The 72,089-nt window shown below is 43.3% G+C and overlaps 1 protein-coding gene and 1 pseudogene across 3 annotated transcripts; one reads left to right on the forward strand and one right to left on the reverse strand.

The window, feature by feature from the left end:
- Window positions 1–4,066: 4,066 nt before the first annotated feature.
- Window positions 4,067–10,243, reverse strand: LOC311100560 (large ribosomal subunit protein mL38-like; annotated as a pseudogene). The gene is made up of 6 exons: window positions 10,141–10,243; window positions 5,391–5,590; window positions 5,179–5,251; window positions 5,002–5,047; window positions 4,319–4,477; window positions 4,067–4,214 (listed from the first exon to the last, which is right to left on the reverse strand). The product of its transcript is annotated as a large ribosomal subunit protein mL38-like (transcript).
- A 970-nt stretch (window positions 10,244–11,213) lies between these two features.
- trim65 (tripartite motif containing 65) lies at window positions 11,214–40,910 on the forward strand. Of its 2 annotated transcripts, none has more exons than XM_084141334.1 (8): window positions 11,214–11,502; window positions 17,422–17,896; window positions 18,165–18,260; window positions 23,479–23,709; window positions 39,271–39,439; window positions 39,737–39,826; window positions 40,054–40,279; window positions 40,411–40,910. In XM_084141334.1, exons 2-8 carry the CDS (start codon window positions 17,462–17,464, stop codon window positions 40,412–40,414), a joined length of 1,251 nt encoding a protein of 416 aa, XP_083997460.1. In that variant the 5' UTR covers window positions 11,214–11,502; window positions 17,422–17,461; the 3' UTR covers window positions 40,415–40,910. The 2 variants fall into 2 exon arrangements, with proteins under 2 accessions (XP_083997460.1, XP_083997459.1); XM_084141333.1 differs by having other exon boundaries at window positions 11,231–11,502; window positions 40,054–40,271.
- Window positions 40,911–72,089: the final 31,179 nt, after the last annotated feature.

Genomic DNA, 72,089 nt, shown 5'->3' on the forward strand with positions numbered 1-72,089 from the left:
GGTGTAAATACTGATGTAAATGAGATCTGCATTTAATTGAATATATTTGCTAAAGTGTATAAAAACACATTTAATCCATATGAATTCAGGCTGTAACAAAATGTGGAATAAGTCAAGGGGTATGAATACTTTCTAAAAGGCACTGTATTTAGATGTATTTCTTTCATTGATCCCTATATTCTGAACCAGTTCTCTCAATGTATTCTAGTGAGTCGGTCAACAATTCTAATTAAAAAGGTACACCGTATTTAAAGGGATGGCTTAAGATAAATGTAATGAAAACCCTATTGAGTGAAAACGCCACAAGAATATCTGTTTGCCAGCAAGTGGGAGGGTTTTCAGCGGTCTAATTACATGTGGCAAGGGATGCCAGATCACGGTCTGTAGAGCACATTAGGCGCCTGCATTAGTTAAGTCTGAATACCAACTACATAGGAAGTGCGTAGGAAAGATGTACATTTCCTAAGTCTGAATCAGCCCGCTAAGTGCATTGATGGAAGAGAACAGAAGGGCTCTCCAACCCTGTTCCTGGAGAGATGCCATCCTGTACAGCAGGGCTCTCCAACCCTGTTCCTGGAGAGATGCCGTCCTGTACAGCAGGGCTCTCCAACCCTGTTTCTGGAGAGCTACCGTACAGTAGGTTTTCACTCCAACCCTAACCTAGAGCACCTGATTCGAATAATAAGATGGTTGATAAGCTGAATCAGGTTAGTTACAACTGGATTTGGAGTGAAAACCTTCAGGAGTGTAGCGCTCCAGGAACCAGGTTGGAGAGCCATGCTCTAGTCTAAGGACACTTATTAGAAAGATAAGTATCCACACAATTAAAACCCCACACAAACCTTTCCCAGAAAGTGTAAAACTCAAAAGCACAACTTTCTTGGAAGAGACATGTCTGCAACAACCACGCACACATGGCAATGAGTGTATAGCAAAGGACATTTGCACATACAGTGGGGAGAACAAGTATTTGATACACTGCCGATTTTGCAGGTTTTCCTACTTACAAAGCATGTAGAGGTCTGTAATTTTTATCATAGTTACACTTCAACTGAGAGAGACGGAATCTAAAACAAAAATCCAGAAAATCACATCAAATCAAATCAAATTTTATTGGTCACATGCGCCGAATACAACAGGTGCAGACATTACAGTGAAATGCTTACTTACAGGCCTTAACCAACAGTGCATTTATTTTAAACAAAAAAAGTAAGAATAAAACAACAACAAAAAAAGTGTTGAGAAAAAAAGAGCAGAAGTAAAATAAAGCGACAGTAGGGAGGCTTTATATACAGGGGGGTACCGTTGCAGAGTCAATGTGCGGGGGCACCGGCTAGTTGAGGTAGTTGAGGTAATATGTACATGTGGGTAGAGTTAAAGTGACTATGCATAAATACTTAACAGAGTAGCAGCAGCGTAAAAAGGATGGGGTGGGGGGGCAGTGCAAATAGTCCGGGTAGCCATGATTAGCTGTTCAGGAGTCTTATGGCTTGGGGGTAGAAGCTGTTGAGAAGTCTTTTGGACCTAGACTTGGCACTCCGGTACCGCTTGCCGTGCGGTAGCAGAGAGAACAGTCTATGACTAGGGTGGCTGGAGTCTTTGACAATTTTGAGGGCCTTCCTCTGACACCGCCTGGTATAGAGGTCCTGGATGGCAGGAAGCTTTGCCCCAGTGATGTACTGGGCCGTACGCACTACCCTCTGTAGTGCCTTGCGGTCGGAGGCCAAGCAGTTGCCATACCAGGCGGTGATGCAACCAGTCAGGATGCTCTCGATGGTGCAGCTGTAGAATTTTTTGAGGATCTGAGGACCCATGCCAAATCTTTTTAGTCTCCTGAGGGGGAATAGGCTTTGTCGTGCCCTCTTCACGACTGTCTTGGTGTGTTTGGACCATGATAGTTTGTTGGTGATGTGGACACCAAGGAACTTGAAGCTCTCAACCTGTTCCACTACAGCCCCGTCGATGTGAATGGGGGTGTGCTCAGTCCTCTTTTTTTTCCTGTAGTCCACAATCATCTCATTTGTCTTGGTCACGTTGAGGGAGAGGTTGTTGTCCTGGCACCACACGGCCAGATCTCTGACCTCCTCCCTATAGGCTGTCTCATCGTTGTCGGTGATCAGGCCTACCACTGTTGTGTCGTCGGCAAACTTAATGATGGTGTTGGAGTCGTGCCTGGCCATGCAGTCATGGGTGAACAGAGAGTACAGGAGGGGACTGAGCACGCACCCCTGAGGGGCCCCCGTGTTGAGGATCAGTGTGGCAGATGTGTTGTTACCTACCCTTACCACCTGGGGGCGGCCCGTCAGGAAGTCCAGGATCCAGTTGCAGAGGGAGGTGTTTAGTCCCAGGATCCTTAGCTTAGTGATGAGCTTAGAGGGCACTATGGTGTTGAATGCTGAGCTGTAGTCAATGAATAGCATTCTCACGTAGGTGTTCCTCTTGTCCAGGTGGGAAAGGGCAGTGTGGAGTGCGATAGAGATTGCATCATCTGTGGATCTGTTGGGGCGGTATGCAAATTGGAGTGGGTCTAGGGTTTCTGGGATTATGCTGTTGATGTGAGCCATGACCAGTCTTTCAAAGCACTTCATGCACACATTGTATGATTTTTAAGTAATTAATTAGCATTTTATTGCATGACATAAGTATTTGATCACCTACCAACCAGTAAGAATTCCGGCTCTCACAGACCTGTTAGTTTTTCTTTAAGAAGCCCTCCTGTTCTCCACTCATTACCTGTATTAACTGCACCTGTTTGAACTCGTTACCTGTATAAAAGACACCTGTCCACACACTCAATCAAACAGACTCCAACCTCTCCACAATGGCCAAGACCAGAGAGCTGTGTAAGGACATCAGGGATACAATTGTAGACCCGCACAAGGCTGGGATGGGCTACAGGACAATAGGCAAGCAGCTTGGTGAGAAGGCAACAACTGTTGGTGCAATTATTAGAAAATGGAAGAAGTTCAAGATGAAGGTCAATCACCCTCGGTCTGGGGCTCCATTCAAGATCTCACCTCGTGGGGCATCAATGATCATGAGGAAGGTGAGGGATCAGCCTAGAACTACACGGCAGGACCTGGTCAATGACCTGAAGAGAGCTGGGACCACAGTCTCAAAGAAAACCATTAGTAACACACTACGCCGTCATGGATTAAAATCCTGCAGCGCACACAAGGTCCCCCTGCTCAAGCCAGCGCATGTCCAGGCCCGTCTGAAGTTTGCCAATGACCATCTGGATGATCCAGAGGAGGAATGGGAGAAGGTCATGTGGTCTGATGAGACAAAAATATAGCTTTTTGGTCTAAACTCCACTCGCCATGTTTGGAGGAAGAAGAAGGATGAGTACAACCCCAAGAACACCATCCCAACCGTGAAGCATGGAGGTGGAAACATCATTCTTTGGGGATGCTTTTCTGCAAAGGGGACAGGACGACTGCACCGTATTGAGGGGAGGATGGATGGGGCCATGTATCGTGAGATCTTGGCCAACAACCTCCTTCCCTCAGTAAGAGCATTGAAGATGGGTCGTGGCTGGGTCTTCCAGCATGAACATGACCCGAAACACACAGCCAGGGCAACTAAGGTGTGGCTCCGTAAGAAGCATCTCAAGGTCCTGGAGTGGCATAGCCAGTCTCCAGACCTGAACCCAATAGAAAATCTTTGGAGGGAGCTGAAAGTCTGTATTGCCCAGCGACAGCCCCGAAACCTGAAGGATCTGGAGAAGGTCTGTATGGAGGAGTGGGCCAAAATCCCTGCTGCAGTGTGTGCAAACCTGGTCAAGACCTACAGGAAACATATGATCTCTGTAATTGCAAACAAAGGTTTCTGCACCAAATATTAAGTTCTGCTTTTCTGATGTATCAAATACTTATGTCATGCAATAAAATGCAAATTATTACTTAAAAATGATACAATGTGATTTTCTGGATTTTTGAAAAATAAAAAAATTACAGACCTCTACATGCTTTGTAAGAAGGAAAACCTGCAAAATCGGCAGTGTATCAAATATTTGTTCTCCCCACTGTATCAAATTACCGGCAGCATTCTCAAGGTTTCGGCCACACTAATAAAACCTGTGTGTGTTATGGAAGTTGTTGGTAACAGACTGGTCCCACTGACTCTGGAAGAAGGAGAGGCCTGCTGGAGTCATGCGGTCCTGGTGATTCCTGTAGAAATCTACAGTCTTAAAGCTCCGCTGTGACAGAGATGCACTGGGGGAGCAGAGAGGGGGGAAGCATGTTACTGTGAAATTAACGGATGGATGATTGAGGATGGTCATGGAGCGCAAATGATACTTCTATGTCCTGGTAGTCACCATAGCGACGGTCAGATGTCTTCATGGAAGTCGATGGTTCCTTCCTGTCTGAACAGGATGTAGACAAAGCGGTGAAAGCCGGTAGCCTTGGCGGGGATCGGGGCCAGGTATTGACACAGCTCCTCTCCTGATGTCACAGCCCCACCTGGGATGTTCCCACTGGAAACAAGGAGAGGACATCAATCACTCGCTTTTTTTTGGCGACCAATTTGTGATTGTTTTCATTTTAAATTACAGGTTTACATTTTCTGATGGCAATTAAACTAATGTTCATAAATTAAAACAGATTATCTAAAAAGGGTCATTATCTTAATCAATCATCATCCTATTGTTGGTGGAAGGAGTTAGTTACGGGCAATTCCACAGTAACAGAGTGATGTTGAGACTCTGCAAAGTTAAACAAACCATACAACTATGCACAAGGACTACTTTTAACAATTTCCACAGACAATTTTACAAAAACACATGAAGAACAGTGCAGACTTGAAGAACAGTGCAGATGCAAAGTTGGGTAACAGAATGACGGTTTGTGCTGTTGGTGCCGTCATTCTGTTACCAAACTTTACATATGCACTGAGTCTCAGCATCACTCTTGCTGTGGAATTGCCCTTACCCCCAGACGATTTAAACCACTTACAAGTTTGACAAAAGCACAATACAATTATCATTATTGCAATACTCACACCAGCCAGTGCACATACTCCCCTTCACTGTCCAGCAGATGCTCGTCTGAAATGAAAGAATCATTCAGTAAATGTTTCTTTAGTCATACATTCACATGGGGACACAGTGCCACCATGTGGACATGTTAAGAACTGGATTACAAAACTCTTGGTATTCTCTGATGGTGTATGTCTTACCTGGGCTGGTGAGCAGCAGTGTCCATAGGGAGCCCTCCTCTGACACAAAACTGACCTGAGGTGCCATAGCAGCCTGTCACACACAGAGGACAGAAGGTGAAATATAAGAAAAAGAGAGGCATGCAGGATTCAGAGAGCTAAAAAAATATACTATAACTGTCGAAGTATCTGTTATGAAAACTACTGTATCCCCTACGATCCATTTCTCTTACCTCTGTGGGCGTCAAGCGGTTCCCATAATGTACTTGTGCTGGGCTGTCTTGGTCATAGCTGACGCGCAGTGTGCCGCGGGGGACGAAGTAGGCCATGGGGAACAGATCCTTGAAGATCCCATAGTGATACGCCAAGGTAGTGGGTTCGATCCCCGGGACCACCCATACACAAAAATGTATGCACGCATGACTGTAAGTCGCTTTGGATAAAAGCGTCTGCTAAATGGCATATTATTATTATTATCCGCTAGCTTCTGGACGTCGTACGTGCCACTCATCTCCTCCCAGCCTGCCTTCACCCGATCCAGGGGAACCTTGACTGGAAAAACAACAAAGACCCCGCATCCATATTAAGCCTTTACACACGTGGGAATTGGCCTATATGGATAATAGGGCTGAATTGAAATGTTTCTTACAGAATAAATATGAAAAGCATATGCATAACCTTGATACCAATTGAAAGGGAACCGTTTGGAGATTATGGGAAAATGATTAGACCAAAGCTGGACACAACCGTTCAACTGACAAGACTGAATCCAACCATTACACTTGATTTTGTGTGCAGTTCCCTGTCTTAGGTCAGTTAGGATCACCACTTTATTTTAAGAATGTGAAATGTCAAAATAATTGTAGAGAAAATGATTTATTTCAGCTTTTATTTATTTCATCACATTCCCAGTGGGTCAGAAGTTTACATACACTCAATTAGTATTTGGTAGCATTGCCTTTAAATTGTTTAACTTGGGTCAAACGTTTCGGGTAGCCTTCCACAAGCTTCCCACAATAAGTTGGGTGAATTTTGGCCCATTCTTGGGATGGTGTTCTTCGGCTTGCAAGCGTCCCCCTTTTTCCTCCAAACATAACGATGGTCATTATGGCCAAAGAGTTCTATTTTTGTTTCATCAGACCAGAGGACATTTCTCCAAAAAGTACGATCTTTGTCCCCATGTGCAGTTGCAAACCGTAGTCTGGCTTTTTTATGGCGGTTTTGGAGCAGTGGCATCTTCCTTTCAGGTTATGTCGATATAGGACTTGTTTTACTGTGGATATAGATACTTTTGTACCTGTTTCCTCCAGCATCTTCACAAGGTCCTTTGCTGTTGTTCTGGTTATTGATTTGCACTTTTCACACCAAAGTACGTTCATCTCTAGGAGACAGAACGCATATCCTTCCTGAGCAGTATGACGGCTGCGTGGTCTCATGGTGTTTATACTTGCGTACTATTGTTTGTAAAGATGAATGTGGTACCTTCAGGCCTTTGGAAATTGCTCCCAAGGATGAACCAGACTTGTGGAGGTCTACAAAAAAAAAAATCTGAGGTCTTGGCTGATTTCTTTTGATTTTCCCATGATGTCAAGCAAAGAGGCACTGAGTTTGAAGGTAGGCCTTGAAATACATCCACAGGTACACCTCCAATTGACTCAAATGATGTCAATTAGCCGTAAGAAGCTTCTAAAGCCATTACATAATTTTCTGGATTTTTCCAAGCTGTTTAAAGGCACAATCAACTTAGTGTATGTATCCTTCTGACAAACTGGAATTGTGATAGAGTGAATTATAAGTAAAATAATTTGTCTGTAAACAATTGTTGGAAAAAATTACTTGCGTCATGCACAAAGTAGATGTCCTAACCGACTTGCCAAAACTATAATAAGAAATTTGTGGAGTGGTTGAAAAACAAGTTTTAATTACTCCAACCTAAGTGTATGTAAACTTCCGACTTCAACTGTATATACTGTACTTTTCTCAGCATTTGTTGATCACAAAATCAGAAAATACTTTTGATACATTAAGTAACAAAATTATTCCTGGAAAATGTGGGGTAGGTGCAACATAAGACAACATCTCCAAAGTTTGCACAGTTCCTAAGTAATTTCAATGCACTTTTGTGACTCAAAGAAATGTCTTCAACTATAAGGTGCTTTTGAGCTTTCCTAGCTGTGCCGTTGAGGAACTAGAACAAGCACACTTGTACTTGTTTTGAACACAACACTGCATACCTGCCATCACAATTACTGTTGTTTACGCAATCCAAAAACAGTCCATTATGAATCACAATCTGGGTCAGGTGGGCATTATTTGAATGCCTGTTCTATTGCCAACATGACTAGCTAAGTTATAAAATACGATCTTAAAGTGTTAGGCTTTCACAATGCAATTCCGGGAGACAGATCAACATTTTGGTTCGCATAGAAAGTAGTCATGAGTACATTGAGGTGCGTGTGCCGTGGCAAATTTTCTTAACATTCATTATTTTCAGAACAACCCATGGTATGACGCCATGTCATCTGGTAACTGTACATCAAACATAGTGATCATAAACGTTGACACTGTTTATGACATGAGTTTTATGATATGGAAATGTCAAGTGCACATTTGGACTTACATTTGGCTTGCTTGTATGACATCAAAGCAGTATTTATTATAATCCTCAATGTCTCATCTTTCAAAATACATACAGCCCTCTTAATTTACAGCATTTCTCTCACTCAGACAAAAACAACAGTGAAAAAGTTGCCCAATTAGCTGGAGGGATGGGGGCAACTTCTTGTTGCGCGTGGTGCTCAAGTTCAGAATGGCTGTCAGTCATTACATTAAAATGTATTCTGTGTAGGTTGTAATTCATCTATATATTTATATCTTCTAAAGCAGGGCTGAATGGCTGATAACACTACTTGAACCAGTAAGTGCATTAGCTACCTCCAGTGCCATAAAGGTCCTCCTGGCAAAGGCCACTGTACATATTGTAGGAGGGCACATTAGTTAACGTTTTTGTGTCAGTGTATACGAAAATTCTGGCCACCATGCTCAGGGTCCTCTTGCTTCTGATACTGTCTATAGGTCAGCCACCAGGCTGGAGTGTTCCTCGCCACCTCAGCTTTCTTGAGGTAGTGTGTGTAGCTGCGATACTTTTCTAGTGATTCCAAGTTTTTGTAGTCTATTTCCTAATTTGGCATTGGTCCCAATGGAGCAGACCGTCGGCATAAAATTGCTGAAATTGTTAAGTTGCGTCAATTCAAATCTGGTATTGGAACAAAAAGAGGTCAATACACGTCTTCTAAAATAGACTAGTATTTTAATTAATGCAAAACACTTCAATGGTAAATATGATGTTCGTATATATGGGTCCACTGAAATACCACGCAGGGCAGACAGAGAACTGGTCCATTGTTATAAGTTCTTCTTTAAATACTCTGACAGAGATAGTTCCCGCTCCCTGCTGGCCTATCAGAGTAGAGACTGAGCGTGGTTTAGACTTACTCAGCCTATCGTTGGCGCACAGGCTGGTCCCAGCCCCTTGGCGCTTCACTGTTGCCAGGTGTCAGTTGTTATCTGCAGCTTGTCACAATAGTCAGCACCCATAGACACAGTTTTTCTGTACTTTCCCACTCTAACTGTACTCTTTGTACATATGTCCTTGGACAGTTCAACAAAGAGGCAGTGTTTGAGTAAGTGAGTCACAAGCCTTATCTCCTCCTACCCCCTAACGTTCCTCACATTAATCACAGCTTGCTATATCAAACAATCCACATCAGTACAGCACAAACCTATCATGTTTAATCATCAATGCACTCCTTCTAAGCTAACAGCACATCTAAAATAAGAGAATAATTTCCCACAAAATTCACAAACACATATTACCAGAGGAATACGATATGCAAGCATAAGGCATAACAGGGAGTAGCCACTAGCTGCGACAGGCTCACCATTATAATAATTCCACAATTTGGATCTAATAAACCATAATTAACACCGTACCCGCGGTCCCAAATGTCCGGTCCTAATGTCCTGGCATTGCTGACCCCTAAAACTGTGCCCATTCGCAGCACAGAGCCGCAAAACATACAAGACGCAATTTTGGTGGTGATTCTTCTTCTTCTTCAAGGTTTATTGGCAGACTACACTCATTTGGTGTATTGCCGCCACCTACTATACGGGGTAGTAAAAAATACCCCAAAAACAAAATGTTTTAGATGAAGAAATCACTAACCACATTCACGCTACTACCCTGAATAAATTTTTTTTTTTAATGTACTACTGCACTCGGATTTAAATGTCTATTCAGATCCCTACACAGGCCCATGAACCTGAATTCAGTACTCCCTGTAACATTTCATCTGTAAAGTCCTGGAGATCCAGAAATCAATTTGCCGTCTTCACGATGACGTCTAGCTAATTAGATTTTTTATTAGTTTGACAAGTCAATTCATCACTTGCGCTATAAACACTAAAGTCCACCATATTCACTGTTAGTGTGTCAGGATGCGTCTCCTGCATGGCATTCACTGCAGACTGTGGGACATCCACTACCATCTCATCTCTACTCACTCCTTCAGCTATTTTCACTGCCTCCACATAGGACACCTGCTGGATAGCCCTGTTCCTAGTTACAGCAACCTCCATCCTTACAGGGCACTCCGGGAACGTGATTCCCATCACAATTACAGCAACATGTTTCAGTTGACTCTTCAACTACTACATATTATTTCTTCGACCAACACTTGCCTCGTGTCCAAACTTTTTACAATTGTAACACTGCAGCGGCTTCTGTGCATACGGACTCACCGCATATTTCACATTAAGTCGGGAGAACCACTTCATCAAACGACAGTAAAACCGATAGGCGTCTTTGCTCCTTCTTTCTATCATTCGATTCAAGCGACGTGCGTCTACCACGCCTGGAACGTTATCCCTAAACCTCTACGTCAAACGAGACACCAGAGCTGACACCTTTCACCCGTGACCTACTCTGAAAATCATAGCTTTCCACATCATATGTCGACATCTTGTAGAGCTTTCTCATTTTGCGCTTGTAGAGCTTTCTCATTTTGCGCTTGTAGAGCTTTCTCATTTTGCGCTTTTGACACACAAATCAACATCATACCGCTCCTGTGTCCTGCTTGGTCACTCTGACCGATTCCACTTTACCCAATTCGTCCTTCACCATCTTCGAGAGCGCAAACGGGTCAACCAATAAAATATCCTGCTGTTCATTTCCAACTTTAGCCCTTTTTGCTCCACTCTTCTTCACCATAGTCCACTCATTCTCACCAGCTGTCAGTGGTCGAAAAAGTACCCAATTGTCATACTTGAGTAAAAGTAAAGATACCTTAATAGAAAATGACTCAAGTAAAAGTGAAAGTAATCCAGTAAAATACTACTTGAGTAAAAGTCTAAAAGTATTTGGTTTTAAATATACTTAGTTTAAGTATCAAAAGTTAATGTAATACAAAAATATACTTAAATCAAAAGTACAAGTATAAATCATTTCAAATTCCTTATCTTAAGCAAACCAGACAGCACAATTTTCTTGTTTTATGAATTTATGGATAGCCAGGGGCACACTTCAACACTCAGACATAATTTACAAACGAAGCATGTGTGTTTAGTGAGTCCGCCAGATCAGAGGCAGTAGGGATGACCAGGGATGTTCTCTTGATAAATTCGTGAAATTTAGCATTTTCCTGTCCTCCTAAGCATTCAAAATGTAACGAGTACTTTTGGGTGTCAGGGAAAATGTATGGGTTAAAAAGTACATCATTTTAATTAGGAATGTAGTAAAAGTAAAGGAAAGTACAGATACCCAAAAAAGCTACTTAAGTAATACTTTAAAGTATTTTTTACTTAAGTACTTTACACCACTGCCAACTATACTCGCACCAAGAGAATCGCACAATACTTCCGCTTCCACCGGGCGCTGTCTGACTTCGTGAACTAAGAAACGCAAATTTGAACATCCGATAGGTGGGAATAGCTATTATGTGTATGCGTAATTCGTCATCATGTGGAGCGTCTACCGCGTTCATAACAACTCGGAATTCGGAAATCTCTGACTTCCGACATCAGTGTGTTCAAGACAACTGGTTACTCGGAAAAACGAACTCTGACTGAGAAAAATCTTTTGGACAATCATCCAACTCGTAATTCCAACTCGGGCCTTTTTCTAAAGCGCCGACTTTCGGACCTGAAAACCACCGACGTCATGATTTTACCTACTGTTTTCCGAGTTCCCAGTTGTCTTGAACGCACCATATATCTGTATTATTTCGGTAAGGCGGATTCCCAGCAAATGTATTCACATCAGCTGGCCTACTTTAATATTTTGCACTGGTGAGCTACATTTACTTTTAAGTGGAATTTTAGCTAGAATTATATATGTGAAGTGTTTTAACGTTAATCCGCTTAGCTATTATCATATAACTGTACTCATATTTCGACTTGATAGGTATCTTTTTACTGTAATCATGGTTACAACCGAAGTAAGGTTAGCTAGCTGTAGCTATCTGTTAACGTTAGCGCGCTGGCTAGTATCTAATTTGAAATAGCTAAACTAGCTACAAACTGCTGGCTTTGCTATAGCCTATATAGCATCGTTTGACCCACTCACTGTATGTCATCAAATTACAACATCACATAGTGTATAACGTTAATTCCTTTGTAATGGTCGAGTTGCTCATAATGTCCAACTGTCACCATGGTCATTCTCCTAAATCTATTCAACCGGGGTTCCGGTTATTTAATTTTTTTACCCTTATTTAACTAGGCAAGTCAGTTAAGAACAAATTGTTATTTACAATGATGGCCTACCAAAAGTCAAAAGGCTTCCTGCGGGACGGGGGCTGGGATAAAAAAATATATATGTATAGGACCAAATACACATCACAACAAGAGAGACAACACAACACTACATCAAGAGAGACCTAAGACAACAACATAGCATGCATGGCAGCAACACACGACAACACAGTATGGTAGCAACCCAACATGAAAACAACCCAACATGGCAGCAGAACATGACATGGTACGAACATTTTTGGGCTCAGACAACAGCACAAAGGACAAGAAGGTAGAGACAACAATACATCACACGAAGCAGCCACAACTATCAGCAAGAGTGTCCATGATTGAGTCTTTGAATGAAGAGATGGAGATAAAACTGTCCAGTTTGAGTGTTTTTTGCAGCTCGTTCCAGTTGCTAGCTGCAGCGATCTGGAAAGAGGAGCGACCCATGGATGTGTGTGCTTTGGGGTCCTTTAACAGAATGTGACTGGCAGAATGGGTGTTGTATGTGGAGGATGAGGGCTGCAGTAGGTATCTCAGATAGGGGGTGAGGCCTAAGAGGGTTTTGTAAATAAGCATCAACCAGTGGGTCTTGTGATGGGTATACAGAGATTACCAGTTTACAGAGGAGTATAGAGTGCAGTGATGTGTCCTATAAGGAGCATTGGTGGCAAATCTGATGGCCGAATGGTAAAGAACATCTAGCCGCTCGAGAGCACCCTTACCTGCCGATCTATAAAATACATCTCCGTAATCTAGCATGGGTAGGATGGTTTACATACACCTTAGCCAAATACATTTAAACTCAGTTTTTCACAATTCCTGACATTTAATCCAAGTAAAAATTCCCTGTTTTAGGGCATTTAGGAGCACCACTTTATTTTAAGAATGTGAAATGTCAGAATAATAGTAGAGAGTGATTTATTTCAGCTTCCCACAATAAGTTGGGTGAATTTTGGCCCATTCCTTCTGACAGAGCTGGTGTAACTGAGTCAGGTTTTTAGGCCTCCTTGCTCGCACACGCTTTTTCAGTTCTGCCCACACATTTTCTATAGGATTGAGGTTGTGATGGCCACTCCAATACCTTGACTTTGTTGTCCTTAAGCCATTTTGCCACAACTTTGGAAGTATGCTTGGGGTCATTGTCCATTTGGAAGACCCATTTGCGACCAAGCTTTAACTTCCTGACTGATGTCTTGAGATGTTGCTTCAATATATCCACATAATTTTCCTTCCTCATGATGCCATCTATTTTGTGAAGTGCACCAGTCCCTCCTGCAGCAAAGCACCCCCACATCATGATGCTGCCACCCCCGTGCTTCACTGTTGGGATGGTGTTCTTCGGCTTGCAAGAACCCACCTTTTTCCTCCAAACATAACAATTGTTATTATGGCCAAACAGTTCTATTTTTGTTTCATCAGACCAGAGGACATTTCTCCAAAAAGTACGATCTTTGTCGCCATGTGCAGTTGCAAACCGTAGTCTGGCTTTTTTATGGCGGTTTTGGAGCAGTGGCTTCTTCCTTGCTGAGCAGCCTTTCAGGTTATGTCGATATAGGACTAATTTTACTGTGGATATACAGTGGGGAAAAAAAGTATTTAGTCAGCCACCAATTGTGCAAGTTCTCCCACTTAAAAAGATTAGAGAGGCCTGTAATTTTCATCATAGGTACACGTCAACTATGACAGACAAATTAAGGAAAATAAATCCAGAAAATCACATTGTAGGATTTTTAATGAATTTATTTGCAAATTATGGTGGAAAATAAGTATTTGGTCACCGACAAACAAGCAAGATTTCTGGCTCTCACAGACCTGTAACTTCTTCTTTAAGAGGCTCCTCTGTCCTCCACTCGTTACCTGTATTAATGGCACCTGTTTGAACTTGTTATCAGTATAAAAGACACCTGTCCACAACCTCAAACAGTCACACTCCAAACTCCACTATGGCCAAGACCAAAGAGCTGTCAAAGGACACCAGAAACAAAATTGTAGACCTGCACCAGGCTGGGAAGACTGAATCTGCAATAGGTAAGCAGCTTGGTTTGAAGAAATCAACTGTGGGAGCAATTATTAGGAAATGGAAGACATACAAGACCACTGATAATCTCCCACGATCTGGGGCTCCACGCAAGATCTCACCCCGTGGGGTCAGAATGATCACAAGAACGGTGAGCAAAAATCCCGAACCACACAGGGGGACCTAGTGAATGACCTGCAGAGAGCTGGGACCAAAGTAACAAAGCCTACCATTAGTAACACACTACGCCGCCAGGGACTAAAATCCTGCAGTGCCAGACGTGTCCCCCTGCTTAAGCCAGTACATGTCCAGGCCCGTCTGAAGTTTGCTCGAGTGCATTTGGATGATCCAGAAGAGGATTGGGAGAATGTCATATGAAACCAAAATAGAACTTTTTGGTAAAAACTCAACTCGTCGTGTTTGGAGGACAAAGAATGCTGAGTTGCATCCAAAGAACACCATACCTACTGTGAAGCATTGGGGTGGAAACATCATGCTTTGGGGCTGTTTTTCTGCAAATGGACCAGGACGACTGATCCGTGTAAAGGAAAGAATGAATGGGACCATGTATCGTGAGATTTTGAGTGAAAACCTCCTTCCATCAGCAAGGGCATTGAAGATGAAACGTGGCTGGGTCTTTCAGCATGACAATGATCCCAAACACACCGCCCGGGCAACGAAGGAGTGGCTTCGTAAGAAGCATTTCAAGGTCCTGGAGTGGCCTAGCCAGTCTCCAGATCTCAACCCCAGAGAAAATCTTTGGAGGGAGTTGAAAGTCTGTGTTGCCCAGCGACAGCCCCAAAACATCACTGCTCTAGAGGAGATCTGCATGGAGGAATGGGCCAAAATACCAGCAACAGTGTGTGAAAACCTTGTGAAGACTTACAGAAAACGTTTGACCTGTGTCATTGCCAACAAAGGGTATATAACAAAGTATTGAGAAACTTTTGTTATTGACCAAATACTTATTTTCCACCATAATTTGCAAATAAATTCATAAAAAATCCTGCAATGTGATTTTCTGAATTATTTTTTCTCATTTTGTCTGTCATAGTTGACGTGTACCTATGATGAAAATTACAGGCCTCTCTCATCTTTTTAAGTGGGGGAACTTGCACAATTGGTGGCTGACTAAATACTTATTTTCCCCACTGTAGATACAGTGAGGGAAAAAAGTATTTGATCCCCTGCTGATTTTGTACGTTTGCCCACTGACAAAGACATGATCAGTCTATAATTTTAATGGTAGGTTTATTTGAACAGAGAGACAGAATAACAACAAAAAAATCCAGAAAAACACATGTCAAAAATGTTATGGATTGATTTGCATTTTAATGAGGGAAATAAGTATTTGACCCCTCTGCAAAACATGACTTAGTACTTGGTGGCAAAACCCTTGTTGGCAATCACAGAGGTCAGACATTTCTTGTAGTTGGCCACCAGGTTTGCACACATCTCAGGAGGGATTTTGTCCCACTCCACTTTGCAGATCTTCTCCAAGTCATTAAGGTTTCGAGGCTGACGTTTAGCAACTTGAACCTTCAGCTCCCTCCACAGATTTTCTATGGGATTAAGGTCTGGAGACTGGCTAGGCCACTCCAGGACCTTAATGTGCCTCTTTTTGAGCAACTCCGTTGTTGCCTTGGCCGTGTGTTTTGGGTCAATCTTGCTGGAATACCCATCCACGACCCATTTTCAATGCCCTGGCTGAGGGAAGGAGGTTCTCACCCAAGATTTGACGGTACATGGCCCGGTCCATCGTCCCTTTGATGCGGTGAATTTGTCCTGTCCCCTTAGCAGAAAAACACCCCCAAAGCATAATGTTTCCACCTCCATGTTTGACGATGGGGATGGTGTTCTTGGGGTCATAGGCAGCATTCCTCCTCCTCCAAACACGGCGAGTTGAGTTGATGCCAAAGAGCTTGATTTTGGTCTTATCTGACCACAACACTTTCACCCAGTTCTCCTCTGAATCATTCAGATGTTCATTGGCAAACTTCAGACGGCCCTGTATATGTGCTTTCTTGAGCATGGGGACCTTGCGGGCGCAGCAGGATTTCAGTCCTTCACGGCGTAGTGTGTTACCAATTGTTTTCTTGGTGACTATGGTCCCAGCTGCCTTGAGATCAGTGACATGATCCTCCCGTGTAGTTCTGGGCTGATTCCTCACCGTTCTTATGATCATTGCAACTCCACGAGGTGAGATCTTGCATGGAGCCCCAGGCCGAGGGAGATTGACAGTTATTTTGTGTTTCTTCCATTTGCGAATAATCATACCAACTGTTGTGACCTCATCACCAAGCTGCTTGGCGATGGTCTTGTAGCCCATTCCAGCCTTGTGTAGGTCTACAGTCTTGTCCCTGACATCCTTGGAGAGCTCTTTGGTCTTGGCCATGGTGGAGAGTTTGGAATCTGATTGATTGATTGCTTCTGTGGACAGGTGTCTTTTATACAGGTAACAAGCTGAGATTAGGAGCACTCCCTTTAAGAGTGTGCTCCTAATCTCAGCTCGTTACCTGTATAAAAGACACCTGTGAGCCAGAAATCTTTATGATTGAGAGGGGGTAAAATACTTATTTCCCTCATTAAAATGCAAATAAATTTATAACATTTTTGACATGTGTTTTTCTGGATTTTGTTGTTGTTATTCTGTCTCTCACTGTTCAAATAAACCTACCATTAAAATTATAGACTGATCATTTCTTTGTCAGTGGGCAAACGTACACAATCAGCAGGGGATCAAATATTTTTTCCCTCACTGTAATTTTTGCCAGCACATGGCTAATCTTTGTTTAACCAGCTAAACAGACGCTATTAGCTAAAATTGGTTTGGCGTTACCTTTCTATCTAATAGGCTGTGTTCACAGGAGGTTGGTGGCACCTTAATTGGGGAGGACGGGCTCGTGGTAATGGCTGGAGCGGAATGGGTGGAATGGTATCAAATACATCAAACACATGGTTTGATGCAATTCCGTTTGCTCCGTTCCAGCTATTAGTATGAGCCGTCCTCCCTCAGCAGCCTCCACTGGCTGTGTTAGAGTTTACACTTCCTCTTCCAATTGTAATGTGGGGAGGTCAAAATAATACAAAATCTATTCATTTTAAAATGTTGATTACTTCTCCTGGGCATTCACTGGATGATAAGATGTGAATTATATATTTTTTGCTAACATATGATGGGGGTCGCCGGTTTGCCTGGGTGGTGGTCCCTGGGCAAGAAAAGGTTGAAGACCCCTGTCCTAAATGGCTTTTTATCTAGTGATGCTGTCGATAATAAATATGTTACAGTAGGCCAGTACACAGTAATGTGACAGTATGATGGCTAGCTGCAGCATGATGCATGAAGCAATCTTAGAATCAAGATTGAAAGAAGCCATATCCATGTTTTGTAGCTACTGTATCAGCAACCTACATCATGTCCAACTTCTCCCATTAATTGCTCTCCACAGAACTGAAGGGGTGTGTTCTGTACACAGATCTACTGGAGGGATGGAGACCCACAATTTGTCCTGTGCCATTTGCTTGGACCGCTTCAAAGTCCCAGTCACCATCCCATGCGGTCACACCTTCTGTCGAGACTGCATCACAACACACTGGGACACCAAGTCCAAGTCCAACATCGGGCCGCATTGCCCTTTCTGCAACGAGAAATTCACCACCAGACCCATCCTAAAACGCAACGTGTCCCTGTCCCTTCTGGCTGAGGCAACAGCGAACAGTGCTGGTGCATCCGGTAGAGACACTGTACCGGTTATGAGGGGCGACATTGCCAGAGCCATGCACCCGATTCTGTGTGACCGACACAAGAAGCCCCTGGTGTACTACTGCCGGAAGGACAACATGTGTGTGTGCTGCGAGTGTGCCATCTTCGAGTGTAAGAACCATGAGCAGGTGCTGGTGGAGTCTGAGAGGGAGAACCGAGAGGTGAGTGTCAGACAGACCGTAAGTGGCTCCTATGTTTTTGTGACTGCCAAAGAGATTAACAAAAACAAAATCTGCCCCAGCCCCATTGGCTGCCTGTGACCCAACACTAACTTCTGGAAAACACTGATGCTATATATAAACACTATATTCTCTCTGACAGGGACTACCTGCGGTCAACATTTGTGTGCTGCAGATGTCATGAAATTGAATTCATATTCTGCTGCATATTCTACACACTCAATGTGGTATTGTCCATCTGTTTCAACAGTTACTACTGAGGAAGAAGAGTGTGGAGGTGGGCATACGTATGGAGGAGACTGAGAGGAGCATCGCTGAGCTGACAGAGAATATCGCCAAAGCCAAGGTAAAGTTGTTTTTTATAGTGACCGTCACTACACTTTTATATTGAAAGTACCATAATCAATGGATAGGCCTACATTGGTTCATTGTAAAAAGGTTCCCTCTACTTGCAAAGTAGATTTGTCTGATAAGTGTCAATGTTTCAAATTAGGGCTGTGACAGTCATGGACATTTGGATGACGGTTAATTGTCTGCCATATGACCGCAGTCACGTTATAGTCATTTAGTTTTTTTTTTTTAAGGTGCATATTTTCTCCTCCATTCCTGAATGCAGGTGCTACTGCTGAAGGGGGTGTTGTCTAGGCAGCTGAAGACTCGTTTTCTACAACACCTTGCTTGTTTCAGCAAAGAACAACAAAGTTTCATCACGTTGTAAATAGGGATGTAACGATTCACATAGGCATCTGTCCACTATTCAAATGTTTAAGATACAAGTGCATCGGTCTGCGGACTCCAAACCGATCAAAATGTAGCAAGCATCGGTCATAAAAATCTATTCAAAACGTTACGAATCGCCGGTTCACTAAAATGTTTTGCTCATATTACATTCTTTCTACCTTCCGAAAATACCTCTCATCTTTTGTGACAACTGTCAGAGGAAGGCCCGAAAAATTGCCAAAGACTCCAGCCACCCAAGCCATAGACTGTTCACTCTGCAACTGTTCGGCAAATGGTACCGGAGCATTGGCTCTCGGACGAACAGGCTCCGAGACAGCTTCCACCCCCAAGCCAGACTGCTAAATAGTCAATTAAGGGTACACAAACTATCTGCACTGACTCTGTCTTGCACTGACCCTACACACACTCACTAGACTATATATACACAAACTATATACACACACTCACAACATTGACACTCCCACACAAAACCCACACACATTCACATACAATATATACGCACACACACACACACTTTTACACTCATAATTTGCTGCTGCTGCTCTGTTCTTTATTTTACTCTTATTATTATCTATCCGGATGCCTAGTCACTTTACCCTGCCTTCTTGCCTCAAATACCTCGTACCTTTGCACAATGATCTGGTACTGGTACTCCCTGTATATAGCTCCATTCTTGTGTATTTTAGTTTATTCCTCGTGTTACCATTTTATTTTAAAACTCTGCATTGTTGGGAAGGACTTGTAAGCAAGCATTTCACTGTAAAGTCTACACCAGTTGTATTCGGCGCATGTGACAAATAAAATTAAATTTGATGCGTCCTCCCCTTCCATGTCAGAACTACATGTAACTGTGTTGACAGTAATTTATCTACAAGTCATTTTGCATGCCGAACAACCCCAGGCAATATCAGTAGCCTAGTCAAACTGCGCACTCTGCCCAGCATCACACGCTGACCAACGTGAGGTAGGAGGCATGTTCCTAATCTTGCACATATGAGCGGCACCTTTAGCATTCAAATGCTAAAATGGCTTGCGTGATATTAGGCTTAATGTTTGAAATTACAACCTATGTAATTTGCTAGGTTATTGTTATCTATGCGCTGTCGGAAATAGTGTTTTACTAGAATAAAAGTAAGCTACCGGAGACAACTCTCATCTGGCTATACCCAAAGATTGTCTATTATTGACAAGATATTTGAGTGACCGCTCTAACAATGGAAATACATGTCCTCAAAGATGGAAGGCATGCGGGAGGAGGCGAGATCAGGTGGGACCATTCTAGCCAATCAGCAGATACGTGTGTCAACAACAGGCCACGGAGATAGTCTGTGACAGCATGGGCAGCGCCATTGAGGCCATCTCATTTTTAAAGTAGTAAATGTTCTTCATTGGCTGATTGCTCCCAACTCATAGGAATCCCCACCCAGTTGAAGCCCACAATGTCCATGCTAAAACGGGTTATATCAATGATGAGTCCTCCATCTCTATGACAACAGGCACAACTTCGATATAAAGTTGTTTTTGGGTAAGTTACCGAAATGCCACGTGCGTCCACTTATATCAGTGCATTTGTAACAACCTAACCATTACGAAACTTCTATTCGATCAAATAAGCCTCACGTAGCAAATTAGCTATTACATTTTTTGTTGAACATATTTGACATTGACCTCCATACAAAAATTCCTCACTTCGTGGGCTTATTTCCATGGACAGATTTTGGGCTGAGTAAAACCTCTTACTACACCTCTTCTTCTCTGCTATAACTTCTGAACGGGGCTTACAATAGATTTGATTTTGATTGTTCAGGTTCACCATCAGCAATAGTTTTAGTAGTTTTGCTTTAAACAATCGGTGTACAGTGGGGAGAACAAGTATTTGATACACTGCTGATTTTGCAGGTTTTCCTACTTACAAAGCATGTAGAGGTCTGTAATTTTTATCATAGGTACACTTCAACTGTGAGAGACGGAATCTAAAACAAAAATCCAGAAAATCACATTGTATGAGTTTTAAGTAATTAATTTGCATTTTATTGCATGACATAAGTATTTGATCACCTACCAACCAGTAAGAATTCCGGCTCTCACAGACCTGTTAGTTTTTCTTTAAGAAGCCCTCCTGTTCTCCACTCATTACCTGTATTAACTGCACCTGTTTGAACTCGTTACCTGTATAAAAGACACCTGTCCACACACTCAAACAGACTCCAAGCTCTCCACAATGGCCAAGACCAGAGAGCTGTGTAAGGACATCAGGGATAAAATTGTAGACCTGCACAAGGCTGGGATGGGCTACAGGACAATAGGCAAGCAGCTTGGTGAGAAGGCAACAACTGTTGGCGCAATTATTAGAAAATGGAAGAAGTTCAAGATGACGGTCAATCACCCTCAGTCTGGGGCTCCATGCAAGATCTCACCTCATGGGGCATCAATTATCATGAGGAAGGTGAGGGATCAGCCCAGAACTACACGGCAGGACCTGGTCAATGACCTGAAGAGAGCTGGGACCACAGTCTCAAAGAAAACCATTAGTAACACACTACGCCGTCATGGATTAAAATCCTGCAGCGCACGCAAGGTCCCCCTGCTCAAGCCAGCGCATGTCCAGGCCCGTCTGAAGTTTGCCAATGACCATCTGGATGATCCAGAAGAGGAATGGGATAAGGTCATGTGGTCTGATGAGACAAAAATATAGGTTTTTGGTCTAAACTCCACTCGCCGTGTTTGGAGGAAGAAGAAGGATGAGTACAACCCCAAGAACACCATCCCAACTGTGAAGCATGGAGGTGGAAACATAATTCTTTGGGGATGCTTTTCTGCAAAGGGGACAGGACGACTGCACCATATTGAGGGGAGGATGGATGGGGCCATGTATCGCGAGATCTTGGCCAACAACCTCCTTCCCTCAGTAGGAGCATTGAAGATGGGTCGTGGCTGGGTCTTCCAGCATGACAACGACCCGAAACACACAGCCAGGGCAACTAAGGAGTGGCTCCGTAAGAAGCATCTCAAGGTCCTGCAGTGGCCTAGCCAGTCTCCAGACCTGAAAGTCCGTATTGCCCAGCGACAGCCCCGAAACCTGAAGGATCTGGAGAAGGTCTGTATGGAGGAGTGGGCCAAAATCCCTGCTGCAGTGTGTGCAAACCTGGTCAAGACCTACAGGAAACGTATGATCTCTGTAATTGCAAACAAAGTTTCTGTACCAAATATTAAGTTCTGCTTTTCTAATGTATCAAATACTTATGTCATGCAAATTAATTACTTAATCATACAATGTGATTTTCTGGAATTTTGTTTTAGATTCCGTCTCTCACAGTTGAAGTGGTACCTATGATAAAAATTACAGACCTCTACATGCTTTGTAAGTAGGAAAACCTGCAAAATCGGCAGTGTATCAAATACCTGTTCTCCCCACTGTATATGGTCATTTTTAGATATACAGGGTGAAGTTGATGATTTCATAACGAGGACAGCAATCACTTTTGTGAAGTGCACTGCATAGCCGAAGCAAGAGGAGGAGAAGATCTCACTATAAAAACTTCCAAATGGTCAAAACCATTTGATTTTGAGATGGGGGAAATCCAAAGTACTATGTATGAATTGGCTATGTCATTACTAATCTGTAAACTATACATTTTATATAACACTAGCTCAAACACCTAATATGCAAAAATGAAAAGTTAATTAGTGGGTGATGTTGATTTCAGAACCAAAGTGGGGGGACAAAAAATAGTCTACATTGCTGCCCCCCGCCCCCCTTAATCTGATAGTGGGGTGGTAGATGTCCAGTCTCCCTTATGGCACAGCTCTGGTGCTTACATAGTACATACATCATTTACACACACTTTTTATTTTACCAGGTAAGTTGACTGAGAACATATCATTTACAGCAACGACCTGGGGAATAGTTACAGGGGAGAAGTGGGGGGATGAATGAGCCAATTGGAAGCTGGGGATGATTAGGTGGCCATGATGGTATGAGGGCCAGATTGGGAATTTAGCCAGGACTCCGGGGTTAACACCCCTACTCTTATGTCCATGGGATCTTTAGTGACTACAGAGTCACGACACCCGTTTTAAGATCCCATCCGAAATACGGCACACCCTACACAGGGCAATGTCCCCAATCACTGCCCTGGGGTATTGGGAGATTTTTTTTAGACCATAGGAAAGAGTGCCTCCTACTCAAACACCCCTTCCAGCAGTATCTGGTCTCCCATTCAGGGTCTGACCCTGCTTAGCTTCAGAGGCAAGCCAGCAGGGGGATGCAGGGTGGTGGTCTGCTGCTGCTGCTGCCCACACACACACACACACACACACACACAGACAGTGTGGAGGCTGCTGAGGGGAGGATGGCTCATAACAATGGCTGTAATGGAGTCAATGTAATGGTATCAAACATGTGGTTTCCATTGGTTGATACCATTCCATTGACTCCATTCCAGCCATTACTATGAGCTGTCCACTGACACACACAGCCATGTTTGTTACTTGTCAGGACTTTTTGGGGAGTAAAAATGTATTCCCATTCAAAATCCTATTTTCCCTAAACCTAACTCCTAAACCTACCCCTAACCTTAAAGGGATACTTTGGGATTTTGGCAATGAGGCCCTTTGTCTACTTTCCTAGAGTCAGATGAACTCTTCATCCATAATCGGCGGTTACACGAGCCAGCCCTAATTTCAATATTGGTTTATTGGAAAGTTGACACCTCTCTCACTGCAGTCAAAACTACAATCCTAAATACTACTACTATCCTTGTCTCTGTATGGTATATGTTTCCCCCTTACTGTTCTCACCCCCAACTTCTCCCCCTCCGTAGGTGACCCTGCAGCAGACCTCCCACTGGGTGAATGCCAAGTTCTCGATGCTGTTTAAGGTGCTAGCAGAGAAACAGGAGTCTACAGAGAACTTCATTGAGCAGGAGAAGGAGGCTTCCCTCTCCCAGGTGGAGGCTAGGTTGGAGGAGCTACAGGAGAGGGCCAAGCAACTCAGGGAGAGCCAGAGCCAGATCGCAACTCTTCGCAACCTGCCCGACATCCAGCTAATACAGGTTAGCATTGACATATTTTCCCTAAAAGATTGGATTTTTACTGGCATACAAAATGACCTATCCTCAAAAACGATATGCTAATCATCTCGGAGCTGGTTTTACATGTAAGCATTCACTGCTATAAAACACATTTTCGGTTAGGAGACTCAAGCCTAGTATGCACATAGCAGAGTAATAGAAATGTTTGAAAAGATTGATAACCTTGATATTTAGCACTGACACCGTTCCCCCCTGATTCAGGCAACATCCTCTATTTACAGACCATTGATATGTACCATCCCCAAACCAAGACCCTCAGTTCTACTACCCAGTGAACAAATCACATCAGGTTATGACATGGACTAGGACCCATTACATTTAATAATTTTCTGCTAGAAAGCCAGTTGGATGCTACTAGCATACATTGTTTGACCTATAAATGGCAAATGTTATTTACCAAAGTCAAATAGTATTTTAAACACCTAGCATTTAACCTGTGCATTATCCAACACAAGAGGGGTAAAGTAGTAATATATTGCTGATATTAAAGCATGACGTTTATACATGCAATTAAATCATGTTTTGACATCACCCCAGTTACTCAAGTCAGGTCATTGACCTCAAGTCAAAGTATGACTCTTCAAAACAATACTGAGGACAAGTATTAAAGTTACAATGTTTAATTGAGAGGGATGCAAAACAGGCAAATACAGATACACATTTGGATACATACACAATCTGTACTACCGTACCTATGAGCTCTTGCATGGATCCTGAGCACCATATCTCACTTCAGATATCACCCAACATGGAAGAAGTTGCACTAGTGATGGCATTGTTGGCAGACAGGCCAGTTGTGGCTTCAGACTTTGCACTAGTAGAGTTGTCATGGCCATAGTAATTAGACAAGCCAGTTGAGCTCCTTAGGTTCTCCTCAGGGGCCAGGTCATCATTTGCAAGAGAGCTACCATAGTTTGGAGAAGCTTGGGGCTGTACTTCATTAGTCTCCAAATACTCTAGAGCAGGGATCATTAACTAGATTCAGCCGTGGGATGATTTTTTGTTGAGCGGATGGTCGGGGGGCCGGAACATAATTACAAATAATTTGTAGACTGCAAATTGACAGCAAGAAGCCCAAACATATCAACTCTGCAAAAAAAGAAACGTCCTCTCACTGTCAACTACATTTATTTTCAGCATACTTAACATGTGTAAATATTTGTATAAACATAACAAGATTCAACAACTGAGACATAAACTGAACAAGTTCCACAGACATGTGACTAACAGAAATTGAATAATGTGTCCCTGAACAAAGGGGGGGGGGGGGGGTCAAAATCAAAAGTAACAGTCAGTATTAAGTACTGCAGTGCATCTCCTCCTCATGGACTGCACCAGATTTGCCAGTTCTTGCTGTGAGATGTTACCCCACTCTTCCACCAAGGCACCTGCAAGTTCCCGGACATTTCTGGGGGGAATGGCCCTAGCCCTCACCCTCCGATCCAACAGGTCCCAGACGTGCTCAATGGGATTGAGATCTGGGCTCTTCGCTGGCTATTGCAGAACACTGGCATTCCTGTCTTGCAGGAAATCACGCACAGAACAAGCAGTATGGCTGGTGGCATTGTCATGCTGGAGGGTCATGTCAGGATGAGCCTGCAGGAAGGGTACCACATGAGGGAGGAGGATGTCTTCCCTGTAACGCACAGCGTTGTGATTGTCTGCAATGACAACAAGCTCAGTCCGATGATGCTATGACACACCGCCCCAGACCATGACGAACCCTCCACCTCCAAATCGATCCCACTCCAGAGTACAGGCCTCGGTGTAACGCTCATTCCTTCGACGATAAACGCGAATCCGACCATCACCCCTGGTGAGACAAAACCATGACTCGTCAGTGAAGAGCACTTTTTGCAAGTCCTGTCTGGTTCAGCGACGGTGGGTTTGTGCCCATAGGCGACGTTGTTGCCGGTGATGTCTGGTGAGGACCTGCCTTACAACAGGCCTACAAGCCCTCAGTCCAGCCTCTCTCAGCCTATTACAGACAGTCTGAGCACTGATGGAGGGATTGTGCGTTCCTGGTGTAACTCTGGCAGTTGTTGTTGCCATCCTGTAACTGTCCTGCAGGTGTGATGTTCGGATGTACCGATCCTGTGCAGGTGTTGTTACACGTGGTCTGCCACTGCGAGGACGATCAGCTGTCCGTCCTGTCTCCCTGTAGTGCTGTCTTAGGCGTCTCACAGTACGGACATTGCAATTTATTGCCCTGGCCACATCTGCAGTCCTCATGCCTCCTTGCAGCATGCCTAAGGCACGTTCACGCAGATGAGCAGGGACCCTGGGCATGTTTCTATTGGTGTTTTTCAGAGTCAGTAGAAAGGCCTCTTTAGTGTCCTAAGTTTTCGTAACTGTGACCTTAATTGCCTACCGTCTGTAAGCTGTTAGTGTCTTAACAACCGTTCCACAGGTGCATGTTCATTAATTATTCATGGTTCATTGAACAAGCATGGGAAACAGTGTTTAAACCCTTTACAATGAAGATCTGTGAAGTTATTTGGATTTTTACTAATTATCTTTGAAAGACAGGGTCCTGAAAAAGGGACGTTTCCTTTTTTCCTGAGTTTATAATATTTGACTAAAACATACTAATTTCAAACCTTGCTTACATTTGTATACGATCACGTCTCTATTATACGTGGGAATACTTGGGAACAGATTTCTTAAATGAAAATCACTTGGAGCTGATTTCCTGGTGTTTTTACAGTCTTACAGTACATTCGGAAAGTATTCAGACCACTTGACTTTTTCCTAATGTTGTTACGTTACAGCCTTATTCTATAATGGATTAAAAATACACTGCTCAAAAAAATAAAGGGAACACTAAAATAACACATCCTAGATCTGAATGAATGAAATAATCTTATTAAATACTTTCTTTACATAATTGAATGTGCTGACAACAAAATCACACAAAAATTATCAATGGAAATCAAATGTATCAACCCATGGAGGTCTGGATTTGGAGTCACCCTCAAAATTAAAGTGGAAAACCACACTACAGGCTGATCCAACTTTGATGTAATGTCCTTAAAACAAGTCAAAATGAGGCTCAGTAGTGTGTGTGGCCTCCACGTGCCTGTATGACCTCCCTACAACGCCTGGGCATGTTCCTGATGAGGTGGCGGATGGTCTCCTGAGGGATCTCCTCCCAGACCTGGACTAAAGCATCCGCCAACTCCTGGACAGTCTGTGGTGCAACGTGTCGTTGGTGGATGGAGCGAGACATGATGTCCCAGATGTGCTCAATTGAATTCAGGTCCGGGGAACGGGCGGGCCAGTCCATAGCATCAATGCCTTCCTCTTGCAGGAACTGCTGACACACTCCAGCCACATGAGGTCTAGCATTGTCTTGCATTGGGAGGAACCCAGGGCCAACCGTACCAGCATATGGTCTCACAAGGGGTCTAAGGATCTCATCTCGGTACCTAATGGCAGTCAGGCTACCTCTGGCGAGCACATGGAGGGCTGTGCGGCCCCCCAAAGGAATGCCACCCCACACCATGACTGAACCACCGCCAAACCGGTCTTGCTGGAGGATGTTGCAGGCAGCAGAACGTTCTCCACGGCGTCTCCAGACTCTGTCACGTCTGTCACATGTGCTCAGTGTGAACCTGCTTTCATCTGTGAAGAGCACAGGGCGCCAGTGGCGAATTTGCCAATCTTGGTGTTCTCTGGCAAATGCCAAACGTCCTGCACGGTGTTGGGTTGTAAGCACAACCCCCACCTGTGGACGTCGGGCCCTCATACCACCCTCATGGAGTCTGTTTCTGACCGTTTGAGCAGACACATGCACATTTGTGGCCTGCTAGAGGTCATTTTGCAGGGCTCTGGCAGTGCTCCTTCTTGCACAAAGGCGGAGGTAGCGGTCCTGCTGCTGGGTTGTTGCCCTCCTACGGCCTCCTCCACGTCTCCTGATGTACTGGCCTGTCTCCTGGTAGCGCCTCCATGCTCTGGACACTACGCTGACAGACACAGCAAACCTTCTTGCCACAGCTCGCATTGATGTGCCATCCTGGATGAGCTGCACTACCTGAGCCACTTGTGTGGGTTGTAGACTCCGTCTCATGCTACCACTAGAGTGAAAGCACCGCCAGCATTCAAAAGTGACCAAAACATCAGCCAGGAAGCATAGGAACTGAGAAGTGGTCTGTGGTCACCACCTGCAGAACCACTCCTTTATTGGGGGTGTCTTGCTAATTGCCTATAATTTCCACCTGTTGTCTATTCCATTTGCACAACAGCATGTGAAATTTATTGTCAATCAGTGTTGCTTCCTAAGTGGACAGTTTGATATCACAGAAGTGTGATTGACTTGGAGTTACATTGTGTTGTTTAAGTGTTCCCTTATTTTTTTTGAGCGATGTGTATATATATATATATATATATATATATATATATATATACACACTCAATCTATACACAATTCCCCATAATGACAAAGCAAAAATAGGTTTTTGGAAATTTTAGAAATTTAACATTTACATAAGTATTCAGACCCTTTCCTCAGTACTTTGTTGAAGCACCTTTGGCAGCGATTACAGCCTCAAGTCTTCTTGGGTATGATGCTACAAGCTTGGCACACCTGTATTTGGGGAGTTTCTCCCATTCTTCTCTGCAGATCCTCTCAAGCTCTGTCAAGTTGGATGGGGAGCGGCACTGCACAGCTATTTTCAGGTCTCTCCAGAGATGTTCGATCGGGTTCTAGTCTGGGCTCTGGCTGGGCCACTCAAAGACATTCAGAGACTTGTCCCGAAGCGACTCCTGCGTTGTCTTGGCTGTGTGCTTAGGGTCGTTGTCCTGTTGGAAGGTGAACCTTCACCCCAGTCTGAGGTCCTGAGCACTCTGGAGCAGGTTTTCATCAATGATCTCTCTGTACCTTGCTCCGTTCATCTTTCCCTCGATCCTGACAAGTCTCCCAGTTCCTGCCGCTGAAAACATCCCCACAACATGATGCTGCCACCACCATGCTTCACTGTAGGGATGGTGCCAGGTTTCCTCCAGACGTGACGCTTGGCATTCAGGCCAAAGAGTTCAATCTTGGTCTTAGAGTCCTTTAGATGCCTTTTGCAAACTCCAAGCGGGTTGTCATGTGCCTTTTACTGAGGAGTGGCTTCCGTCTGGCCACTCTACCATAAAGCCCTGATTGGTGGAGTGCTGCAGAGACGGTTGTCCTTCTGGAAGGTTCTCCCAATATCCACAGAGGAACTCTGGAGCTCTGTCAGAGTGGCCATCGGGTTCTTGGTCCCCCCCTGATCAAGGCCCTTCTTTCCCGATTGCTCAGTTTGGCTGGGCGGCCAGCTCTAGGAAGAGTCTTGGTGGTTCCAAACGTCTTCCATTTAAGAATGATGGAGGCCACTGTGTCCTTAGGGACCTTCAATGCTGCAGAAATGTTTTGGTACCCTTCCCCAGATCTGTGCCTCGACACAATTCTTTCTCAGGGCTCTACATACAATTCCTTCGACTTCATGGCTTGGTTTTTCCTCTGACGTGCGCTGTCAACTGTGGGACCTTATATAGACAGCTGTGTGCCTTTCCAACCCATGTCCAATCAATTTAATTTATTACAGGTGGACTTCAATCAAGTTGTGGAAACATCAAGGATGATCAATGGAAACAGGATGCACCCGAGCTAAATTTTGAGTTTCATTGCAAAGGGTCTGAATAATTATACCTTATTTACATTTGAATCAATTTGCAAACATTTCTGAAAACTTGTTTTCGCTTTGTCATTATGGGGTATTGTGTGTAGAACATTTTAGAATAAGGCTGTAAAAAAATGTGGAAAGAGGGAAGGGGTCTGAATACTTTCCGAATGCACTGTACATATACACAACCGTTCAAAAGTTTTAGAACACCTACTCATTCAAGGGTTTTTCTTTATTTTGACTATGTTCTACATTGTAGTATAATAGTAAAGACATAACTATGAAATAGCACATATGGAGTCATGTAGTTACCAAAAAAGTGTTAAACAAATCAAAATATATTTTATATTTGAGATTCTTCAAATAGCCACCCTTTGCCTTGACAGCTTTGCACACTCTTGGCATTCTCTCAACCAGCTTCACCTGGAATGCTTTTCCAACAGTCTTGAAGGAGTTCCCACATATGCTGAACACTTGTTGGCTGCTTTTCCTTCACTCTGCTGTCAGACTCATCCCAAACCATCTCAATTGGGTTGAGGTCGGGTGTTTGTGGAGGCCAGGTCAGAATGGCCGGTTCAGAATGGCGCCGAAGTAGATGGTAGCCGTTTTACAGCCCTCTAACCAATTGTAGTATTATGTGTGTTTTTCGCGTTATTTGTAATTTATTCTGTACATAATGTTTCTGCCAAAAAGAGCTTCTGGATATCAGGACAGCGATTACTCACCTCGTATTGGACAACGATTTTTTCTTCAACGAGTCGGACACGAAGGATATCCTACAGACACACCGACAAGGCCCAAATCCCTGTCATTCGCATGAGAAAGAGACAAAGATATCGTGGACGTAGGTCGGGGTGCCTTGTAAGGATCCGACGGCGAGCTAGTAAACGACGACATGGATAACATACAGTTGAAGTCGGAAGTTTACATACACCTTAGCCAAATACATTTAAACTCAGTTTTTCACAGTTCCTGACATTTAATCCTAGTAAAAATTCCCTGTCTTAGGTCAGTTAGGATTACCAATTTATTTTAAGATTGTGAAATGTCAGAATAATAGTAGAGAGAATGATTTATTTCAGCTTTTATTTCTTTCATCACATTCCCAGTGGGTCAGAAGTTTTCATACACTCAATTAGTATTTGGTAGCATTTCCCTTAAATTGTTTAACTTGGGTCAAACGTTCCAGGTAGCCTTCCACAAGCTTCCCACAATAAGTTGGGTGAATTTTGGGCCATTCCTCCTGACAGACCTGGTGTAACTGAGTCAGGTTTGTAGGCCTCCTTGCTCGCACACGCTTTTTCAGTTCTGCCCACACATTTTCTATAGGATTGAGGTCAGGGCTTTGTGATGGCCACTCCAATACCTTGACTTTGTTGTCCTTAAGCCATTTTGCCACAACTTTGGAAGTATGCTTGTGGTCATTGTCCATTTGGAAGACCCATTTGTGACCAAGCTTTAACTTCCTGACTGATGTCTTGAGATGTTGCTTCAATATATCCACATAATTTTCCTTCCTCATGATGCCATCTATTTTGTGAAGTGCACCAGTCCCTCCTGCAGCAAAGCACCCCCACAGTATGATGCTGCCACCCCCGTGCTTCACGGTTGGGATGGTGTTCTTTGGCTTGCAAGCGTCCCCCTTTCCCTCCAAACAAAACGATGGTCATTATGGCCAAACAGTTCTATTTTTGTTTCATCAGACCAGAGGACATTTCTCCAAAAAGTACGATATTTGTCCCCATTTGCAGTTGCAAACCGTAGTCTGGCTTTATGGCGGTTTTAGAGCAGTGGCTTCTTCCTTGCTGAGTGGCCTTTCAGGTTATGTCGATATAGGACTTGTTTTACTGTGGATATAGATACTTTTGTACCTGTTTCCTCCAGCATCTTCACAAGGTCCTTTGCTGTTGTTCTTGGATTGATTTGCACTTTCCGCACCAAAGTACGTTCATCTCTAGGAGACAGAACGCGTCCCCTTCCTGAGCGGTGTGACGGCTGCGTGGTCCCATGGTGTTTATAGTTGCATACTATTGTTTGTACAGATGAACGTGGTACCTTCAGGCGTTTGGAAAATGCTCCCAAGGATGAACCAGACTTGTGGAGGTCTACAATTTGTTTTGTGAGGTCTTGGCTGATTTATTTTGATTTTCCCATGATGTCAAGCAAAGTGGCACTGAGTTTGAAGGTAGGCCTTGAAATACATCCACAGGTACACCTCCAATTGACTCAAATGATGTCAATTAGCCTATCAGAAGCTTCTAAAGCCATGACATAAGCAGTCACTAAGATTGCACTCAATGATCTGTATAAGGCCATAAGTAAACAGGAAAACGCTCATCCAGAGGCAGCGCTCCTAATGGCTGGGGACTTTAATGCAGGGAAACTTAAATCCGTTCTACCTAATTTCTACCAGCATGTTAAATGTGCAACCAGAGGGAAAATAACTCTAGACCACCTTTACTCCACACACAGAGACACGTACAAAGCTCTTCCTCACCCTCCATTTGGCAAATCTGACCATAACTCTATCCTCCTGATTCCTGCTTATAAGCAAAAACTAAAGCAAGAAGCACCAGTGACTCGGTTAATAAGGAAGTGGTGGATGACGCAGATGCTAAGCTACAGGACTGTTTTGCTAGCACAGACTGGAATATGTTCCGGGATTCTTCCGATAGCATTGAGGAGTACACCACATCAGTCACTGGCTTCATCAATAAGTGCATCGATGACATCGTCCCCACAGTGACCGTACGTACATACCCCAACCAGAAGCCATGGATTACAGGCAACATCCGCACTGAGTTAAAGGGTAGAGCTGCTGCTTTCAAGGAGCGGGACTCTAACCCGGACACTTATAAGAAATCCCGCTATGCCCTCCGACGAACCATCAAACAGTCAAAGAGTCAATACAGGACTAAGATTGAATCGTACTACACCGGTTCTGACGCTCGTCGGATGTGGCAGGGCTTGAAAACTATTACAGACTGCAAAGGGAAGCACAGCCGCGAGTTGCCCAGTGACACAAGCCTACCAGACGAGCTAAATTACTTCTATGCTCGCTTCGAGGCAAGCAACACTGAAGCATGCATGAGAGCATCAGCTGTTCCGGATGACTATGTGATCAAGCTCTCTGTAGCCGATGTGAGTAAGACTTTTAAGCAGGTCAACATTCACAAGGCCGCAGGGCCAGATGGATTACCAGGACGTGTACTCCGAAACATGCGCTGACCAACTGGCAAGTGTCTTCACTGACATTTTCAACATGTCGCTGACTGAGTCTGTAATACCAACATGTTTCAAGCACACCACCATAGTCCTTGAGCCCAAGAACACTAAGATAACCTGCCTAAATGACTACCGACCCGTAGCACTCACGTCTGTAGCCATGAAGTGCTTTGAAAGGCTGGTCATGGCTCACATCAACAGCATAATCCCAGAAACCGTAGACCCACTCCAATTTGCATATCGCCCCAACAGATCCACAGATGATGCAATCTCTATTGCACTCAACACTGCCCTTTCCCACCTGGACAAGAGGAACACCTACGTGAGAATGCTATTCATTGACTACAGCTCAGCGTTCAACACCATAGTGGCCTCAAAGCTCATCACTAAGCTAAGGACCCTGGGACTAAACACCTCCCTCTGCAACTGGATCCTGATCCTGGCAGCCTCCAGGTGGTAAGGGTAGGTAACAACACGTCTGCCACACTGATCATCAACACCGGGGCCCCTCAGGGGTGCATGCTCAGTTCACCAATGACTGCATGGCCAGGCACGACTCCAACACCATCATTAAGTTTGCCGACGACACAACAGTGGTAGGCCTGATCACCAACAATGATAAGACAGCCTATAGGGAGGAGGTCAGAGACCTGGCCGTGTGGTGCCAGGATAACAACCTCTCCCTCAACGTGATCAAGACAAAGGAGATGATTGTGGACTACAGGAAAGAAAAGAGGAGTGAGCACGCCCCCATTCTCATCGACGGGGCTGTAGTGGAACAGGTTGAGAGCTTCAAGTTCCTTGGTGTCCACATCACCAACAAATTTTCATGGTCCAAACACACGAAGACAGTCGTTTAGAGGGCACGACAAAGCCTATTCAATATTTGGCATGGGTCCTCAGATCCTCAAAAAGTTCTGCACCATCGAGAGCATCCTGACTGGTTGCATCACCGCCTGGTATGGCAACTGCTCGGTCTCCGACCGCAAGGCACTACAGAGGGTAGTGCGTATGGCCCAGTACATCACTGGGGCCAAGCTTCCTGCCATCCAGGACCTCTATACCAGGCGGTGTCAGAGGAAGTCCCTAAAAATTATCAAAGACTCCAGCCACCCTAGTCATAGACTGTTCTCTCTGCTACCGCACGGCAAGCGGTACCGGAGCGCCAAGTCTAGGTCCAAAAGGCTTCTTAACAGCTTCTGCCCCCAAGCCATAAGACTCCTGAACAGCTAATCATGGCTACCCAGACTATTTGCTTTGCCCCACCACCCAACCCCAACCCCCTCTTTTACGCTGCTGCTACTCTGTTTATTATTTATGCATAGTCACTTTAACTCTACCCACATATACATATTACCTCAATTACCTCGACTAACTGGTGCCCCCGCACATCGACTCTGTACCGGTACCCCCTGTACAGTGGGGAAAAATAGTATTTAGTCAGCCACCAATTGTGCAAGTTCTCCAACTTAAAAAGATGAGAGAGGCCTGTAATTTTCATCATAGGTACACGTCAACTATGACAGACAAATTGAGAATTTTTTTTCCAGGAATTTACAATGTAGGATTTTTTATGAATTTATTTGCAAATTATGGTGGAAAATAAGTATTTGGTCACCTACAAACAAGCAAGATTTCTGGCTCTCACAGACCTGTAACTTCTTCTTTAAGAGGCTCCTCTGTACTCCACTCGCTACCTGTATTAATGGCACCTGTTTCAACTTGTTATCAGTATAAAAGACACCTGTCCACAATCTCAAACAGTCACACTCCAAACTCCACTATGGCCAAGACCAAAGAGCTGTCAAAGGACACCAGAAACAAAATTGTAGACCTGCACCAGGCTGGGAAGACTGAATCTGCAATAGGTAAGCAGCTTGGTTTGAAGAAATCAACTGTGGGAGCAATTATTAGGAAATGGAAGACATACAAGACCACTGATAATCTCCCTCGATCTGGGGCTCCACGCAAGATCTCACCCCGTGGGGTCAGTGCCAGACGTGTCCCCCTGCTTAAGCCAGTACATGTCCAGGCCCGTCTGAAGTTTGCTAGAGTGCATTTGGATGATCCAGAAGAGGATTGGGAGAATGTCATATGGTCAGATGAAACCAAAATAGAACTTTTTGGTAAAAACTCAACTCGTCGTGTTTGGAGGGCAAAGAATGCTGAGTTGCATCCAAAGAACACCATACCTACTGTGAAGCATGGGGGTGGAAACATCATGCTTTGGGGCTGTTTTTCTGCAAAGGGACCAGGACGACTGATCCTTGTAAAGGAAAGAATGAATGGGGCCATGTATCGTGAGATTATGAGTGAAAACCTCCTTCCATCAGCAAGGGCATTGAAGATGAAACGTGGCTGGGTCTTTCAGCATGACAATGATCCCAAACACACCGCCCGGGCAACGAAGGAGTGGCTTCGTAAGAAGCATTTCAAGGTCCTGGAGTGGCCTAGCCAGTCTCCAGATCTCAACCCCATAGAAAATCTTTGGAGGGAGTTGAAAGTCTGTGTTGCCCAGCGACAGCCCCAAAACATCACTGCTCTAGAGGAGATCTGCATGGAGGAATGGGCCAAAATACCAGCAACAGTGTGTGAAAACCTTGTGAAGACTTACAGAAAACGTTTGACCTGTGTCATTGCCAATATATATAACAAAGTATTGAGAAACTTTTGTTATTGACCAAATACTTATTTTCCACCATAATTTGCAAATAAATTCATTAAAAATCCTACAATGTGATTTTCTGGATTTTTTTTCCTCATTTTGTTTGTCATAGTTGACGTGTACCTATGATGAAAATTACAGGCCTCTCTCATCTTTTTAAGTGGGAGAACTTGCACAATTGGTGGCTGACTAAATACTTTTTTTCCCCACTGTATATAACCTCCCTACTGTTATTTTATTTTACTGCTGCTCTTTAATTATTTGCTATTTTAATTTTTTTCTTAAACTGCATTGTTGGTTAATGGCTTGTAAGTAAGCATTTCACTGTAATGTTACACCTGTTGTATTCGGCGCATGTGGCAAATACAATTTAATTTGATTTGATGCAGCACTCCATCACTCTCCGTCTTGGTCAAATAGCCCTTACACAGCCTGGAGGTGTGTTGGGTCATTGTCCTGTTGAAAATCAAATGATAGTGCCACTAAGCCCAAACCAGATGGGATGGCGCATTGCTGCAGAATGCTGTGGTAGCCATGCTGGTTAAGTGTGCCTTGAATTCTAAATAAATCACAGACAGTGTCACCAGCAAACACCCCCACACCATAACACCACCTCCTCCATGCTTTACGGTGGGAACTACACATGCGGATATCAGACCAAAGGACACATTTCCACCGGTCTAATGACCATTGCTCGTGTTTCTTGGCCCAAGCATGTCTCTTCTTCTTATTGGTGTCCTTTAGTAGTGGTTTCTTTGCAGCAATTCGACCATGAAGGCCTGATTCACACAGTCCCCTCTGAACAGTTGATGTTGAGATGTGTCTGTTACTTGAACTCTGTGAAGCATTTATTTGGACTGCGATTTCTGAGGCTGGTAACTCTAATGAACTTATCCTCTGCAGCAGAGGTAACTCTGGGTCTTCCATTCCTTTGGCGTTCCTCATGAGAGCCAGTTTCATCATAGCGCTTGATGGTTGTTGCGACTGCACTTGAAGAAACTTTCAAAGTTATTGAAATGTTGCGTATTGACTGACCTTCATGTCTTAAAGTAATGATGGACTGTCATTTCTCTTTGCTTATTTGAGCTGTTCTTGCCATCATATGGACTTGATCTTTTACCAAATAGGGCTGTCTTCTGTATACCCCCCCTACCTTGTCACAACACAACTGATTGGCTCAAACGCATTAAGAAGGAAATAAATTCCACAAATTAACTTTTAAGAAGACAAACCTGTTAATTGAAATGTATTCCAGGTGACTACCTCATGAAGCTGGTTGAGAGAATGCCAAGAGTGTGCAAAGCTGTCATCAAGGCAAAGGGTGGCCATTTGAAGAACCTTTTTGGTTTCTACATGATTCCAGATGTGTTATTTCATAGTTTTGATGTCTTCGCTATTATTCTACAATGTATTTTTTTTTATAAATAAAGAATGAGTAGGTGTGTCCAAACGTTTGACTGGTGGTGTATATACAGCCAACATTAAAGCCAAAATGTGACATAAACAATAAGCAACTAAATTACATAATGTCTTTAACACAGGTAGGAATTATTTCCTTTTCTACTCAAGGGTTTTTACATGACATATTCTACTCTAAACAAGGCAACAGTAAACATGTCGCCCCCCACGAATGATGCAGCACGTGTGTGACTAAAGATTATCCATTATATTGACCAGATACTCAAGTGGCCACTCTAACAATGAAAATAAATGTCTTAAAAATAGAAGGCAGTTAGCCTGCGTACCAGTCTCTTTAGTTAATCAATTTCCTGTCCTCCATGTCACGTGCCAAAGAAAAAACACCACCTGCTGGAGAAGACAGATTTTGGGCCCAATTATCCCTCTCGCTTCGACACTTCCTCTCTGGTGTGACTCACAAATTTCAGTTCATTATGGCTTTCGCCTTGGGCCAATCAGTGTAATTTTGTAAATGCCAGATCTCTATGGCAAGACAACTAATTCACCCAAAATCGGGCCAGTGCTGTCTGAGATATCGTGTGTGACTAACGTACGAACATATGTACGGACGGAGACTGATCCACAGTCCCCTCTCCGATATCGTTGTGGGTGACAATTATCCACTGTCTCCTGTATTCCTGACCCTGAGTTGGCTCTAGAAAATGTCTCCTCCATATTTATTCCTCTGGCAGATGAACACGCCCATTTTAAACAATTCAGAGTCAAAGATGGCGCAGAAGAAAACCAAGGATTAGATCTATCTGAGCTCATTCAGATGAGAAACCAGGCATGGGCCAAGCAAGGAAAACTGACTCTGTAGTGGATTGGCAATCTTTCAGACAACTGAGAAACAGATGTATTATCTCGATTAAGAATGCTAAATCAAGCTACTTTTTAAGCTCTATCTCTGATTGTCTGGTGATTCTTCTACATTTTGGAAAACAGTTCTACCATGCCTAGGTATGTTCTGTCTGACTCTGGCATCATTACTGAGAGGAATGGGATAAGTGATGCTTTTAACCAGCATTTTATCATCTCGGCAGGTTTTCTATTTTAGAGAAACGGTGGTGTATTTGACCTGGTCAGTCAATTGACTGCTCTTCCCTCCCCTACCCTCTAGCTAACCCGTCAACTTCTAGTGAATGTTTGTTTTCATTTCAACAATTTACTACCTGTGATGTGCTAGATGCCTTGCTTAAGACTAATGTAAAAAAAATCCACTGGAGCTGATATGCTTGATATATATTTGCTGCAGCTCTCTGCCCCCCTGATTGCGGAATCATTAACGTATATTTTTTATCTGACGATTATATCTGGTACTATCCCCAAGGTTTGGAAGGCAGCTCATTTACTCCCCCTTCACAAAGGTGGTGACTGTTGTGACCTAAATAACTAATCACCCCATTAAAAAACTTTCTTGCCTAGCAAAGATATTAGGATCCTTGATTAATTCTCAGCTAAGATCATTCTTATCTATGAAATGTATTCCAAATGTACATCAGTCGGGTTTTAGACCATGTCAAAGCACCATATCTGCTGCATCCCTAGTTATAAAGTATGTGGTTAATTGCATGGATAAAAGGCAACATTGTGCTGCCCTCTTCATCTACCTTTCAAAGGCCTTCGATACTGTTGATAACTCACTGCTAATTCAGAGGCTTTCCTCAATTGGTCTAGACCAGGCTGCATGTAATTGGTTTAAAAATTACTTGACAGATAGAACTCAATGTGTATCTATTGATGGTGTTAAATCAGGTTTTCTGGACATGACGAAAGGTGTCACACAGGGGTCTGGGTTCTGTACTTTTTACGGTTTACATGAACAATATTGACTTGTCTGAAATAAAAAAAAGACACGCACTTGTATGCCGATGATACTGTTGTGTATGCCATTGCCCCACGGTTGACCAGGCTCTAGCCCACGTGTCAACCTCGTTCCACGGAGGGCCGAGTGTCTGCAGGTTTTCGCTCCTCCCTTGTACTTGATTGATAAATTAAGGTAATTAATTAGTAACTCCTCTTACCTGGTTGTCTAGGTTTTAATTGAAAGGAAAAACCAAAACCCAGAAGACACAAGGCCCTCCATGGAATGAGTTTGACACCCCTGCTATAGCCTATCCACTGGGCAAAAACTGGTTGAATCAACGTTGTTTCCATGTCATTTCAACCCCAGAAAATCAATGTGATGATGTTGAAACAACGTGGAAAACTAATTGGATTTGCAAAGTCATCAGTGCGGCTAATATTCTGCTTATCATAGTAGCCTATCCAGTCCAAGTGTAAATACCAGTCACGGGAAGGCAAGTCCGAGTCACCAATGGGCGAGTCCAAGTTGAGTCACAAGACATGAAAATCGGGATTCGAATCGTACTTGAGTCCTGTACTTGAGTACTACAACACTGCATAAATCACATACATAAAAATATATGTACATATTAGCTCTTAAGTAGCTTTGGGATAAAATTCCCATATTGTATTATTATTGACATTAATCATACTATATAATTTTCCTCCTTTGCTCTGTAGGAGTCTCGGCTGGTGGAGGTCCCTCGTATGAAGGACATTCAAGTGGATGTGACCCCAAACCTGCAGGAGAGGCTCAGCGCGGTGACAGACATCCTGTCACGGCTCTCCAAGCTAGTGTCTGAGGACCTGGAGAAGGCTTTGTCTACAGCTGTGGGGCAGGACAAGCAAGGTAACCTAACCTCACTGTATGAAGGAGGAGGCTGTGTGTAAGGTCAGGACAAGCAAGGTAACCTAACCTCACTGTATGAAGGAGGAGGCTGTGTGTAAGGTCAGGACAAGCAAGGTAACCGTATTGTATGAGGAGCATATTTGTCTTACTTTGCCAAGGTAACTGCTCTATATTTAGCTAGAGCTGTGTGTGTTGTTTTTATGGATAGTCATCTCCAATCTTTTAAAATGTCTGTCTCTGTGTTTCTCCCCCAATCGCACTCCTCTTCCCCATCCCCCCACCCCCTCTCTTCCCTAGGTTCTCCCCAGGATAAGCGCCCCGTCCTGGCTGTGGTCCCCAGTCCTGCTGCTCCATGTCACCCAGCTGAGAAGGAGGGCCTCAGCGAATGTATGTGGTCGTTCCTTACTTTAACATAAAACTCTCAGATATTAACACCAGTAAGTGTAAATAATAGCATAAAAATGTATTCTGGATAATTAGTAACCTGAATGATGTTCAAAAGTTTGCCAACATAAACTTTATCTATCACCTATCCTTTGTTTTAGAGCTAATTTAGATTAATAAGCTGTACACCTAAATGTCTTCTCACATGCTACCTCCCCCCTCCACCTCAGATTGCTGCACCCTGACCTTTGACCCTCGCACGGCCAACGGTCACCTGCTCCTCTCCCAGGAGAACCTACGGGCGGAACACCTGACCTCTGGGCCGCGCCCTGTCCCAGCCCACGAGGCTCGCTTTGACCACACCTGGCAGGTGCTCTGCTTCCAGGGCTTCAAACACGGACGGCACTACTGGGAGATGGAGTTGTCCAAGCCATGGGCCTACCTGGGGGTAAGAAGGTGTGAAGGCCATGGCAGCTGAATTATATGTAAATATTTGTATAAACTGTATATAATTGTGCCTGTGTCTTTAGAAATTTTGACTGCACCTCTTCCTAACATAACCTTTGACCCATGCGTCTCTCCCCCAGGTGACTTACGAGGGCATCCCCAGGAAGGAAAAGGGGAAAAGGTGCATGGTTGGAATGAACGATCTGTCCTGGAGCCTCCAGCTGGATGAGCGCCAGTTGAGCGCCTGGCACAACGGGCGCCGGGAGACGGTGGCTGGCCACTCCCACCACTCCCGCATCGGAATTCTGCTGGACTACGAGGCTGGAACACTGACGTACTATGGAGACGGGCAGACGCGGCTGCATGCCTTCCACTGTGCCTTCACTCAGGAGCTGTTCCCCGCCTGTTGGATAGGGGAGGGCATCAGCATCACCCTCTGCTCGCCATGACGGCAACACCAAAGGGAATGACCGTGACCTAACAATCTCATATGGGACTAGTCTTGGGAAACTATGACCCTGTTTATACCTAGTGCTAACATGGGTCCTTTGTCCTGATCTTGCCTACATTCTGATGGTGCCCACATTTCCAGAAATGTGTCTACATACAGTATGCTATTAAAATGTGTCTGTTATCCGTCCACTGTGTTTGCATTTTGACCAGATTTCCTTGTCCCTTCCTTTATGCTAATTATTTCACAGCTATTCTTACAAAATAATATTTATTTATTGTAAGACACATATTGATGTAATCAGTAAATGGTGCCACCTGTCAATGATTTTAGAGAGTGGAATAATTATGATTTAAATGGTTTCTCTGTCTGGATCTGTCTACACTTGTAAAATATCCAGACACAATGTGTGTCTGACTACCTCCGGAGGTAGGCAGGATGATCTGATCACAATCAGATTACAATGTGTCTTTTGATTGTCAACACCTGTGTAAAAATGTGGGCACAATCAGGATGTTGACAAGATCAGGACAAAGGACGCAAGTTAGAACCAGCTATAAACGGGGCTTATGGCAACAGGTTCATTTATTTTTCGGAACCATAGGCTTAGATAGACATTGCAATATTGTTTATGTCTGTGAGAGCACAGAAAAGTCTAAACGGGATCCTAGGGACATCCCAACTCTGACGTCATCCCATTGAAGTTGAAATTTAAAAGACGTTTGGGTTAGGGTAGTTTGTGCATATATTATGACGACATTTTGTGATGTTTCTGTTCGTGCGCACAACATTTTTTCTCGAGGCAAGCAAAAGTTAGAAGCCGAAGTCTACGCCCTTTTGTCGGTGATTGGTCAACAGTAGTGATTCTTCAATGAAGTGTCTGTTGTCAGTCAACGAGAGATGAATTGTTTTCATGTAAAAAAAAATCACTTGAGAAATACTGCACCAAACATCTCAGTTAGATGTAAAATTGAGCAACTAAGATCACCTCAGAAAAACCATCAAAATGAATGGCAGATTTGAGTTATCTTAGATTAATTCTGACTATTTTGAGGAATTGTAAACTGGCTACGACGTCTCAAAATGGACAAACAGTACGGTTTTCAAGCGAAGGTCTTTTAAGGGAGTATGCGAGCACACTCGTGAAGCATGCTTTAGGGTTAGAGTGTGGACATCCCAGTTGACTACTTCAAAATGGTGAAAGTCCTCAATGGCGCTGCCCATGCTAAAACAACCTTTTGGGCACTAGAGTCCTCTATCTCTATGTCCGCAACCAATATGAGTGGGACATATAACATTAGAACTGTGACAGTACTTTTGGGTATGATTTAAGTGTAAATCATATGCCTTGATAGTAATGGTAGATTTGCAACTAAGCTAGAGTTAGTTACGCATACAGATCTCAAGTTAGGATTCAATCCAATGGGAGAGAAACTCCCTAACCGGCCTAAAAAGACTAGGTCATAGTGTTAGATAGAGGACTCTAGATGGAGAAAACCTGTTTTGTCATGGACATTGCCATTGAGGGCTTCTACCATTTTAAAGTAGTCAACTGGGTGGGACTTCCTATGGGTTAAGGAAGGATCACATGATTCCATCCGGCTCATCAGGAGGGATCAGCCAATTAATTATAGCCTACTCGTGAACAAACATTCCACAACTGTAGGTGGCAGTAAATCACCAACCTTGGCATTATAACTGTTCAAACAACACACTCTAGGGGGCAGTATGCAACCTTTCAGTTTGTTTGCCAACTCAGAACAAGAAAATGTACTACTTAAAAATGGAGATTGCCTCAATGGCGCTGCCTGTGCACACACAGACGCCATAATGGGACATGTATAAATATGATATCTCTATCATTCTCTATGGCCTAGATATTAATTGTTAGATATTACTGCACTGTCGGAGCTAGAAGCACAAGCATTTCGCTACACCCGCAATAACATCTGCTAAACATGTGTATGTAACAAATAACTTTTGATTTGATTTGAGGTCGAGCTGGAACCATATTGTCTATACTTTTGGTCACTAACCTTGATCTTGGGGAGTCAACACGTGTACAGGGAAGCGAGCTAGCTTTTTGGATTGAATCCCAGCCCTGTCCCAGTTGGTTACTAGGACACTGATGCCTGGATAGGTGAAAGCAATATGCCTTCCTCTATGCTCAGGGGAGTTGCCTCCATATTCTCTTCAACTATCCAGACTTTTAAGATTAGTTAGTTTGGGAAGGTACTAGGACGTATGTAGGAAAGTAAACAATTTTTGCGTATTAGGGACCTATCCCATGTGAGACCTTTCGTTCTCCAACTGTAGTCTGCAACACAAATTTTCCCATAGTGAGATAATGTAGCAGAGTCAGCATTTTAGAAACAAAATCCTTAACCTGGTGAGACCCCCAGTTGCAAAAATGCAACATCTTACATTTTAGCAGACGCTCTTATCCAGAGCGACTAACAGTTAGTGAGTGCATACAGTATTATTATTTTTATTTATATTTTCATACTGGTCCCCCGTGGGAATCGAACCCACAACCTTGCCGTTGCAAGCGCCATGCTCTACCAACTGAGCTACACAGGGCCCTAAACTCATGTCAAACACTACATACAGTTGAAGTCGGAAGTTTACATACACTTAGGTTGGAGTCATTAAAACTCGTTTTTTTCAACCACTCCACAAAGTTCTTGTTAACAAACTATAGTTTTGGCAAGTCGGTTAGGACATCTACTTTGTGCATGACAAGTAATTTTTCAAACAATTGTTTACAGACAGATTATTTCACTTATAATTCACTTTATCACAATTCCAGTGGGTTAGAAGTTGACATACACTAAGTTGACTGTGCCTTTAAACAGCTTGGGAAATTCCATAAAATGATGTCATGCTTTAGAAGCTTCTGATAGGCTAATTGACATCATTTGAGTCAATTGGAGGTGTACCTGTGGATGTATTTCAAGGCCTACCTTCAAACTCAGTGCCTCTTTGCTTGACGTCATGGGAAAATCAAAAGAAATCAGCCAAGACCTCAGAAAAAAAAAAATGGTAGACCTCCACAAGTCAGGTTCATCCTTGGGAGCAATTTCCAAAGGCCTGAAGGTACCACGTTCATCTGTACAAACAATAGTATGCAAGTATAAACACCATGGGACCACGCAGCCGTCATACTGCTCAGGAAGGAAACGTATTCTGTCTCCTAGAGATGAACGTACTTTGGTGCGAAAAGTGCAAATCAATCCAAGAACAACAGCAAAGGACCTTGTGAAGATGCTGGAGGAAACAGGTACAAAATAATCTATATCCACAGTAAAACGAGTTCTATATCGACGTAACCTGAAAGGCCACTCAGCAAGGTAGAAGCCACTACTCCAAAACCGCCATAAAAAAGCCAGACTACGATTTGCAACTGCACATGGGGACAAAGATTGTACTTTTTGGAGAAATGTCCTCTGGTCTGATGAAACAAAAATAGAACTGTTTGGCCATAATGACCATCGTTATGTTTGGAGGGAAAAGGGGGTTGCTTGCAAGCCGAAGAACACCATCCCAACCGTGAAGCCAGGGGGTGATAGCATCATGCTGTGGGGGTGCTTTGCTTCAGGAGGGACTGGTGCACTTCACAAAATAGATGGCATCATGAGGAAGGAAAATGATGTGGAATATTGAAGCAACATCTCAAGACATCAGTCAGGAAGTTAAAGCTTGGTCGCAAATAATAATAAGCCATTTAGCAGACGCTTTTATCCAAAGCGACTTACAGTCATGTGCGCATACATTTTTTTTTCGTATGGGTGGTCCCGGGGATCGAACCCACTACCCTGGCGTTACAAGTGCAATGCTCTACCAATTGAGCTACAGAGGACTAAATGGGTCTTCCAAATGGACAATGACCCCAAGCATGCTTCCAAAGTTGTGGCAAAATGGCTTAAGGACAACAAAGTCAAGGTATTGGAGTGGCCATCACAAAGCCCTGACCTCAATCCTATAGAAAATATGTGGGCAGAACTGAAAAAGTGTGTGCGAGCACGGAGGCCTACAAACCTGACTCAGTTACACCAGCTCTGTCAGGAGGAATGGGCCAAAATTCACCCAACTTATTGTGGGAAGCTTGTGGAAGGCTACCAGAAACGTTTGACCCAATTTAAACAATTGAAAGGCAATGCTACCAAATACTAATTGAGTGTATGTAAACTTCTGACCCACTGGGAATGTGATTAAAGAAATAAAAGCTGAAATAAATCATTCTCTCTACTATTATTCTGACATTTCACATTCTTAAAATAAAAAGTGGTGATCCTAACTGACCTAAAACAGGACATTTTTACTAGGATTAAATGTCAGGAATTGTGAAAAACTGAGTTTAAATGTATTTGTCTAAGGTGTATGTAAACTTCCGACTTCAACTGTAGTTCATCTCCTTAGATCCAGATGTATCTATTAGTAGCATTTGTTGTGTGTCCAGTCTTCTCTAAGATATATTGATTACGTAGAAGAATACAAAAAAATCAAGAAAAACATTCTAAGCCAGAGCTAGAGATATTTTTTATAAGTGTAGCAAAACACATTTGCAAAAACGCTTAAATGTAGTTGTGTAATTGCCACAAATGTTGTGAGTTAAAAGGGACCACTCCTAATTGGAACCTTAACAGGAATACAAACCAGTCTCCCTCCCATTGCTGTCCCTAACATGTACAGTGCCTTGCAAAAGTATTCATCCCCCTTGGCGTTTTTCCTATTTTGTTGCATTACAACCTGTAATTTAAATTGATTTTTATTTGGATTTCATGTAATGGATATACACAAAATAGTCCAAATTGGTGAAATGCAAAAAAATAAATAATGTAAAAGTGGTGCCTGCATATATATTCACCCCCTTTGCTTTGAAGCCCCTAAATAAGATCAGGTGCAACCAATTAACTTCAGAAGTCACATTAATTAGTTAAATAAAGTCCACCTGTGTGCAATCAAAGTGTCACATGATCTCAGTATATATATATATATATATATATATATATATACACACACACCTGTTCTGAAAGGCCCCAGAGTCTGCAACATCACCAAGCAAGCGGTACCATGAAGACCAAGGAGCTCTCCAAACAGGTCAGGGACAAAGTTGTGGAGAAGTACAGATCAGGGTTGGGTTATAAAAAAATATCAGAAACTTTGAACATCCCACAGAGCACCATTAAATCCATTATTAAAAAATTTAAAGAATATGGCACCACAACAAACCTGCCAAGAGCGGGCCGCCCACCAAAACTCACGGACCAGGCAAGGAGGGTATTAATCAGAGAGGCAACAAAGAGACCAAAGATAACCCTGAAGGAGCTGTAAAGCTCCACAGCAGAGATTGGAGTATCTGTCCATAGAACCACTTTAAGCCATACACTCCACAGAGCTGGGCTTTTTATTTAACTAGGCAAGTCAGTTAAGAACAAATTCTTATTTACAATGACGGCCTACACCAGCCAAACCCGGATGACGCTGGGCCAATTGTGCGCCGCCCTATGGGACTCCCAATCAAGGCCGGTTGTGATACAGCCTGGAATCGAACCAGGGGGTCTGTAGTGATGCCTCACGCACTGACATGCAGTGCCTTAGACCGCTGCGCCACTCGGGAGCCCTACGGAAGAGTGGCCTGAAAAAAAGCCATTGCTTAAAGAAACAAATAAGCATACACTTTTGGTGTTGGCCAAAAGCCATGATAGTTATGCACGCTCAAGTTTCTTATTTCTTGTTTGTTTCACAATAAAACATAGTTTGCATCTTCAAAGTGGTAGGCATGTTGTGTAAATCAAATGATACAAACCGCCAAAAATCAATTTTAATTCCAGGTTGTAAGGCAACACAATAGGAAAAATGCCATGGGGGTGAATACTTTCGCAAGCCACTGTAAAGCTGATGATGATGATAGTGCTGTGATGTCAACTTACTGTACAGATGTTTTTACAGTCCCGTTGTGGGAAACTGACTTAAACGGGAGCGATTAGTAAGCACAGCTGTGTCACAGGAATCTTCTGGAATGTTAAATGTTCAGGAACATGGGATCAGACATCGGTAAAGCGGAATAGTCTTTGGGATACTGTTGGGAACTGGAAAGGATTACTGTACGGGAAACCGGTTTTTCATGAGAGAACGGAAAATCACATCTCTAGGGCTGCTAAAGGCTAAGGAAATTTCACAAAAGTTCCTGTTGGAATTGGACTGGAGCTGATGTTAAATGTTTAGAACGACTTTGTGTTGGAAGTTAGAACTGGGTATTAATGTAGACTTGGTGCCAGCCTGTTTCTTATTTAGCCAACTTGTTGTTTTGTTAAACAAGGCAATGATGTAGTGTATAAATCACACAAGATCAGTTTGATAAAGCCCAATTCAATGCATATTAGTTACAATTGAGGCCATGCTCTGCTTTTGTTTTGTCTTTTCAATATTATATTTGACCATTTCAATTGAATTACTCAATAAATTAGTGTGAGTTTGAAATAAATACAGTGCATTCGAAAAGTATTCAGACCCCTTGACCTTTTCCATATTTTGTTACGTTACAGCCTTATTCTAAAATTGATTTTAAAAAAATTCCCTCATCAATCTACACACAATACCCCATAGTGACGAAGCAAAAACAGGTTTTTAGATTTTCTTGCAAAAAAACGGAAATATCACATTCATATAAGTATTCAGACCTTTTACTCAGTACATTGTTGAAGCACCTTTGGCAGTGATTACAGCCTCGAGTCTTCTTGGGGATGATGCTACAAGCTTGGCACACCTGTATTTGGGGAGTTTCTCCCATTCTGCTCTGCAGATCCTCTCAAGCTCTGTCAGGTTGGATGGGGAGCGTCGCAGCACAGCTATGTTCAGGTCTCTCCAGAGATGTTCGATGGGGTTCAAGTCCGGCCTCTGGCTGGGCCACTTAAGGACATTCAGAGACATGTCCCGAAGCCACTCCTGTGTTGTCTTGGCTGTGTGCTTAGGGTCGTTGTCCTGTTGGAAGGTGAACCATCATCCCAGTCTGAGCTCCTGAGCACTCTGGAGCAGGCTTTCATCAAGGATCTCTCTGTACTTTGATCTGTTCATCTTTCCCTCGATCCTGAATAGTCTCCCAGTCCCTGCCGCTGAAAAGCATCGCCCCAGCATGATGCTGCCACCATCATAGTTCACTGTAGGGATGGTGCCAGGTTTCATCCAGACGTGAAGCTTGGCATTCAGGCCAAAGAGTTCAATCTTGGTTTCATCAGACCAGAGAATCTTGTTTCTCATGGTCTGAGAGTCCTTAAGGTGCCGTTTGGCAAACTCCAAGCGGGCTGTCATGTGCCTTTTACTGAGGAGTGGCTTCCATCTGGCCACTCTACCATAAAGCCCTGATTGGTGGAGTGCTGCAGAGATGATTGTCCTTCTGGAAGGTTCTCCCATCTCCACAGAGGAACTCTGGAGCTCTGTCAGAATGATCATTGGGTTCTTGGTCACCTCCCTGACCAAGGCCCTTCTCCCCTTATTGCTCAGTTTGGCTGGGTGGCCAGCTCTAGGAAGAGTCTTGGTGGTTTCAAACCTCTTCCATTTATGAATGATGGAGGCCACTGTGTTCTTGGGGACCTTCGATGCTGCAGAAATGTTTTGGTACCATTCCCCAGATCTGTGCCTTGACACAATCCTGTCTCGGAGCTCTCCGGACAATTCCTTCGACCTCATGGCTTTGTTTTTCCTCTGACATGCACTGTCATCTGTGGGACCTTATATAGACAGGTATGTGCCTTTCCAAATCATGTACAATCAATTAAATGTACCACAGGTGGACTCCAATCAAGTTGTAGAAACATCTCAAGGATGATCAATGGAAACAGGATGCACCAGAGTTTAATTTCGAGTCTCATAGCAAAGGGTCTGAATAGTAATGTAAATGTGATATTTATGGGGTTTATTTTTTATAAAAATGTGCAAAGATTTATAAAAACCTGTTTTCGCTTTATCATTACGGGGTGTTGTGTGTAGATTGATGAGGGGAAAAAATAATTGCATCAACGTAACAAAATGTGGAAAAAGTGAATGGGTCTGAATACTTTCCGAATGCATTGTATGAAGCCATATAGTACTTGTTTACTTAGCTTGAAAGATTTGTTACCGTTATGCTTGTTTACACTGAGCTGCACTGGGGTCGGAATGCCATCATGGTTAGATTAAGACACCGCGGAGCTGGTGCGAGATATGGGTCTGAAAATGTACCTAAATACAGGGATGGAATATGCCACTGTACTCCAAATATTACCTTTATCCAAACTTAAACATAAAGTAATCCTTCTACCCCCCCTTACCCCACCCCCCAAAAAATAAAATAAAAACATATTTTAAAGTGGTTATCCCACTGGCTATAAGGTGAATGCACCAATTTGTAAGTCGCTCTGGATAAGAGCGTCTGCTAAATGACGTAAATGTAAATGGGAAGATTGAAATACTGCTTGTTTTCCAGAAAACTGCCCTTTTCGTCCTCTTATGGAATGGCACGTCGCGTTGAACAACAAAGGAGCTGATTGGCTGACACTGCCATTCCAAAATGGCTGCGGTGTCTACTGCTAGCTAGCATTAGAACGAAAAGGGCAGTTTTCAGAGAAAACTAGCAGTATTTCAATCTTCTCAATGTATCAGTTTGGATCAGTGATCTAGTCAGTTAGTGTTAGTCCGGAACACTGCAGTGATTTGATGCAAGGATAAAAATGTTTATTTCTTGATGTGATTGGTGTGTGAGTGTGTTCTAGAATGTTCAGAAGAGTGACAGACAGTACATGACATCATAGGGCAACTGCTCTATACACACACAGGCAGTAGTAGCAGATAGCAAAGATAATCTTTCCATGTAGTTAGTTCGACTAGGATCAGCGATTCACTAGTATTCAATCTAGCTGTCCACTATACCTGACATTATGGTCCCTAGCAACACAAAGGGCGAATCTCAAATGACACCATATTCCCTATATACAAGGGTGTCATTTCAGATTTGTACCAAAAGTCAAACTTCACCAACTCTTCTGTATTTAACCTTTTTTTCTATTTTTTTAAGGTTTATTCAGTCTAGTCTCATTGCAATAATGTTTATTTTTCAACAGAGACCTGGTCTAATGATCTACTGCTATCCTCTCATATTTAAGTCATCACATTAAAAGCCTGTACAGGCAAATAATAAATCGACAAATAAAAAATCAATAATATTCCCTGAATTCTCTGAGACGGTGAAACAATGGACTAGCTTCTTCGGTGAGGCGCCGAGCTGCTTGGGAGTCCTACCGGAGAGTAGGAAGCAAAGACACCGACGGAGAGGCAGACATGGCGGGGTCTTAGTGAGATTAAGACGCCAGGCGACCCGTCCTCCATTACCAAGCATACTACTGGCCAATGTTCAATCATTAATGAACAAACTTGATGAACTCAGAGCGAGAATCTCCTTCCAGAGGGACATCAGATCCTGCAACACACTGTTTTTCTGAGGCTTGGCTTTCCTCCGACATCCAAACGGATTGTATGCAACCAGTGCGTTTTACCTTTTTAGAGCGGATAGGAAGCGGGCTATCTCTGGCAAGCGCAAAGGTGGTGGGCTCTGCTTTATGACCCACAACACATGGTGCGAAAGGAAACGTACAAAAACTTGCAAGCTTCTGCTCCTCCGATTTGGAATACTTGGTCATCAAATGTCGCCCTTTTTACCTTCCGAGAGAGTTCTCAGGGATTATTGCCATGGCTGTGTACATCCCACTCCAAGCCGACACCAAAAAGGCTCTCAAAGATCTTCATTGGCCCATGAAAAAACTGGAGACTGCATTCCTGGAGGCAGCTTACATTGTTGCGGGGAACTTTAATAAAAGTAATTTGAGAACCGTGCTCCCAAATTATTACCAACACATCGATTGTCTCACTCGCGGAAATTCTACTCTTGACCACGTTTGAATGTTTTTTTCCCCCCACTTGTTTTTCCTTAATCAATTACATATGGTAATACATTTGGTAACTTCCTGTGAGAGTTGGGATACACACCTGTTTGTCCACCACTATTCTTTGTCATTTTGATGAAGGCTGTTGTAGTAGCAACGGGTTTGTGTTTTTTTTATTCTTGCCATGCATGCATAAGCAGTAAAACAATAAAGGCTTTTACATTTTTCCACTACATGAGAGTGCCTTGATTACTAGAACCTAGTCCATTGGGCAGCAGGTAGCCTAGCGGTTAAGAGCGTTGGGCCAGTAACCAAAAGGTCGCTGGTTCGAATCCCCAAGCCGAGTAGGTGAGAAATCTGTCGATGTGTCCTTGAGCAAGGCACTTATCCCTAGTTGCTCTGGATAAGAGCGTCTGGTAAAATTACTTATGGAAGATTGTTTTGCACAAAGGCTTTTCTGGCATTGTTCACTATACAGCATCAACTTCTTTTTGTTCTCCAGCATTTTGGATTTGAGATCAAATGTTTCATATGAGGCGACAGTACAGAATGTCACATTTTATTTGAAGGTATTTTCATACATATCTGTTTTACCGTTTAGAAATGAAATCACTTGATGTATCTAGTCCCCCCATTTGAATGTACCATGTATTTGGAAAAATTCACTTATAGTGAGTAGTCAAAAGTTTAGTTGTCAAAAGTGTAGTATTTGGTCCCGTATTCCTAGCATGCAATGACTACATCAAGCTTGTGACTCTACAAACTTGTTGGCTGCATTTGTAGTTTGTTTTGGTTGTGTTTCGGATTATGTTGTGTCCAATAGAAATGAATGGTAAATAATGTATTGTGTCCTTTTGGAGTCACTTTTATTGTTAATAAGAATAGAATAATGTTTCTGAACACAACATGAATTAATCATGAATAATGATGAGTGAGAATGTTACAGAGGCACAACGATCATACCCCCAAAACCATTACCATACCCCATCACCAATATCAGGGTAGGTTAGCATTTTTTGGTGGGAATGATATTTATGCCTATGTTAATTGTCAATTAATTAATTGTTCTCTTATTTAATGCTTTGGCAACATGGGATGACTCACATCACGCTAATTAAATTATCACTACTGAAGGAACTTTGCAAGAGTGACGTAGAGAAAGAGATGGCGCTGACGGAGAAGGCCGACATCTTACGAGTTCCTACCCGACTTTTCTATTTAGTGACTTTTTTCATGTTTATCTTGACTTTTTTGTACAGAAAGTTCATACTATTATCACATATGACCTCCAAACACATTTGGACATCATATCGACAGTTACTAACTTCGATTTCGACTTCAAATCCGATTCAGCTGTTCCCCTCTTCACACAGGACACTATTCCTTTGTTTCATGGGTTACCAAAACGCTGAAGACGTAGATGCGGTGGACGGGCTGGAGTCCTGGTGAGACTGAGATGAAGAGAAAATCGACCGGCACTCCCCTACATTTGATAAAACCTGCAATATTATATGCCTTGCAGAAACTTGGCTGGCTCAATCTATGAATATAGAACACAGTGGTTTCTCCATGAAACAGCACGATTGGACATAGGCAGCCTCGGGCAAGTCCAAAGGGGGAGGGGTGTGCCTCTTCAGTGTGAAGGAAATCTTGAGCTTTTGCTCACCTAACATAGAATACCTCGTGGCAAGCTGCAGCCCTTTTTATCTACCAAGATAGTTCTCATACGTAATTATCACGGCTGTCTACATCCCTCCACAAGCCAACACCACTTTGGCACTCAACGAACTGTATGGGGCAATAAACAAACAAGAAACCACACACCCATAGGCAGTGTCTCTGGTGGGCAGAGACTTTAGCGCGGGGAGAATACAATCATTCTACCAACAAGTCTCCTGTGCCACTAGGGGCGCTAAAACTTTAGACCACTTTTATTCTACCCACAGAAACGCATACAAGGCACTTTCTCGCCCTTCATTGATGCGCTCAATATGGCAGTGGTCCAATGAAGCAGAGGTGAGGCTACAAGACTGTTTTGCTGGTACAGACTGTGATATGTTCCGTGATTCATCCGATATCATTGAGGAGTTTACCACATCAGTCATGGGCTTCATCAATAAAGTGCATAGACAACATTGTCTACAGAGTGACTATACGAAGGTATCCAACCCAAAAAACATGGATTACAGGCAATATCCGTGCTGGGCTAAAGGCTAGAGCTACCGCTTACGAGGAACGGGGCATGGACGCGTACAAAAAAGACCACAACGACCTCCCACAAGACATCAAACATGCAAAGGGACAATATAGGAGGAAGGTGGAATCGTACTACACCGGCTCCACTTGTCAGGTGTGGCAGGGCTTGCTGCGATAACAGATTACAAAGGGAAACCCAGCCGTGAGATGCCCAGTGACACAGAACTCCCAAACAAGCTAAATGCCTTTTAAGCTTGCTTCGAAGAATACAACTGAGTCTTGCATGAAAGCCGATGTTGTTCTGGATGGCTGTGTGATCTCGCTCTCCGTGGCCGATGTAAAACCCTCAACACGGGACTGGAACCCCTCAGGGATGCATGCTTAGTCCCCTCCTGTACTCCCTTTTCACCCACGACTGTGTGGCCACGCTTGACTCCAACACCATCATCAAGTTTGCTGACGACACAACGGTGGTAGGCCTGATCACCGACGGCAATGAGACAGCCTACAGGTAGGAGGTCAGAGACTTGGCATTGGGGTGCCAGGACAACAACCTCTCCCTCAATGTCAGTAAGATCAAGGAGCTGATCGTCGACTACAGGAGAAAGAGGGGACAGCACGCCCCCATCCACATTGCCGGGACTGTAGTGGAGCGGGTCAAGAATTCCTTGGCGTCCACATCACTAAGGACTTTACATGGTCCACACACAGTCGTGAAAAGGGCACGACAGCGCCTCTTCCCCTTAGGAGGCTGAAAAGATTTGGCATGGGCCCTCAGATCCTCAAAAAGTTATACAGATGCACCATCAAGAGCATCTTGACTGGCTGCATCACCGCTTGGTATAGCAAATGCACCGCCCTCCACCCCAAGCGCTACAGAGCATGGTGTGGACGGCCCAGTATATCAATGGGGCCGAGCTCCCTGCACTCCAGGACCTCTATACCAGGCGGATAGAGGAAGGCCCAAAAAATTGCCAAAGACTTCAGCCACCCAAGCCATAGACTGTTCACTCTGCTACCGTCGGGCAAACGGTACCGGAGCATCGGCTCTCAGACCAACAGACTCTGAGACAGCTTCTACCCCGAAGCCATAAGACTGCTAAATAGCTAATTAAATGGTTACCCGGACTATCTACATTGACACCATCTTGCACTGACTATGCACACTTACAAGACTATATACAGTGCCTTAAGAAAGTATTCATACCCCTTGACTTATTCCACATTTTGTTGTGTTACAGCCTGAATTCAAAATTGATTAAATATACTTTTTTTTCCCCACTCACCCATCTACACACAATACCCCATAATGACAGTGAAAATGAAAAATAAAAAAATCTAATTTACATAAGTATTCACACCCCTGAGTCAATACATGATAGAATCCCCTTTGGCAGTGATTACAGCTGTGAGTATTTCTGGGTAATTGTCTAAGAGCTTTACACACCTTGATTGTACAATATTAGCATATTATATATATTTTTTATTATTCAAGCTCTGTCAAGTTGGTTGTTGATTATTGCTAGACAGCACTGGCGAACCGTGACTATAGGACTTAGGCCTTCAGAAGGACCAAAAATCTTCCAATATGTTGCATCAAACTCAAAAATCTAGAAAATAACAGAAATCACAGCATTACTTAATGCGCCCGACATTATATTTTCTGTAGTCGGACCATTGTAGTTTTAGTGAAGGAGGAGCAATGGTTTTTGACGACATGAATGAATGAAAGAAACAGGCCGGCTTCGGACTGCCACACACACAGAGACAGAACTGGCATGGACACGTGACTCAGCATAAAATAATGTGACCAGCAAAACAAAAAACACACAGTTTACACAACCTACGCTAACCTAACACCACGATCACACTATCACCAAAAGCGACAACAGAGTCACATCAAAGTTGACAGTCTCATGGTGCTGAAAGGACAGCGACCGTAATACCTGTGCACTCTATGGCGCTGAAGGAGGTCACACATCAGTCACACAACATCAAATAATATTAAAGAATAAGCAGCCCATTCATTCGAGGATGATCCATGAATTCATAATACAAAAGCACAACCATTTCATTTCCAAAATGGCCGTTGGCACAAAGTCTCAATTTAATCCATTTTAAATTCAGACTGTAACACAACAAAATGTGGAAAAAGTCATTGGGTGTGAATACTTTCTGAAGGCACTGAATACACACACTCACACAAAACCCATACACATTCACTACATATTTACACACACATACTTTCACACATCATATGCTGCTGCTACACTGTTTTTTATTTTGACTCTTAATATTATCTATCCTGACGCCTAGTGACTTTACCCTGCCTTTATGTACATATCTACCTCAAATACCTCAAAACCCCTGCACCTTGATCTGGTACTGGTACTCGTGTATATAGCTTTATTCTTGTGTATTTTATTCCTCATTTGACTTTTTTTTTTACTCTGCATCGTTGGTATGGGCTCGTAAGCAAGCATTTCACGGTAAAGATTTGATTTGAGAGAAAAAGAGAGCGAGAGAACCAAAATGTATTCTGACCTGCAGGTCATGGGTTGACTGCTGCACCAGGTGGGCGGAGTAGGGAGGAGGGGGCATGTAGGCCGCAGGGCCATCAAACGCTGCAGGGTTGGGGGTAGAATGCATCTGGATAGAAACAGTGGTTAAATTAGGATGCAATAATACATTTTTCAATTTTTTATGAGACAAGTACAAATCATGAAAGGAAGACAACAGTCCATCCCATTGGCTGGGGGAGAAGGGTAGGCATAGGCCTCATTGGCCATGTAGGGACATATATATTTAACAAAAATATAAATTAAATATGTAAAGAAGTGTTGGTCCCATGTTTCATGAGCTGAAATAAAAGATCCCCGAAATTTTCCCAAAAAAGCTTAATTCTCTCAAATTGTGTGCACAAATTTGTTTACTTCCCTGTTAGTGAGCATTTCTCCTTTGCCAAGATAATCCACCCACCTGACAGGTGTGGCTTATCAAGAAGCTGATTAAACAGCATGATCATTACACAGGTGCACCTTGTGCTGGGGACAATAAAAGGCCACTCTAAAATGTGCAGTTTTGTCACAAAACACAATGCCACAGATGTCTCATGTTTTGAGAGAGAATGCAATTGGCATGCTGACTGCAGTAATGTCCACCATAGCTGTTGCAATGGAATTGAATGTTCATTTCTCCACCATAAGCTGCCTCTGTCATTTTAGAGAATTTGTCAGTACGTCCAACCGGCATCAAAACAGCAGACCACATGTAACCACACCAGCCCAGGACTTCCACTTCCAGCTTCTTCACCTGCGGGATCGTCTGAGACCAGCTACCCGGACAGTTAATGAAACTGAGGAGTATTTCTGTCTGTAATAATGCCCTTTTGTGGGAAAAAAACTAATTCTGATTGGCTGGGCCTGGCTCCCCAGTGGGTGGGCCTGGATCCCAAGTGGGTGGGCCTTTGCCCATCACAGGCCCACCCATGGCTGCGCCCCTGCACAGTCATGTGATATCTATAGATTAGGGCCTAATGAATTTATTTCAGTTGACTGATTTCCTTAAATGAATACTAACTCAGTAATATCATTGAAATGGTTACATGTTGCATTTGTATTTTTGTTCATTGTATTTTCCAGAGAATCTACCAATTTTCTTTCCCGAGAAATTTGCAAGAACTTTCCGGGCTTCCCTGTGTGCCCGTTCAAACCAGAAGTGCTATTTAAAAGCATATAATACCGACATGATTATACCACTGTAAATGGAGAAATATACACAGTCTACGGGGTTCTTGTTGTATTTGTTGCAATTTAAATCAACTCAAAGTTCTCTCAAAGTCACCACAATATTTCATTGATGTAGCCTAGTTTTCACAGGCATATGAAGCACTGTTGGCTGACTGGTAAAATATATTATTATTATTATTACAGCAAAAAGTACATACATTTTAGCCTACCTTTGACAGAAAGATGCATTTTGGTCCTTTTCTCTCCCCTTGCACCTGGCTATCGGGGAAATGTGGGAAGGTTGTGGCTGTTTTACGACGATTATTGTGCTGATTTTGTCAGAGGAAACATATCTGAATCTCCGCTAATCAAACAGGTTCAGCACCACAGAGCGCTGCGGTTGATCAATTGCCCGCTAATCTAAACTTGCCATAAATCAGGCTATGTTTTACAAAAAAGCTTAACAATTAGGCCTACTTATTGCATTTGTTATCATTTGGTAGCCTAAAAATCTATGGTAGGCCTATTTCCAAGCCAGCCCAGGACCTCCACATCCGGCTTCTTCACCTGCGGGATCGCCTGAGACCAGCCACCTGGACAGCTGATGAAACTGTTGGTTTTCACAACTGAAGAATTTCTGCACAAACTGTCGTAACCGACTTCAGTGGGCAAATGCTCACCTTCGATGGCCACTGGCAAGCAGGAGAAGTGTACTCGTCACGGATTAATCGCAGTTTAAACTGTAACGGGTAGATGGTAGATGGCGTCGTGTGGGCAAGCGGTTTGCTGATGTCAACATTGTGAACAAATTGCCCCATGGTGGCGGTGGGGTTATGGTATGGGCAGGCATAACCTACGAACAACGAACACAATTGTATTTTATCGATGGCAATTTGAATAAAAAGAGATACCGTGACGAGATCCTGAGGCCCATTGTCGTGCCATTAATCCACCACCATCACCTCATGTTTCAGCATGATAATGCACAGCCACATGTCGCAAGGATCTGTACACAATTCCTGGAAGCTGAAAATGTCCCTGTTCTTCCATGGCCTGCAATCTCACCAGACATGTCACCCAATGAGCATGTTTGGGATGCTCTGTATTGACGTGTACGACAGCATGTTCCAGTTCCCGCCAATATGTCGCACTGCATGAGGCAAATGGTGGTCACACCAGATACTGACTGTTTTCTGATCCACACCCCTACTTTTTTTTGTTGGTATCTGTGACCAACAGTTGCATATCTGTATTCCCAGTCATGTGAAATAAATAGATTAAGGCCTAATGAATTTATTTCAATTGACTGATTTCCATATATGAACTGTAACTCTAAGTAAAATCTTTGAAATTGTTGCATGTTGCTTTCATAAATATAGAATAACATTCTATGCACAAATTTAGGTTATAGGCTACGTAAAATAACCTGGTAGGCCTACCTTGTAGCAAACAAACAAAATAATTTGCATAGGCTATAGGCCATACCTGTGTTTAACTTATTTTTCTGCTGAAGTGGGCTCTCAAAAGCACAGTGCATCAATGCTTCCTGGACTCAGGCGGTTTCTGATCACAACAATTTGGCCTTAGACTGAGATGGCTCTCTCGGCCTCCACGCAGGTGGTCTGGATTGTGTGTGGCGAGCGCCTCAAACAGGTGCTGCAGGTATTTTGATCTGTTGCTTCAAAATAGGCTGAAGTCCTTACAGTATGTTCAGCAAGTAGTTTTTGCATTCGGCCTCATGGGCATTAATTTCTGTAAAGCTTTGTCACACAGACAACATTTTTGTATGAATAAAAGCAGGTAGGCCAACTGGTAGCTCAAAAGTTGAAGCCAATTTTGTTACCGTATTTACTGCATTTCTAGGTGGCGTGTACAGTCGTGGTCAAAAGTTTTGAGAATGACACAAGTATTGGTCTTCACAAAGTTTGCTGCTTCAGTGTTTTTAGATATTTTTGTCAGATGTTACTATGGTATACTGAAGTATAATTACAAGCATTCCATAAGTGTCAAAGGATTTTATTGACAATTACATTAAGTTTATGCAAAGAGTCAATATTTGCAGTGTTGACCCTTCTTTTGCAAGACCTCTGCAATCCGCCCTGGCATGCTGTCAATTAACTTCTTGGCCACATCCTGACTGATGGCAGCCCATTCTTGCATAATCAATGCTTGGAGTTTGTCAGAATTTGTGGGTTTTTGTTTGTCCACCCGCCTCTTGAGGATTGACCAAAAGTTCTCAATGGGATTAAGGTCTGGGGAGTTTCCTGGCCATGGATCCAAAATTTCGATGTTTCGTTCCCCGAGCCACTTGGCTATCATGTTTGCCTTATGGCAAGGTGCTCCATCATGCTGGAAAAGGCATTGTTCGTCACCAAACTGTTCTTGGATGGTTGGGAGAAGTTGCTCTCTGAGGATGTGTTGGTCCCATTCTTTATTCATGGCTGTGTTCTTAGGCAAAATTGTGAGTGAGCCCACTCCCTTGGCTGAGAAGCAACCCCACACATGAATGGTCTCAGGATGCTTTACTGTTGGCATGACACAGGACTGATGATAGCACTCGCCTTGTCTTCTCCGGACAAGCTTTTCTCCGGATGCCCCAAACAATCAGAAAGGGATTCATCCGAGAAAATGATTTTACCCCAGTCCTCAGCAGTCCAATCCCTGTATCTTTTGCAGAATATCAGTCTGTCCCTGATGTTTTTCCTGGAGAGAAGTGGCATCCTCGCTACACTTCTTGACACCAAGCCATCCTCCAAAAGTCTTCGCCTCACTGTGCGTGCAGATGCACTCACACCTGCCTGCTGCCATTCCTGAGCAAGCTCTGCACAGGTGGTGCCCCGATCCCGCAGCTGAATCAACTTTAGGAGACGTCCTGGCGCTTGCTGGACTTTCTTGGGCGCCCTGAAGCCTTCTTCACAACAATTGAACCTCTCTCCTTGAAGTTCTTGATGATCCGATAAATGGTTGATTTAGGTGCAATCTTACTAGCAGCAATATCCTTGCCTGTGAAGCACTTTTTGTGCAAAGCAATGATGATGGCACGTGTTTCCTTGCAGGTAACCATGGTTAACAGAGGAAGAACAATGATTTCATGCACCACCCTCCTTTTAAAGCTTCCAATCTGTTATTCTAACTCAAATCAGCATGACAGCGTGATCTCCAGCCTTGTCCTCGTCAACAGAGAGAATCAATGACAGCTGGTCCTTTTGTGGCAGGGCTGAAATGCAGTGGACATGTTTTGGGGGGATTAAGTTCATTTTCATGGCAAAGAGGGACTTGCAATTAAATAATTGCAATTCATCTGATCACTCTTCATAACATTCTGGAGTATATGCAAATTGCCATCATAAAAACTGAGGCAGCAGACTTTGTGAAAATTAAATTGTGTCATTCTAAAATTTTTTGACCACGACTGTACAGTTTCAGCATAAACAATGCATGCACTTTGAATTTATGTCGAATGTGTAAGTACAGTGAGGGAAAAACGATTTGATCCCCTGCTGATTTTGTACGTTTGCCCACTGACAAAAACATGATCAGTCTATAATTTTAATGGTAGGTTTATTTGAACAGTGAGACAGAATAACAACAAAAAAATGTCAAAAATGTTATAAATTTATTTGCATTTTAAATGAGGGAAATAAGTATTTGACCCCTCTGCAAAACATGACTTAGTACTTGGTGGCAAAACCCTTGTTGGCAATCACAGAGGTCAGACGTTTCTTGTAGTTGGCCACCAGGTTTGCACACATCTCAGGAGGGATTTTGTCCCACTCCTCTTTGCAGATCTTCTCCAAGTCATTAAGGTTTCGAGCCTGACGTTTGGAACCTTCAGCTCCCTCCACAGATTTTATATGGGATTAAGGTCTGGAGACTGGCTAGGCCACTCCAGGACATTAACGTGCTTCTTCTTGAGCCACTCCTTTGTTGCCTTGGCCATGTGTTTTGGGTCATTGTCATGCTGGAATTCCCATCCACGACCCATTTTCAATGCCCTGGCTGAGGGAAGGATGTTCTTACCCAAGATTTGACAGTACATGGTGCTGTCCATCGTCCTTTTGATGCAGTGAAGTTGTCCTGTCCCCTTAGCAGAAAAACACCCCCAAAGCATAATGTTTCCACCTCCATGTTTGACGGTGGGGATGGTGTTCTTGGGGTCATAGTCAGCATTCTTCCTCCTCAAAACACAGCGAGTTGAGTTGATGCCAAAGAGCTCGATTTTGGTCTCATCTGACCACAACACTTTCACCCAGTTCTCCTCTGAATCATTCAGATGATTGGCAAACTTCAGACGGGCCTGTATATGTGCTTTCTTGAGCAGGGGGACCTTGCGGGCGCAGCAGGATTTCAGTCCTTCACGGCGTAGTGTGTTACCAATTGTTTTCTTGGTGACTATGATCCCAGCTGCCTTGAGATCATTGACAAGATCCTCCCGTGTAGTTCTGGGCTGATTCCTCACCGTTCTCATGATCATTGCAACTCCACGAGGTGAGATCTTGCATGGAGCCCCAGGCCGAGGGAGATTGACAGTTCTTTTGTGTTTCTTCCATTTGCGAATAATCGCACCAACAGCTGTCACCTCCTCACCAAGCTGCTTGGCGATGGTCTTGTAGCCCATTCCCGCCTTGTGTAGGTCTACAATCTTGTCCCTGACATCCCTGGAGAGCTCTTTCGTCTTGGCCATGGTGGAGAGTTTGGAATCTGATTGATTGATTGCTTCTGTGGACAGGTGTCTTTTAGACAGGTAACAAATTGAGATTAGGAGCACTCCCTTTAAGAGTGTGCTCCTAATCTCAGCTCGTTACTTGTATAGAAGACACCTGGGAGCCAGAAATCTTTCTGATTGAGAGGGGGTCAAATACTTATTTCCCTCATTAAAATGCAAATCAATTTATAAAAATGTTGACATGCGTTTCTCTGGATTTTTTTGTTGTTATTCTGTCTCTCACTGTTCAAATAAACCTACCATTAAAATTATAGACTGATCATTTCTTTGTCAGTGGACAAACGTACAAAATCAGCAGGGTATCAAATACTTTACATATGGAATAACAGCATTTTGTCTGTAAGTCCAAAACCATAAGTCAGTCATGTAGACAAGGGGGAAGTGTTCTAGTAAAGGGAGCAAGTTTCAGTTGTACATCATATGACTTTAGTTAAATGCATAGATACACTAGATAAACATTATTACAGCAATTTTTGCCACCATACTCCTCCCTTTTGAGACTAATCTCAATTAAACGTAACATTTTTGTCTAAAATAGGCACGATTCCGTCGTTCAGCCTTGCAGATTTAAGTATAAACATCTGGGGAAGGGATCTTTCTAATATGACCTTATCCACATGAATGACCGCCGTTGAGTCATTGAACTTAAAATCTTCACAGTGTATACAATTCAAAGTGTATTACACACTTATGCAGTCTTCGTCTGTACAAAGAGGACAATTTTCACGTTGACATTGCCCACACCACCATGGTGGTAATGAACCTCATGAATCTCCTTAGAACACCACTGTGGGCATGGCCTACAGACCAGGTGTGCAATCAGCTCAACTTTGTCATTCCGATGCTCTTGATTAGCATCGTCTTCAGACATGTAATCAGGCATGGGAAACAAGTCTGGGGGGTAAGGCTCTGATGCCTCATCTTCAGTGGTAAGTAATGGCGTAGTGTCAACCGTTTTGCTAAAAAATTTCTTAACACAAGCAATGATAAGTAGTACAGAAAGAAGGATTACTAGGCCATAGATGAGCCAATGGAAAACTGTTGCTCCCCAAGCCCCAAACAGGGAAGTCAGCCATACAAAAGGCCAGCTACTTTCACCAGCCGCTCCTTCCATTAACGCACCCCCTAGCTTGTCTAATTGTTCTATGGCAGTGGATATATTTCCAGTAGAGTCTGGCATGAAAGTACAACGTGAGCACATACGCCCCCCTGCGCTGCCAACAGATAATCCAAGGCTTCCCTATTTTGCAAAGTCATTAATCTATTCTGTTTCATTTCCACGGAGGCAGCTCTAAACCCAAGCATGGTTGAATTAAGATATCCTTCAAGAACATAACCCAGCCTATCTATTTCATGAGCATTCTCAGTGGCCCCATACCAGTGCACAAGTCCTCTCCAGAATTTGTCCCAAGGGGTTGCTCGCCTAGGGGAACTGAGTTGGGTTTGCTCAAACTTCTTCTTCTCCTTTGAGACCGGTTTGGTTGCTGTGTTGGAATTATCATAAGAGAAGTGTTTAGTCTCACTAGGGTGCAGCATCCTGACCAACCAGGAGGAAGATTAGGCCACACATTTGTTCCGCATAGCCAATATGTGTTCATTAAGGCCATTGAACCTAATGGACCCGGCACTAATGGGGAAGGACTTAACCTGGACACTTCTCATGGTGATATTATAGGCAATAACATCCACGGGGTTAGACCAATACTAATAGTTTTGACAGTGAGACTGACCTAACCACCAAAGGTATGGTGTATCAGTAACATTACGACACACGCACTGTGCATGAGTCGAGGATGGTTCTTCAATGGTTAGCAGCGCTGAGCGAGAGCCCTTTCGGGTAGTTACACCTGAAAACAGATTGGAACACATGGTTGTACAGTTTAAACTTTCTCCCTCACTTCTTGTATCATTAGCTTCTATGCCGATGTCCTGGAGGGCTTGGGTAGCATTCACACAACGCTTAGCCAAAGCTCTTAATGCTATCATTCCGCATGAAAGTTCCTCATCGGGCAAGGCTACAGGAATAACGGTTTTTGGTTTCGTGGATGCATGAGGAACTTCAGCACAAACAAAACATGACACATTCCTGTGAACACTATTGTCAACCGTAAACTTGGTGAATTGATACCAGCTGTTTTCAGTGTGCCCTGCTGCCCCATTACTGTTATGCCAGAGGCTGGATCGTCTACTTCGTCTTGCGGTGGAGCGGCTATTGTTTGCTGGACTCCCGTTCTGAGCCTGCCGTTGGCTCGAGCGGCTGTTATTTAAGTCCCGCCGTGGGACTATGCTGGTGTTTCTTTCAACTGGACTGGTTTCATTCGCTGCTCTGTGTTGTTCTGCTCCTCCCAGGACCCATACAATAGCTGCAACAAGGAGACTGACTATGAAGGCAGCGAACATAATATGTAGGGTCCGGTCTTGGTTACCCCATGGCCACTGACGCTGCCTTCAGTGGGACATCAGCTCGTACATCTTCAACTGGATTGTGGGGCACCTTCCTGCAGTGGCTGGCGTGAACCCACGTAGACCTCTCTGCAGCCGTCGCTGTCCAGGTCGTCAGAAGCACCTGGAATGGTCCGGTCCAGCGCTGTTGGTGCCAAGTCTTCATACGGAGGTCCTTGATGACCACCCAATCACCTGGTTGTAGCTTGTGGAGCTGTCCTCCCTTTGGTTCAGGCAAAGCCACTTTTACATTGTTAAGTGCAGCACAACAGCTCACCATCTGGTCCTCGCAACCCATCAAGGTTAACCTGTTCTGTGGGAAGGGGGTGTTTAACATCCTCATGGGTCTCCCTGTAAGCATCTCATGAGGCGCCAAACCTGTGGTTCGATGCGCTCTTCCATACATGTATATCAAAGCCAGGGGCATCACTGTTACCCATAGCATGGAGGTAATTCAATTAAATCCATCATTGTGTGTTCAAAAGGGTCCTTCTGGCCTTGGGTGGGCTGACATAGGTATCAGAATGCCTCTGCCTGCATTGTTAGTCATACAAATCACAGACTTTGCACAAAATGTAAATTGCTCCTCAAAAACAGAAAATCCAGGAGCAACTTCCTCCTTTGACACAATGTCTTGACCGTGTGCCAATTTAGCAACCAGTTTAGAACGTGAGATGGTTTTTCCAGACAATGTGAGGAAACCCCTGTGCTTCCAGAGCGTACCAAAGTCATGCACAACCCCGAATGCATATCGGCTGTCTGTGCAGATGGTAACTGTTTTGTCTTTAACCAGAATACACGCTCTAGTCAGAGCAAACAGCTCTGCAGCCTGTGCTGAGAGGTGTGGTGGAAGTTTGGCACTTTCGAGGGTGGTAGCAGCAGTAGTTACAGCATAAGCTACCAATGGTTCACCCTGAGGTGATTTACGAGCTGAACCATCAACTAACAATTCCAGATCAGAATCTGAAAGGGGTACGTCAGATAAATCAGGGCGTGGCATACAGACCTGATCCACAAGGACAGCGCAGTCATGGGGCTCACCATCATCATCTGTTGGCAGGAGAGTGGCAGGGTTGAGAACGGTACATCGTTTAAGAGTAACATGGGACATCGTCAACAACACATTTTGGTAATGTAGCAGCCGTGCTGGAGTCAGATGAGCAGTTTGTGCCTGTGAAATAAGAGCATGAACGGCATGAGGAACTTGGACTGTTAATGGACACATTGCCACAATGTCAGCGCAAGCCAACACTGCTTCTGTAGTGGCAGCTACAGCATGAAGACAACATACCAAGCCCCTCACCACACTGTCAAGGCGCTTAGAGTAGTATGCAACAGGCCGTTGCTTCCCACCTTGGTCCTGAGTGAGAACAGATGACATGAAACCATTAAATGGTTTAGAGTGATCAGGCAGTCCTAAACAAGGGGAAGAGGTTAATAATTGTTTACGTTTCTCAAGTGCCTTCAAACCCTCTGGTGTCCACTGTATCTTGTCATTCATCGCCATCTTGTGGCCATGAATGAGATCAGAAAGTGGTTGAGTGATTTCAGCATAATCAGGTAGCCAGGCTCTGCAATAGCCTGCCATTCCTGTAAGTGTCAACATGTGTTAAACAGTTAATCATTATGCAATCATTCATTCACAATTGTTAACATATAGACTAATATGTTATAAATTGTGTTCTTACACTGGTACAGTTATGCCCTATGAGAGATGTACAACTGCGCATGTGCGAAAATAAAGAAAGGGCATTTTCCCGCGTTCTGGTTGAAACACCAACGATGAACATGTGTGTTTATTCCTCCGTTAAGTAAGCCGGTATTCCTGTCCTGAAGATGACAGCACCAACAGGTTATGGGCCCAGGAGGGAACATGGAAGCCGATGGAATAGATTATGTTTCGACGGAGATGAAAAAAACTACGAGTTATGGGAGACGAAGTTTTTGGGACACTTGCGTTTGCTAGGGCTAAAGGCCACCATATTGAGCGTGGATGAAGATGAAGAAGACGGAGAGAAAAATGAAGAAGCCTACGCCGAATTGATACAGGTTTTGGATGATAAAAGTCTTTCCCTGATAATGAGAGAAGCAGCAGATGATGGGAGAAAAGCGTTGAAGATATTGAGGGAACATTATGCAGGTAAAGGGAAGCCACGTGTGATTAGCCTCTACACTGAGCTAACTTCTCTTCAGAAAGCCAGTGACGAAAGTGTTACGGATTATATCATTCGTGCTGAGACGGCTATTACAGCACTGAGGAATGCTGAAGAGACTTTAAGTGACGGGCTGTTGATTGCAATGATTCTGAAAGGTTTGCCCGAATCATTTAAGCCGTTTGCCATCCACATAACGCAGAGTGACGAGCCGACAACTTATGGCAAGTTCAAAACCAAGTTGAGGAGCTATGAAAGCACCGAGAAGTTTAGCGCCATTTCCACTGACGACAACGTGATGAAGGCAAGTAACATTAAAGTTAGCTGGCCAAGAGGAAGAGATAAAGGGACCGAGATAACCTGCTTCAACTGTGGCCAGAAAGGGCACAAGGCCCGGGAATGTACCGTTACTGGAGAGCACAGAGAACGGAGACAGTGGTGTAGTTTTTGCAAGAGCTCCACTCATACTGACGCAAATTGCAGACGAAAAAGAAGAGACAATGTGAAACAAGCAACAGATGCTGAAGGCCACACATTTGCATTCAAAATAAGTGACTGTCAGGTTCGTGGACTGAAACAAAAAGGGCTGATGGTTGATACGGGAGCAACGTCACATATAGTCACAGACATCGGGAAGTTTAAGGAGTTTGACGAGACTTTCAAACCGGAAAAACATTCCGTGGAGCTGGCTGACGGAACAAGAACGAATGGTGTCGCGGAGAGGAGAGGTGCAGCGGAGGTTTACCTGAGAGACAACACGGGTCGTCGGGTGAAAACAACGCTGACGAAGGCGCTGTACGTGCCGTCGTTTCCACAGGACATTTTCTCTGTTAAAGCAGCGACAGCCAACGGAGCTTCAGTCAACTTTCAACAGGGGTGTAACAAGCTCATCCACAAGAACGGTACCACTTTTGACATCGAGGAGTACGATAGACTTTACTATCTTAACACTGTAAGTGATGAAAATGATGATGGATGTCATAGGTGCTATGATATTCACACATGGCACAAAATTATTGGCCACTGTAATTTTGAGGATGTGTCAAAGTTAGAAAATGTGACAGAGGGAATGAAAATCACAGGTAAGATTGACAAATCTACCCTCAACTGTGAAATCTGCACACAGGGAAAATTTGTTCAGAGCAGAAACAGAGAGCCTGATGAAAAGGCAAAAGCAGCTCTTGAGCTTGTGCACACTGATTTGGCTGGCCCTATTGAGCCAGAGGCGAAAGATGTGTTCAGATATACTCTAGCATTTACAGATGATTATTCAGGGGCAGTTTTTGTGTATTTCCTAAAAGCAAAAAGTGATACTGTAAAAGCTACTGAGAAGTTTATTGCTGATGTGGCCCCTTATGGAAAAATAAAGTGTGTCAGGTCAGATAATGGCACAGAGTACACAGCCAAAGAGTTCCAGTCACTGCTCAGTAAGAATGCCATAAGACATGAAACTTCAGCCCCTTACTCACCCCATCAAAATGGGACCGCTGAGAGAAATTGGAGAACACTGTTTGAAATGGCAAGATGCATGCTACTTGAGAGCAACCTACCAAAGAAATTGTGGACATATGCTGTAATGACTGCTGCAGTAATTCGCAATAGGTGTTACAATAAGCGTGTAGGACAGACTCCACACTACATGTTTACTGGGAGAAAGCCTGATCTTTCAAAGATGAAAGAATTTGGATCTGTTTGCTATGCATACAGACAGAACAAGAAAAAGTTGGACTCAAGATGTGAAAAGGGTATTTTTGTCGGGTATGATAAAAATAGTCCAGCATACCTAGTCTACTACCCAGACACTGGAAAAGTTCTTAAAAACAGATTAGTCAAGTTCGTTACAAAAGGTGTAGTCGAACGCCAAACTCAGACAGATTTGGAAATGAGTGATGATCTTCATGGGGAGAGATTTCAATCCCCCATGCCAAAAGCCAAGATGGCAGATCAAAATTCCGAAGAGACACAAGATGTGCAAATGGAGAGTTCAGATAGTCAGAGTCCACGCTATCCAGACAGAGAGATGAAGAAGCCCCAGTACTTAAAAGACTATGAGTGTAAAGTGAAGTGTGATGACCAGATACCACCTAGTGTTGACTACTGCTACAGAGTAATGTGCAATGCACCACAAACCTTCAAAGAAGCAATGATTTCACCAAAATCAGAGATTTGGGCTACTGCTATGAAGGAGGAGATGGATTCCCTTAGGGAAAATGATACATTCACATTGACCACACTGCCAGAGGGTAAAAATGCAGTGGGGGGCAGGTGGGTCTATGCGGTCAAAAACAATTCAGATGAGACTGAGACATACAAGGCAAGATATGTTGCAAAGGGATATAGTCAAGTGGCAGGAATAGACTATAAGGAGACTTTTTCTCCAACTGCAAATATGACATCAGTACGTTGTTTGATGCAGCTAGCAGCTCAGTATGACTTAGAGTTACATCAGATGGATGTCAAAACAGCATATCTACATGCTCCTATTGACTGTGAAGTGTACATGGAGCAACCAGAGGGTTTTGAAGTCAGGTCAGATACAGGTGAGCAACTAGTCTGCAAACTGAACAAGTCACTGTACGGCCTGAAACAGTCAGGAAGGAACTGGAACAAAATGTTGCATGATCACCTTAGTGAAAATGGTTTTACACAGAACCCAGCTGATCACTGTGTTTATAACAAACAAACTGCAACAGAAAGGATCATTTTGATAATTTGGGTCGATGATCTAATTATCGCTGCTAGTGATAGTGACTCACTCACAAGTGTAAAAGAAATGTTAAGTGAAAAATTTAAGATGAAAGATCTTGGGAGGCTTAGACATTTCCTAGGCATTGATTTTACACAAAGTGAAGGGAAAATAAAGATGAGCCAAACAAGGTACATAACCAAGATACTGGAAAGGTTTGGTATGTCAGACTGTAAAACAAGGTCAACACCATGTGAACAAAAAACTAACTTTGATGGTGATGGTGAACCTATTGATTCAAAAAGGTATCGTGAAGTGATAGGCAGCTTGATATATGTTATTTTTTACATTTTAGTCATTTAGCAGACGCTCTTATCCAGAGCGACTTACAGTTAGTGATTACATATTTTTTTTATACTGGCCCCCCGTGGGAATCGAACCCACAACCCTGGTGTTGCAAACGCCATGCTCTATCAACTGAGCTACATCCCTGCCGGCCATTCCCTCCCCTACCCTAGACAACGCTGGGCCAATTATGCGCCACCCATGAGTCTCCCGGTCGCGGCCGGCTGCGACAGAGCCTGGATTCGAACCAGGATCTCTAGTGGCACAGTTAGCACTGCGATGCAGTGCCTTAGACCACTGCGCCACTCAGGAGTTCACATGACATGTACAAGACCGGATATCAGTTGGATTGTCAGCAAGCTGTCACAATACCTATCAGAACCAAAAGAGCAACACTGGATAACAGCTAAACATGTGTTGAGGTACTTGAAGGGGACAATGAATCAGGAGTTGTGTTACAAAAAGGGGGTGGAAAAACTCAACCTCGTAGCATATAGTGATGCTGATTGGGCAGCAGATCAAAGTGACAGACGAAGCATAACAGGGTATTGTTTTAATTTAACTAAATGTGGACCTGTTATTTCATGGAGGTCTAAGAAGCAGCCAACAGTAGCTTTATCTACATGTGAAGCAGAGTACATGGCACTGGCTGCTACTACACAAAAAAGTTTGTACCTTGTACAGTTATTGGGCCAGATGGATAGTGAGTGCCAATATGCACCAGTAACAATCTTTGAAGATAACCAAGGTGCAATTGCTCTGTCAAAGAACCCAGTATGTCGTCAGAGATGTAAACATGTTGACATCAGATATAATTTCATTCGATCTGCGCTCAGTGATGGCAAAATAAGTATTGAATATTGTCCAACGGCAGACATGGTTGCAGATGTTTTGACTAAACCTGTAACGAAGTTCAAAAATGAAAAATTATTGGGTTATATGTTTGGAATGTAAACTGACATTTGTGAGATGTATAACTGTAAACTAAATGTGTTGATAGTTAGGTTGAATACGACTTGTACAGTATAAGAGCAAGTGGGGGTGTTAACATATAGACTAATATGTTATAAATTGTGTTCTTACACTGGTACAGTTATGCCCTATGAGAGATGTACAACTGCGCATGTGCGAAAATAAAGAAAGGGCATTTTCCCGCGTTCTGGTTGAAACACCAACGATGAACATGTGTGTTTATTCCTCCGTTAAGTAAGCCGGTATTCCTGTCCTGAAGATGACAGCACCAACAACAATCATTCTGTTATTGTGTGCATCCACACATTCATGGGGTACCCCTCCTTTGTTTAGTACTTTAACGGTATCTACATTTCTTAACAGCAGTCAACTCTCAAATCAATCAGTTAACTATTGCCAGGCCTATTTAAATTAAAGTTGGTTAACTTAAATTCAATTCCAAATATCAGTCAACTCAATTCAACTCAGTTCAAGAGTACAGGTATTCTCACTACCATTACTCCTTCCTTTTTACATGTTTCAACTCACTTGAAAACCAGGAATCAGTTACATCAAGAACACCTTCTCAAATGTTGTACACAGGCCTTCTCTACACAAGGCTCAAAGCATAACATTGTAAAACTTAGAATTCTAAAGTCTTCACTGGCAGTGCTGTGAAAGCAAAGGTTAGCAGTTACAACACTGCTACAACTAGCAGGCAGACAGAAAATGGTATTGTTGGAAATCAGCCATAACTCCTTCAGTCAGTAGCATAGTAATAATATTGTAAAAGTAGTCTACAGCAATTGTAGATCTTTTAAAATGTAGGAAGATCCAAAGGATTCCACTGAGTTCCAACATTACTTTTATTCATTCCAATACCACATTCATTCCCCTTAAAACAAATGTCATATACTTCATCAGTCAAATAAAACAGCAGTAAAAGCTTTTCAAACAGTGCATTCCCCTTACGAAACAATCAAAAGAAATCACATCATACAAAATAATAATCCAGAGTCGTCACCCGGGCAAACTCTACAACAACCTTAAACAACTGTAACTCACTAATTTAACCCACAAATCATTGTCCCATCGCAGTCATTACTGCACAAAATTGTTAATGCTAATTCTCTGCATATGTTCAACAAATCCAATTTGTATCATAACTTTGCCATTTATATTTCAGTCAGGAACTTTGGGAAGGATGGTCACAACACCCACACGCTTTTTGTGTTTCCTAAACTTTACTTAATCAAGCCAATTCAGACTGTCATCTTATAATTGTAAATGGGAATCCACACGCAATATCCGTCTTCAGCTTTCAGCCTCATCTCCTTGTCAAATTAATAATTCAAAGTCCATCCTTCTCTCGGCAACTTCCACTGCCGGCGACACCATGCAGTTATTTATTTTCCATGTATTAGGCTAACCAGCCCTCTTCCTCGCTCATCATGCAACAGTATAGCCCAAATAATTCTACCTTAGGCAAATCCATACTGTCTACATTATTTTCTCGTTCCGCGCGTTCCAGTAGTTTTAGATTTCTTTTATGCGCAATTTATGTCCGTCCTTTATACTTTTAGAATCTCCTTCAACCAACTTTGGCGCACCATCAATGTCATTTTTCATTTGTCCAGTAGTCTTCAGGCTTCATGTTCTAAGTGTTCCGTTATCCTTCCTCTTTCCTTACAGACATTTTAGCATTTTTCTTCAACCAAAAAAGTTGCTGTCTTTTCTTGTCTATCTTACTATGATGTTCTCCCATTCATATTATTTCACAATGTTGTATCCAACTCTAGAGTATGCAAAGCTGTCAAGGCAAAAGGTGGCTACTTTGAAGAATCTAAAATATATTTTGATTTGTTTAACACTTTTTTGGTTACTACAGGATTTCGTGTTATTTCATAGTGTTGATGTCTTCACTATTATTCTACAATGTAGAAAATAGTAAAAATAAAGAAAAACCCTGGAATGAGTAGGTGTCCAAACCTTTGACTGGTACTGTATATAGCTCTCTCTTGCATCTCATTCATTTTTGAAGAAATTAATTAAAAACTGTTCAACTATTGTCTTCGCTCTCTTTGAGTCAACTACTCACCACATTTTATGCACTGCAGCGCTATCTAGCTATAGCATATGCTTTCAGACCTATATTCTCTGATCCTTTGATTGGGTGGACAACATGTTAGTTCATGCTGCAAAAGCTCTGATAGGTTGGAGGATG

Source organism: Coregonus lavaretus (assembly GCF_964263955.1).
Source record: "Coregonus lavaretus genome assembly, chromosome: 25".
Taxonomy (NCBI): Eukaryota; Metazoa; Chordata; class Actinopteri; order Salmoniformes; family Salmonidae; genus Coregonus; species Coregonus lavaretus.

Bases quoted from the DNA above. Each gene is read 5' to 3' on its own strand.
- trim65 (XM_084141333.1), top strand. From the start codon at position 17,462: ATGGAGACCCACAATTTGTCCTGTGCCATTTGCTTGGACCGCTTCAAA. The intron at 18,261-23,478 runs GTAAAGTTGTTT...CCCCCTCCGTAG, and splicing joins AGAATATCGCCAAAGCCAAG to GTGACCCTGCAGCAGACCTC. The intron at 39,440-39,736 runs GTAACCTAACCT...TCTCTTCCCTAG, and splicing joins TGTGGGGCAGGACAAGCAAG to GTTCTCCCCAGGATAAGCGC.